At 37.1% G+C, this 67782-nt stretch overlaps 2 protein-coding genes across 3 annotated transcripts; one reads left to right on the top strand and one right to left on the bottom strand.

Annotated features, from left to right (window-relative positions):
- Positions 1 to 9116: 9116 nt before the first annotated feature.
- Positions 9117 to 46961, top strand: ndufs4 (NADH:ubiquinone oxidoreductase subunit S4). Its single transcript, XM_051696230.1, has 5 exons — positions 9117 to 9256; positions 15539 to 15611; positions 44151 to 44323; positions 44916 to 44989; positions 45258 to 46961. The coding sequence occupies exons 1-5, from the start codon at positions 9174 to 9176 to the stop codon at positions 45359 to 45361; spliced, it is 507 nt and encodes a 168-aa protein (XP_051552190.1). The 5' UTR covers positions 9117 to 9173; the 3' UTR covers positions 45362 to 46961.
- Positions 46962 to 49415: 2454 nt separating this feature from the next.
- Positions 49416 to 56267, bottom strand: fsta (follistatin a). Of its 2 annotated transcripts, none has more exons than XM_051696228.1 (6): positions 56125 to 56267; positions 54519 to 54710; positions 54073 to 54291; positions 53562 to 53786; positions 52845 to 53075; positions 49416 to 50690 (listed from the first exon to the last, which is right to left on the bottom strand). In XM_051696228.1, exons 1-6 carry the CDS (start codon positions 56216 to 56218, stop codon positions 50668 to 50670), a joined length of 984 nt encoding a protein of 327 aa, XP_051552188.1. In that variant the 5' UTR covers positions 56219 to 56267; the 3' UTR covers positions 49416 to 50667. The 2 variants fall into 2 exon arrangements, with proteins under 2 accessions (XP_051552188.1, XP_051552187.1); XM_051696227.1 differs by having other exon boundaries at positions 49416 to 50667.
- Between the last annotated feature and the right edge of the window lie 11515 nt (positions 56268 to 67782).

Here is a 67782-nt window from a genome sequence, read left to right as displayed (position 1 = left end):
ATTGACAAGACTGCGGCGATTGCAACCTGCCCGAGGCCCAAGACCAAAAAGGGGGTGAGACAGTTTCTGGGGAGATTCGTGCCTAATTATTCAGATGTCACCAGCCCGCTGACTGATCTCACTAAAGAGGGAGATCCAGACCCAGTCCAGTGGACGGAGCAGTGTCAACAGGCATTCATGCAGGTTAAAGTCACACTTTGCGGGGGGCCGCTTTTACATTCACCCAATTTTTCTCTCTCCCTTTTGTCTTGCAGATGGACGCTTCAGACAGAGGGCTGGGGACCGTACTCTCGCAGGTGGTGGAGGGGGAGGAGCACCCGGTGCTGTACATTAGCTGCAAGCTCACGCTGAGGGAGACTAAATACAGCACCGTAGAGGAGGAGTGTCTCGCCATCAAGTGGGCGGTCCTCACTCTCCGGTACTACCTGTTGGGGCGGGCCTTCACCCGCTGCTCGGATCACGCCCCACTCCAATGGCTCCACCGCATGAAGGATACCAACGTGTGGATCACCCGTTGGTATCTGGCTCTTCAGCCATATAAGTTCAAGGTGGTCCACAGACCGGGAGCATAGATGGCTGTCGCCGACTTCCTTTCCAGAAATGGGGGGGGAGTGGTAGACAGGCCAGATGTCCCCCCGGCCTGAGTCAGTCAGTGGGGATATGTGGCAGCGGGGGCGTGCTCAAGCATCCATCCGGAGAGAGAGAAAGCAGTAAGGGCGCTTGCACCTGAACTAGATTATGTGTAACACCTGTCTCTAATTCCAGTGAGCATGGGGAGAGCGGCATATAAGCAACCACGCCACTAGCAGAGAGTGAGAGAGTCTGGCACAAGGTAGGCCACGGTGCTCCTGAAGCTGCTACGAATAATCTGTTATGTTTGTGAAGCTGATGTGTTTAAGTTATTACATGCCTGTGAAGCTAATGAGATAAAGTCTGCATGCCTGTGAAGCTGACGAGTTTGTGAAATTGTAAAGCATTGAAGTGGCCGATTAAAAGTCCTTCCTGAGCCTGGAAAAACCTGCTTCCCTGTGTTCTTTTTCCCTTCTGTTTGTGAGCTGTTACACTTAGTTACAAACTAACTAGTAGTTACTAAGCCCTTAGTGTGAACTTTACATCCCAACTTAAATGAGACCTTATGCACAGCTGGTGTAACCCTGCCCAGGAGAAGATTTACAGTGATTAATAATTTAAATTTCACTCTCTACCTCACACAGTGCTATTGTATGCCATCAAGGAGCACATCGGATGCAGCACATCGCCCTTTGGACTGCTTTTGTACTGAATTTTGCCATTTTTCTGAATACATTTTTGTGATTAAATTTATCTGCCTGTTACATGTTTTATATGCTTAACAAATGGTTATGGTTAGGTTTAAGAGTAGGTATGGGCATAGCGGCTGTAAAATATATATAAATTAATATATTGTATCAAAAATGATTGATACTGTACATTAATCTACTTGTTACATGTTTTTAAATTGTTGAAATGTGATTATGTTTGGAGGGGTTAAGGGATCTAAAATATCTATAAAACAGTAAAAATGTACAAATATATTTATAATCAATTTGTGTATTCAAATATATTTGTAATGGATTCATCAATATTTTAAATTCCTAAAGCTGTAAATACGTAAAAACTGTTGTTATAGATGCTTTTAAACGTCCACATTGTACGTTTTAATGTCCATACAAACATACAAACATGTAAGTTTAAATGTTACAAATATTAACGTACAAATAGCTATGTATATTAATGAGATCAGGCTGATTGTACAGATTTAGAAAAAAATTGCTCCAGCTTGCTAATAACTCTGCACTCTGTGTGTTTGTGATCTTGAGTAACTGGATGGGAATTAGTTGTCTGCCTCAAAGTAGGTGGAGCTCCAGGTCACACCTACAGATGACGTGGACCAATGGCAGCCGGGAAGAAGATTTCCTGAAAGTTTGCCATGGCGAGCTGTTACGAACCACCAAAACAACCTTAAAAACACCTTCTTTTTGGCCAGATTTTGTTCTAAATTATGTCGCTTGCATTCGTTCTTTGATTATGTAGGAACTGTGCAGGGGCCTTTACTGTACTCTAAGACGAGAGAGGGGTTAGATAATGAGAACAGGCTTGGGGTGACAGACAGAAAGCACAGTTTAAGGCAGAGAAGATTAGGGTTTAAAGTCAGAAAGGTCAAACAAGAAACCAGTTCACATCCGCTCTCCTGGTACCTAAAGTACTAACTGAAGGCACGGGAAAAGATGTCTAATAGATTAACAGCAGACACATTTATTCCCTCAAAGAAAGTGTGAATCGTTATCTCTTATTGTACATCTGCCTGCTTGACATACGTTGGTGTAATGTTGGGGTAGGCTGAAGACAAGACGATGAGGATGTGAAGAACCTAAGTGCAGTTTATTTACATAAGTGAAATCCAAAAACCGTAAATACAAACGTGAACCAAACAAACTTAACTTAATTGCCTAGAAAACATAAACTAGACTAGACTATACTTGACTTGACTTGGAACAATAACACGACGTACACCAACAATGTTGGTTAACAAGTAAACAAGACAACCAATCACAAGACTGAACTAATAAGACAATAAACCAATGAAAACAAGACACATGACCATGGAGGGGAACAGGATATCACATGACATGAAACCACATGACCTGAACAGGAACTAAACTTTAAAATAAAAGACATGAAAACAAGAACAAAACACATAAATGTGACAGTTGGCTTATAATGATCGACTATTCTGACCAACTGAGGGGTAAAACTCATTCATTGACAGAAGCAGAACTTCTATTCCAATGATGAATAGAAGTTCATCATAAAGCCACTCTGTTTTTCTTCTTTCCCATAGATTAACTCTTTGAGAGACAATGTGGTACACAAAAGCGACTTAAAGGAGTTAATGTGCAAAATTGGTGAAAAAAACATTAAACAAATCTCACATTGGCAGTTGCAGATACATCAGACCATATTAAGTTTTGTACATCTTTAAAACAAGGACATTGCTTTGTGGCAATTATAGTTCATTGTTGTGTTTTTGTTTTTTGTGTTTTTTTGTTTTTTTTTCTTTTTGTGTGTGTGTGTGTGTGTGTGTGTGTTTTCTTTTTTCACTTACCCTGAATTGCCACAAAAAATAAAATAAAAAAATAAAATTAAAAAAAAATCACTGTTTCAAACAAATTTCACAAAACTTTCCCCATCTTTCATTGGTTGTCCAAACAGAAAGTCCCACCCCAAAAACCATTAGTTGAGCTAGTGTTGCTGTTTCAGGCTGAATGGGATGCTCAAACAAACAGAGCAGTGTTTTGATAGCACCAGTGTTACGATTTTAGGTATATACTTACTGTATAGTTGACTGTGCGTATGAAGCTGGGATAAGAGAAAGAATCACAATAATGGAAAAATTACAGACATCAGCTTTAACATTAAAAATAAAAAGCAACAGTAACAATAATATTTTTTCTCACATACAAATTACATGCGTATGTTTTACATTTGCTTCATGTAATATTACTTTATCATTTATCATCCTTTTGCAGTGAAGTTATTACAATGTTTTTATTTTATTTTATTTTATTTAGTTTTTTGGTAATAAACATTACAGCTCTGAGAAAGGGACATTTCTATCAAAGATACCTTGTAACTGTCTCACAGGTTGATGTCTATACAGACGTTGACAGACTGAGTTCTTCAAGCATGTCAGGCTGTTTCACATACACAAGATTAAGTAGCAAAAGTGACATCCAAGACCAATTGGGCCACCCAGGAGAACTGCAACCAGCGGAAAGGCTGTCAGAGCCCCCCTTTACACCATTAATCTTCAAGTTTCTCCTGTGCTGCCAACTTGCATCTCCTTCAAATGGGACAGGAGAGAGAGAGGGAGGGAAATGGAGAGAAGTAAAGCCACTCTGTTTTTCTCCTTTCCCATAGATTAACTCTTTGAGAGACAATGTGGTAATTTCTGCACAAGTTGGATGTCTGCTTTGAAGTTTTCTCATAATGGCTTTTATTATTATATAATGTTTAGAAATTTAGAAAATAGATTGTAATGGCACAAGGTGTATGATACACAGCTCAAATATTTAAAATGATAATAGTATTTATAATTTATTATAATATTTTTAATGATTAAAAAAATATTTTAAGCAGAAATCTATTCAAATACTTTTTTGAAAGTGACAAAAAGGAATGCATTGGTTAAAAAATGATCTATTTGTGTAAAATTTGTACAAACTTTAGTTAAGCAGATAAGGTGAAACTGTATCTTGTTTGTAAAACCCCATTAACATCCTTCACAACTTGTGCAAGGAGTACACATTTAGAATTGTGCAGAGCCCTTGTTGATTTTACTATTACAAACTTCACTGAAAAAAAAAAAAAAAATGTTTATCTCCAATACTAAAACAGGTCTGTTGCACTCACGCCTTCTCTGTGGCAAAGTGTAGATGAATGGGCCTCATTAAAGCAAAATTAAGATTCCGGTACTGAAGTGAGAGGATGGTCCTTAGACCTCTCAATTCTTTCACTGATCAATAGGAACTTTGATCTCATCCTTAGAGAATATTCCCCAGCCACTTTCCAGGCGAGACATATATAACCTAATGGCAATGAATGGTGAAATGTAAAAGAAGGATCCAGGAGCTGATAAATAGCGGAAAATTTGTGTGTTATGCTGTGGCATGCCTCAAGTCCCAAGAGAGGGCCGTCTTGCTTCAGTCTAGTCCTGAGAACTAAAGAGGAAATCGACCCATCTAAAGTGAGCCTTTGAAGAGACCTGAACTCAAATTAAGGGACATGCCATGGATGCTTGCTTCTGTTATTTCTCTCTCTCTCTCTCTCTCTCTTTGAAAGAGCCCCCTTTTGGGGGGTTATTTTTGTTTCATATTAACATGCAAATGGAAGGAGATTTACAAATAAAAAGTTGGTTTACAAATAAATTGAATCAGATCCACAAATAAATGTAAAGTGTTTCACAAAAATATTATGAATTCACAAATAAAAAGAATGAGATTTATAAATATATGTTAGGAGTTTCACAAAAATAAAGTGAATTCACAAATAAATAAAATGAGATTTGCAAATAAAAAAATGATAATTATTATTTACAAATATTTTTTTTAACTCACAAACACAACTCTGTCCAGCATTCATTTGTGAATCGCGCGCATTTATGTGTGAATTGCTTCCTGTGCGTTTGCGGATCGCAACACGCATTTGTCAATTTTGAAACAAATCTAGCATAAAGATGTGCACACATTACTCTGACCAATTGTAGCACGTTCTATCTTCAACCAATCATGCTTCGTTTTACTATAAGGTCAGAACCAGAGTCACGGGGCTCTCATGAGCATAGAATCAAGCACTTACAGATGAGCTCCATGGCCGCAAACTTTTAAAGAAACAGACGTCATCAGAGGAATACTGGACTTAAGGTTCGTATCATTCTCTCTCGGTTATAAATATGTGCCCATATTGCCCATATGAAGAGTGTCCTGATCATTAGCTTTATAGTTAACCTGGCTGACTCTATGAGTCTGCTGTTTTAACTTTAACCAAGTTTCTTGACTAAAATGTTTCGTCAAAACCTTTACTCTTAATGTCACATGGCAGATCCAAACAGACACACTACTAGACACTACAAAAGATCAGTAGTACAGATAGTGCCTTTATAAAACATGAATCATATTAGATGAACTTTGGAGCACAAACCATAAATGAATACCCTATATTACACAGTGTACAAGATCTGCTATGCCAATAATTTGGTTTCACATTATGTTAATGTGTTTAATAAAAGCAGTTGTAAGGTAATATTTATTCGAATTTTGCATTTTAGCAAAAATGGCTGTCAGTCCCTATCATAATTCCTGACATCTCCTTTTGAGTTCCTCCCACAGAAGAAAGTCAGTCGTTTGGGTTTGGAACAACATGAATATGAGTATAAATGATGACTCATCTCATTTGACAAAATATTTTTTCTTTAAAAGTTTGCGGCCTTGGAACTTATCTGTATGTGCTTGATTCCCTGCTTATGAGAGCTCTGTGACTCTGGTCCCGACCTGATAGTAAAACGAACTGTGACTAGTTGAAGATAGAAAGTGCTATGATTGGTCAGAGTAATGTGGCCGTTATCTGATTGGCTTGAGTAGACAATGGGTGGAGTCCACCTATTTGTAGATTTGTGTGCACATCGTGATGCTAGATTTGTTTCAAAATCGACAAATGCGTGTAGCGATCCACAAATGCACAGGAAGAGATCCACAAATAAATGTGCGCAATTCACAAATGAAAGCTGGACAGAGTTGTGTTTGTGAGTTAAAAAATATATTTGTAAATACTTTTTTTATTTGCAAATCTAATTTTATTTTTTTGTGAATTCACTTTACTTCTGTGAAACTCCTTACATTTATTTGTGGATCTAATTCTATTTATTTGTGAACCAACTTTCTATTTGTGAATCTCTTTCCATTTGTATGTTAATATGAAACAAACCCATCTCCATATGGGAGAGAAGGGGGCTCTTCTGCTAGTGAACACCCATTTGGACTTTTTGCTGAATTTTTTTTTATGCTTTTCAGTTCCTGAGACTTGTGTTGTTATAACATACGGTTGAATTCAGAAGTTTACATACACCTTAGCCAAATACATTTAAACTCAGTTTTTCACAATTCCTGACATTAAACATTCCCTGTCTTAGGTCAGGTATGATCACTACTTTATTTTAAGAATGTGAAATGTCAGAATAATAGTAAAGAGAATGATTTATTTCAGCTTTTATTTCTTTCATCACATTCCCAGTGAGTCAGAAGTTTACATACACTTTTTTAGTATTTGGTAGCATTGCCTTTAAATTGTTTAACTTGGGTCAAATATTTTGGGTAGCCTTCCACAAGCTTCTCACAATAAGTTTTAGGAATTTTGGCCCATTCCTCCAGACAGAACTGGTGTAACTGAGTCAGGTTTGTAGGCCTCCATGCTCGAACAAGCTTTTTCAGTTCTGCCCACAAATGCTCTATCGGACTGGGTCAGGGCTTTGTGATGGCCACTCCAATACCTTGACTTTGTTGTCCTTAAACCATTTTGCCACAACTTTGGATGACCCATTTGTGACCGAGCTTTAACTTCCTTGCTGATGTCTTGAGATGTTCTTCAATATATTCAATATATACCACAATTTTCCTTCCTCATGATGCCATCTATTTTGTGAAGTCCACCAGTCCCTCCTGCAGCAAAGCACCCCCACAAAATGATGCTGCCACCCCCATGCTTCACGGTTGGGATGGTGTTCTTCAGCTTGCAAGCCTCACCCTTTTTCCTCCAAACAAAACGTTGGTCATTATGGCCAAACAGTTACATTTTTGTTTCATTTTCTTTCTCCCCTTTTCTCCCCAAATTGTTATACCCAATTCCCAATGTGCTCTAGGTCCTCATGGTTGCGTAGTGACTCGCCTCAATCCAGGTGGCGGAGGACGAATCTCACGTCTGAGACCATCAATCCGTGCATCTTATCACGTGACTTGTTGAGTGTGTTACCGCAGAGACCTAGTGCGTGTGGAGGCCCACGCTATTCTCTGCGGCATCCCCGCACAACACACCACGCGCCCCACGGAGAACGAGAACCACATTATAGTGACCAAGAGGAGGTTAACCCAGCGTGACTCTATCCACCCTGGCAACTGGACCAATTGGTTGCTTAGGAATCCTGACTGGAGCCACTCAGCACGCCCTAGATTCAAACTTGCGACTCCAGGTGTGGTAGTCAGCGTCTTTACTTGCTGAGCTACCCAGGCCCCCTCAATTTTTGTTTCATTAGACCAGAGGACATTTCTCCAAAAAGTAAGATCTTTTTTTATGGTGGTTTGGAGCAGTGGCTTCTTCCTTGCTGAGCAGCCTTTCAGGTTATGTCGATCTAGGACTTGTTTTACTGTGGCTATAGATACTCGTCTACCTGTTTCCTCCAGCATCTTCACAAGGTCCTTTGCTGTTGTTCTGGGATTGATTTGTACTTTTCACACCAAACTACGTTCATCTCTAGAAGACAGAATGTGTCTTCTTCCTGAGCGGTATGATGGCTGCGTGGTCCCATGGTGTTTATACTTGCGTACTATTGTTTGTACAGATGAACGTGGTACCTTCAGGTGTTTGGAAATTGCTCCCAAGGATGAACCAGACTTGTGGAGGTCCACAAAGTTTTTCTGAGGTCTTGGCTGATTTCTTTTGATTTTCCCATGATGTCAAGCAAAGAGGCACTGAGTTTGAAGGTAGGCCTTAAAATCCAATTTACAGGTACACCTCCAATAATTGGCTAAATATCTAAATACTTGACATCATTTTCTGGAATTTTCCAAGCTGCTTAAACGCACAGTTAACTTAGTGTATGTAAACTTCTGACCCACTGGAATTGTGATATAGTCCATTAAAAGTGAAACAATCTGTCTGTAAAAAATTGTTGGAAATATTACAGTAGATGTCCCAAACAACTTGCCAAAACTATAGTTTGCTAATATGAAATCTGTGGAGTGGTTAAAAAAAATGAGTTTTAATGACTTCAACCTAAGTGTATGTAAACTTCTGACTTCAACTGTAATTTGATTTATTTGCTTAAGTTACTACAATTAAAATAACCAATTTAACCTAATCCTAATCTTCAATCATAGCAGTATCCTCAATTTGTATGCACTCCAAATCCACAATTACACTAAGGCATTATGTGGTAAAAATATTGCCTGATTACAATAATGCAGTACAACAGTACCAAAAAAACAGAGCACATATAAATAAATAAAAAATTACTAAAAAAAAAAAAAACATAAAACATAAAAACATACTTTTAACATAATTTAAGGATTTACAATACATCCAGAAGTCTTTTTGAAATATTGTGATACTGGTTTTGGTAGTGTCCTCAACTAGTAGGCTTCAAAGGATGCTACCATAAAAAATAAAAAAAACAGCGCTGGCTCAAAATCAGGTGTTAATTAGAATGTGTCATTAGTTTCATATCAGTAACAGACTAGCCACATCCACTGGTGTTGTAATTCTCAGCTGAACACCCCAAACACATTCAGAAACATTTCAAAGTTTGTCTTTTCTGGAAAGGCGAAATACGCACCGCATAGGTTTGGGCTTTTGGTCTTGCCGTACAGTGCACATATCATGTCAACATGGCGTCTTCAATGTCATTCTTTGGTTTAAGCCGAATTTTCGCTCTTAACTCAGTCACAAGAACAATTGTGAATCCTGCCAGGTAATAACCAACTATTCAAATTAATATTTTTTTCTTTGTATATTTACGTGCACAGAAAGAACATTCGATGAATGTTTGTTGCATGTCTGTTTAGAGTGTCACAGTTAGCCGGTTATCTAACTAACATTGTCACTGATCTGTTTATTCTCTAATGAATTGTGTGTATTTGTGTGTATTTGTGTGTGTGTTTGAGACGTGGTGCACGACACCATAACACATTCCGCCTTTAGAGACATCATTTGCGTCTAATTGCAATTTGTAACGTGTTATGTTAGTTAACTAATTAAAATATTCTGAGAATCTGCCCTTCTGTAATTTGAGTTTAATCTAACATCAAACGTTATAATCAGGAAGCTTTTCTAGATTTATTTATATTAATATTTATTATTTAACTATATTGATTTATATTAACGTGAATTTCAGCATGATTTTCATATGTTGTGTTTTTGTGAAGGGCAGACTATTTACCTTCTGTACTAAGGATGCAAATACAGGAGATTAATATGTTACTGTAAAACAAATCTCTCGGTCGGAGCGATGAGCTTCACTTTTAGATAATAAAAGTTTACTTTACTTTTTCTTATATGATTTGGAATGAAGGGAAATTTTTATGGTGTTGCTCATTAAGCGTCTCTTCCTCATGGCTGGATAAATATAGCTGTTCAGGTCCAGTAGGTAGAGGTGTCTGTGACCAGTAAAACAAACTTTATTTCAAACCCCCACAGTCATTCCACCAGTGCAACAATACATGGTGACCCTAACTGAGCCTTTATATTAATGGGGCAATTCAGATAGATAGTAGGATGTAGACATTTGACTAAATTTCATTTGATTAGCTTTAGAAAATCAATATAAGATGTCATTCTTACAAATGGTGTTTAATTTTCTTATGTCACTCATTGTAGAAAGCACAGTGCTCTAATGCTACATGATGGTTTTTAGAAATAATTTTTAATGATCATTTTGCCTATACAGTGCTGTGAAACTATTTGCTGTTTTCTTCTGTTTTTGTGTATATGTCATACTAAATTGTTTCAAAAATTCAAACAAAATCTAACATAAAACAAAAGCAATCTGATTAAACACAAAGTAAAAATTTTAAATGATATTTATTGAAGCAAAAAAGTTATCCAATACCAACTGGGCCTGTGTGAAAAAGTATTTGCCCCTTAGTTACTAAATCCCCAAATCTATGAAATTGCATTCATAATGGGATTCAGCTGAACCAGACACACCCAGGCCTGATTACTTCCAAACACTTAAATAGTACTTTTTCAGCAGCATGAAGTTGGCTAAAAGGTCTCACCCAGTAGCACACTATGCCAAGGTTGAAATAAATTCCAGAAATCATGAGGAAAAAAGTGATTGAAATACATCAGTCTGGAAAGGGTTACAAAGCTATTTCAAAGGCTTTGGGACTCCAAAGAACCACAGTGAGAGCCATTATCTCCAAATGGAGAAAACTTCCCAGAAGTGGCCGACCTTCCAAAATCCTTCAAGAGCACAGCGACGACATCCAGGAAGTCACAAAAAAACCAAGGACATCCTCCAAAGAACTGCAGGCCTTTCTCACATCAATAAAGGTAATTGTTTATGACTCCAGTATAAGAAAGACACTGGCCCAAAATGCCATCCATGGAAGAGTGGCGAGGTGAAAACCACTGCTAACCTAGAGGAACGTTAAGGCTGGTCTGAATTTTGCCAAAACACTCCTTGATGATCTTCAAACCTTTTGGGAGAATGTTCTGTTGACTGATGAGTCGAAAGTGGAACTGTTTGGAAGACAGGGGTCCCGTTACATCTGGTGTAAATCGAACAGAGTTCCACAAAAATAACATTTATACGGTCAAGCATGGTGGTGGTAGTGTGATGGTGTGAGGATGCTTTGCTGCTTCAGGGCCAGGGCGACTTGCAATAATTGAGGGAATTGTGAATTCTGCTCTCTACCAGAAAATCCTAAAGGAGAGTGTCCGGTCATCAGTCCGTGAGTTTAAGCTCAAGCGCAACTGGATTATGCAGCAATACAATGATCCAAAGCATATGAGTAAGTCCACCTCTGAATGACTCAAAAGAAGAAAAATTCAAGTTTTGGAGTGGCCAAGTCAAAGTCCTGACTTGAACCCAATTGAGATGCTGTGGCAGGACCTTAAATGGGCAGTTCATGCTCAAACCCTCCAATTTGGCCAAACTAAAGCAGTTCTGCAAAGAAGAGCTAGCCAAAATTCCACCACAGTATCGTGAAAGACTGATCTCCAGTTTTCGGAAAAGTGTTTTGTTGAAAGGTGGCACAACCAGCTATTAAGTTTAAGGGGGCATTTTGTTTTTCACATGGGTGATATAGGTGTTTGATAACTTTTTTGCTTCAATAAAAAAAAAAAAAAAAAAATATATATATATATATATATATATATATATATATATATATATATATATATATATATATATATATATATATATATATATTTGAAAACCGTATTTTGTGTTTACTCAGGTTGCCTTTGTTTAATGTTATGTCTCATTTGAAGATCTAAAACAATTTAGTATTAAAAACATAAAACAACAGAAGAAATCAGGATATACAGGAAATCAGCAAATACTCTTTCACAGCACTGTTTAATGTTTAGTTTTCAAGGATATTTGAAAACCTGTGAATTACTTTTCTTGATCTAAAAGTTTTGTATGTATAACAAAACACTCGAACATTCTTGATGTGCTTAAGTTAATTTGCACACGAGGTCTTTGCTCTGATTTTACACGTAGCTTAAGAATAGCTTAAGATCTTCCTCCACACAGCCTTGGCCATTAATTGAAAATGTGTTAAATATCGATTAAAAAAAAAACAATTGCAATGATTTGTTTTTCAGTGTTATCTTGTATTTATACATTTTAATCTGTAATATATTTGTAATATTTAGTTTGAAAACATAACATATTTGGTCATTAAAATTGTTACACCGTCAAGTGACTGTCCCCTGTAGTGTTGTCAAGGTACCAATTTCAGTACCAGATATGTCGGTACCGATATCAGTGAAATTTCACGGTTCTTGATAACATTTGATACCACAGCAAAAATATGCTAATTATAATGTGCTATTGAACACACCAGTTTAGTTATTTTATAATAATTTTAAGTTACAGTTTTAATAATTATTATTTTTCAGGACTTTCCAGAAAATGTTTTAAAGTTTAATTTAATTTCATCATCAAAATGGTGTTTAATCAATAAATTCTTTTAACAAGTGAAAATAGAACTTTTCAACAGGTCATTGCATTTTTTTGCCGAACTTTTATTCAACAGCTGTCTTGCTTGTGATGTTTTGATTTATTATTATTATTACAGTGAATATTTTACTATACAGTTGTAAAATATTTTTCTTCAATTCCAGGCATCTAGACTTTATTTTGAATTGTGCTTTTATTATGACGTGTGTTTTATGCCGGATGCTTCACTTTTCCGGATAAACAGTTTGCGTCATGGGTCACAGCGCAATGTGAACATTGAAGACTTTTAAGTCATGTCTGAAATCTCATCTCTTTACACTGGCCTTTGAGTCTGACAAATGAAATGTAGGACACAGTTTTGGAGTGTTTGTATTTTAGATTACTGGTGTTTGTGTATGTGGTAATTTTTAAATGTTATGTTTTCATTTTATTACTGTGAAGCACTTTGGTCAACTCTGTTTTAAATGTGATATAAATAAAGGTGAGCTGAGATTTAAAGTGCAAATGCTGTGATTTTAATTACAGTTGAAGTCAGAAGTTTACATGAACATAGGTTGAAGTCATTAAAACTCATTTTTTAACCACTCCACAGATTTCATATTAGCAAACTATAGTTTTGGCAAGTTGTTTAGGACATCTACTTTGTGCATGACATGAGTAATTTTTCCAACAATTGTTTACAGACAGATTGTTTCACTTTAAATTGACTATCACAATTCCAGTGGGTCAGAAGTTTACATACACTAAGTTAACTGTGCCTTTAAGCAGTTTGGAAAATTCCAGAAAATGATGTCAAGTCTTTAGGTAATTGGCCAATTAGCTTTTGTTAGACTAACTGGAGTAAATTGGAGTTGTACCTGTAGATGTATTTTAAGGCCTACCTTCAAACTCAGTGCCTCTTTGCTTGACATCATGGGAAAATCAAAAGAAATCAGCCAAGACTTCAGAAAAAAAATTGTGGACCTCCACAAGCCTGGTTCATCCTTGGGAGCAATTTCCAAATGCCTGAAGGTACCACGTTCATCTGTACAAACAACAGTACGCAAGTATAAATACCATGGGACCACACAGCCATCATAACTCTCAGGAAGGAGACACATTCTGTCTCCTAGAGATGAACATATTTTGGTGCCGAAATGTGCAAATCAATCCCAGAACTACAGCAAAGAACCTTGTGAAGATGCTGGAGGAAACAGGTAGACAAGTATCTATATCCACAGTAAAATGAGTCCTATATCGACATAACCTGAAAGGCTGCTCAGCAAGGAAGAAGTCACAGCTCCAAAACCGCAATAAAATAGCCAGACTACAGTTTGCATGGGCACATGGGGACAAAGATCTTACTTTTTGGAGAAATGTCCCCTGGTCTGATGAAACAAAAATTGAACTGTTTGGCCATAATGACCATCATTATGTTTGGAGGAAAAAAATGTGAGGCTTGCAAGCCAAAGAACACCATCCCAATTGTGAAGCATAGTGTGGCAGCATAATGTTGTGGGAGTGCTTTGATGCAGGAGGGACTGGTGCACTTCACAAAATAGATGGTATCACGAGGAAGGAAAATTATGTGGATATATTGAAGCAAAATATCAAGACATCAGCCAGGAAGTTAAAGCTTGGTCGCAAATGGGTCTTCCAAAAGGACAATGACCCCAAGCATCCCTCCAAAGTTGTGGCAAAATGGCTTAAGGACAGCAAAGTCAAGTCATCACAAAAAGCCATCACAAAGCCCTGACCTCAATCCGATAGAAAATGTATGGGCAGAACCTAAAAAGCATGTGTGAGCAAGGAGGCCTACAAACCTGACTCAGTTACATCAGTTCTGTCTGGAGGAATGGGCTAAAATTCCAGCAACTTATTGTGAGAAGCTTGTGGAAGGCTACACAAAACGTTTTAAACAATTTAAAGGCAATACTACCAAATACTAACAAAGTGTATGTAAACTTCTGACCCACTGGGACTGTGATGAAATAAAATCTGAAATCTTTTTCTGTACTATTATTCTGACATTTCACATTAAGTAGTGATCCTAACTGATCTAATACAGGGAATGTTTTCTATGATTACATGTTAGGAATTGTGAAAAACTGAGTTTAAATGTATTTGGCTAAGGTGTATGTAAACTTCCGACTTCAACTGTATATATATTTTACATGTACTGCGTGGTTCACAGTGGATAAGTGCTCTGTCATCTCATACAATGTGAATGATTCTCAATGTCTGTTGAGTTTATAGTGGATGAGATGTCGGATCTATTTAAAGTATACAGATCTTCCACAGAAAGATTGCAGCCTTTAGCGGTTTAATAAGTCACACTAGGACATGTCACGATTTTAATTTGATTAATTGTCCATTTTAGTGTACAAGGAGTAACGGAGCATGCGTTCAAAATAAGCCTGTGAGCATTTTAAAGCTGTCGTGTGTCAGTCATAATGCGTGCATAATGAAACCTGATTGAGTCGGTGCTTGGTACAGCAGAAACACTGGTATTGTTACATCTTTTTTTATTTTAGTATTGACTTGGAACCGAAGTACCAGTACTTTTGACAACACTTGTCCCCTGACAGAGAGACCATTAGATAGTAGTCTCTTGCAAAAGAAGTTAGTACAGTAATTAGTTGTCCAAATTACAAAGTGGCTTTATGTTCCATTATCTGTGGCCATTTGGTGTTCACTTAAAATCGTTATGAAAGGTCAGTGTGGGGTTTCCTTGCTTGGAACTACTGCCTTATTTTTTTTGTTTTTGTTTGTGACAAACCAGCTACTCTTGAAGTTCACATGGTTTTGTACCGTTGCGTTCACAAAGGCTGTGACTGTAGATCAGCAGGATGACTGGAATGACTGTTTGTTGCTTGCTGGCTAGTTTGCCAGAAACTCAGCAGGCAGAATTAATGGGGACCAAGGAGAAAGCTGTGTGCCTTCCTATTTCCTTTCCTTTGACATGCATCCTTCCCCTTCAGAACACTTTACTGTGTGCATGTTTTTACATAAGTACATGTTTTTTGTGTGTCTACTTGTTATCTCAATAATTATTTTAAATTTCATCTTCCTGTTTTGCAGGTCAATAAGCACATCAGGATGGAGGATGGCAGAACAACAGGGATCCCAGCTCATCACTGTGGATGAGAAACTGGTATGAACTGAATGTGCGTCAGAGGCTTTGGCTGATTTTGAACTGTGTGTTGGGTTTTGGATTGTACAGGGTCAATTTTTTTCTTCTTCTTATATCACTGTGCTTTTATCATTTAAAAGGTAGTGGTCTTCATAACTTGTAATAAAACCTGGTTGAAAATCATACGGATCAAAAGAAAAAAAGACAGACCGTAGGTATTTATATTATTTTAATTGTTTTTGATGTGTAAAATATATATATATATATATATACATACACACACACACACACACACACACACACAGTACTGTGCAAAAGTCTTAGGCACATAAGATGTTTAACAAAAACATTTGTCTTAAGATGGTTATTTATATTTTTAGCTGTAGTGTGTCAATAGGTGATATACATTTTAGACTCCCAAACATTCCTTCTGCAAATAGAATAGAATAGAAGAACATGTAATCTTGCAACAGATGGCATGGCCCCACAGAGACCCCCACTGAACATTCTCCCTAGGAGGATTGGTGCTGTTTTGAAGGCAAAGTTGGTCACACCAAATATTGATTTAGCTTTTTTTGTGTTTACTGGACTTTGTTTGATGTAAATTGATAAATGAAAACTAATTATGGCACTATTTTTTGAAGAAATCCTGATTATGCAAAATTTTTCACAAGTGCCTAAAACCTTTGCACAGTACTGTGTGTGTGTGTGTGTGTGTGTGTGTGTGTGTGTGTGTGTATTACACACACACACACGTATACATACATACTGGTGGCCAAAAGTTTGGAATAATGTACAGATTTTGCTCTTATGGAAAGAAATTGGTACTTTTATTCACCAAAGTGGCATTCAACTGATCACAATGTATAGTCAGGACATTAATAACATAAAAAAATACTATTTCAATTTGAATTTTTTTTTTTTTACTTAAACTACTTCAAAGAGTTCTCACCAAAATATCCTCCGCATGCAACAATGACAGCTTTGCAGATCCATGGCTTTCTAGCTGTCAGTTTGTCCAGATACTCAGGTGACATTTCACCCCACGCTTCTTGTAGCACTTGCCATAGATGTGTCTGTCTTGTCGGGCACTTCTCACACACCTTACAGTCTAGCTGATCCCACAAAAGCTCAATGGGGTTAAGATCCATAACATTCTTTTTCAATTGTCTGTTGTCCAATGTCTGTTTCTTTGCCCACTCTAACCTTTTCTTTTTTTTTTTCTGTTTCAAAAGTGGCGCTTTCTTTGCAATTCTTCCCATAAGGCCTGCACACCTGAGTCTTCTCTTTACTGTTGTAAATGAAACTGGTGTTGAGTGGGTAGAATTCAATAAATCTGTCAGCTGAGGACATGTGAAACGTCTGTTTCTCAAGCTAGAGACTCTGATGTACGTATCCTCTTGTTTAGTTGTACACCTTCCACATAGAGCCAGTTGTCCTTTGTCTTTGAAGACTGTAGTGTACACCTTTGTATGAAATCTTCAGTTTTTTGGCAATTTCAAGCATTGTATAGCCTTCATTCCTCAAAACAATGATTGACTGATGAGTTTCTAGAGAAAGCGGTTTATTTTTTTGCCATTTTTGACCTAATATTGACCTTAAGACATGCCAGTCTATTGCATACTGTGACAACTCAAAAACAGACACAGACAATTTTAAGCTTCATTTAACGAACCAAATTCACACACCTTTCAGCTGTGTTTGATATGAGTGCAAGTGATTTTCTAGTACCAAATTAGCAATTTAGCATGATTACTCAAGGATAAGGTGTTGGAGTGATGGCTGCTGGAAATGGGGCCTGTCTAGATTTGGTCAAAAATGACTTTTACAGTCAGTAATATCTGTTTTTTACATCAGTAATATCCTGACTATACTTTGTGATCAGTTGAATGCCACTTTGGTGAATTAAAGTACCAATTTCCTTCCGAAAACAGCAAAATCTGTACATTATTCCAAACTTTTGGCTGCCAGTGTGTGTATATAGTCCATAAAGTTAAGAAAAGCTAAATAAATAATTGTTATAGATAAGTAAATTACTTTCATTGGCCCTTTCTTCTTTTTACTTTCAAAAGTGTTTTGTGGTACCCTTCCCTTACTATAGATTAAAATATTCTGGTTTAAAATCAAATCCTGTTTTTGAAGTGTGCAACAGGTAAGTCAAGGCCTCTAGGACTAAACAAATTAACACAAGTCAAACAGAACTACACACTGTTCTTGTATTCAAATGAAGAGTTGTATAATAATCATTACAGGAAATTGTAATTAGTAACTTTAATAGAACTCATTTTATTACCCTTTTTGTAGACCACATTCATAAATACACAAAGTGTCACAGATGGTAGTGCAGAATATGCTGTGCCAGATCAAGTAAAAAGACATTGGCCTGCAATTTTAATTTCTTCATATAGTTTATCTACCTCACCCTCACATTTGATATCCATGATGTCTCCACTGCATATTTTTCTACACCCATTCATTTACTGTACAGTATACAGTATAGGCTGTTCACAACTCTGAATCTTTTAAGATGACCTAAAATCAACTGTTTGCAGGCCACTGACATAAGGATGAAGGAAAACGATTCTTTTGTGCATTGTGATGAACGCTCGCACTGTGCTCGAGCGGGAGCAAGCCTCTACACAAAGCGAATCAGATGCATGCACAGAGCACTTTCATCTTTTCATCTAAATAAAATCAACTGTTTTCCTTCAAACGTGTGTCTTTGTGTCTAAACAACGGCATCTCTTGTCAAATGTCACTATTACCTTGTTCAGACTTGGTATTAACATTCATCACGTTAGATCCGATCAGTGGACAGCACTAAATACAGGTGCAAATGGGTCCGAAATGTACATTTACCTTATAAAAAGTACCTGTCTTCTGGTTAATTTCATACCCTGTTTGAGAGTAAATGTCATATGGTCGGCTTTATGTACTGGTAGATAGAGGTTCGTCGTGTTACACACTATGCAGTACTTTAGTTTTTAAGTATTTGGATATTGTGCAAATTTTGTCTTCCAACTGCCGGGTACAGGGAAAAAGCCAAAATGCACATATTTCAGGATCAAGTTTTGGCTGTGGTAGCAAGAGTCACATCTAATTTAAATGCGGTGGTCTACTACTGCTCAGGTGATTGAAAGCCATTTCGTTGCGTGATAGGCTGCACTTAAAGTTTGCTGCGGTATCGATATGGGCACAGCTGAATCGATACACGCATCAGCAAGGAGCACATGACGATATATCGCCAAATCAATATTTGAACGGATCTAATAACTTTTTCGTAATGTTTTTTAAATATTTTAATATTTTACTTTTCTTTGAATCTTAACATGCTGGTTGTCTTGACAGCAAATTGTTAATACTCTCAGAAGGTTGATACTCTCTCTTGACACACAAAATGATAAAGTTTGCTAATCTTTTGTGTCCTCAATGAGACAACAATGACCTTGTTTACCTATGAAACTTCAGACACTCAGTTGGCCTGAATATGTAGGATGAGTTTGGCAGAGTTGGGTGTATGGGTGGACTCGGAATATGTCTGATTGTGTCTGAGCAGGCAAGTACACCCCGCCTGGTTGAGGGCTCTTGCTTAATAGTTGGAGCCACTCTGAAGTGAAGCTGCAAAAGGGCCCCCGAAAAGAGAAAGTTGAAAGAAAAAGGGGGGAAAATACAGTCTGACAGTAGCAGACCCACAGGAAGGCAGCGGCTGTCCTTATATAATTGGCCACCGCGCTTTTGTTGTTCTCTCAGTGTAGGTGAGCTATGCCCACTGAGCAAGATATTTGGATGTGCTGAGGTACTGGCTACCTGTCTTATTCAAAGACAGGGATTTTATACTTACTGCAAGCATTTCCAGTTATATGAAACAAAAATTTGTTTTTGTTCCTGTAGAGACAAAGAAATTGTCATGCTGCTCTTTGTTTTGCTTTATTAGAGAACTTCATGTAGTCATTGCACTCGCCATCAAATAGTTCGCAATACTGTAAATGTGACCCTTACGCATGATAAAAAAAAAAAAAAAAAAAAAAAAAATTATATTCTGAAGCAAAATATTAGTACAATTTAGATGTTACAAGTAAAAATGTTAAATACCAGCGCAACAGTATTGTGTCATGTCAATCATCTTCTGTCAGCCAGTTATACATCACGTTCTTTTCACTTAAACATTATATATAAAAATAACCACAGCATTCTCTGAAATTAAATTGCCTTTTTTGAGGGCTGCAAACAGTTGGCGATTGTTTCTGCAGAATCAAATATATTCGAAGTGCTCTGTAAAGATACTTAGTGATCTGAGGTCATTGTAGAAAGTCTTGTGGAATTTATATTGGGTCATCTTGGTGTGTTTTTCTCTTTGACCCAGAATAAATTCTACTAGACATTTCTTTGGATCTCTAATTTTCATGGGTTACCCTGTAATTTATCACCGAAACATGAAGACATGTTGACCAGGAAGAATGTAGTTGGGGTGGACAGAAGGCAGCATCACGAAGAGCATCAAATTCAGCTTTACTAAGGAATTTGGAATTTGAACTCAAACTAGATTAAGGTGCATTATTTGATCGTAAAATGGCTTTTAGAGAGAGTGATTGGAAATGTTATTAAAAGATAAAACACTATGACATACAAAATGTACAGTATTTGTCCATATTGTTTGAGTATTTTTGTTATGTTGTTGGCGTTATAAAGTCATATTGATTTCATTGTTCAGAATGGCATTTACAGTGTATTCATTGACTAAAGAAGGGGATGTAGGCAACATAGTGATGCAAATGGAGCATGAACCAGTTTGATCTCGCAGTGAATTTGGAAACCGTAGGTTGACTTCTATAGCTAAAATCAGTCTTTGCTTACCGAAATTCGAAACAATATGCTGACTTCCCATGTAGTGGTCGACCGATATATCGCGGAGGCCGATAAATCGGCCAATATTCTGACTTTTTTAATTATCAGTATCGGGCGATACATTTTCCCGTTTGGCCGTTTTGTTTCTTGAGGCCGCCAAGAATCGCCTGCTTGCATGTGAAGCGACTGAAACGTAAACGACCAGTCACGGTTCATTTTGTTGTTACGTGCCATCGTGTTACTACAATAATAGACCGGTGTGCAACACAGTCTCGTTTAAATGGTCCACATATCAGCCGCTGCAGACGCGTTTGAGCTCATTATGTTAAAGTGCTCATCTGTTTCATTCTCCCTCTCTCGCCTCAACAGACCCCTGTAACTTTTAACTGTCTTGTCTAATGATAAAAAGGCAAATATCAGTAAAACTAATATCATATACCATCTGCAAAATGCACAAATCTCGTTTAAACGAATGTAATACACAAACCTCAGAAAACTTGAGCAAATCCAGTGTCCTGTGGAGTGCTCATTTATCTACCTCTAAAGCACGTATTCTATCAGCCTTTCCTCGGCAGTTCCCTGTCACCTTTAATTTCTTTTCTAATGATAAAAGGCAAAAATCAAAAACTTCTATTATATACCATCTGCAAATATGCAGATATTGCGTTTAAAAAGATGTAATTCACGAACTTCATGAAAATCCAACATTTTCTTCATGTTGAGCGCTCATGTAATATCTTCCCCTGAAGTGTGTATTCTATTGGCCAGAATCAAAACTGAAGGATCTGGATCATGAGTTCCTCTGATTCACAAATCATGACAGTCAATCCGTGACAATTCAAGCAGGTTACCCAGGCCATTTAAACTGTCAGGAGATTGCTGCTCGCACTTGAACTTCAAAGTAAAAGCACTTCACATGTGCTATAAGTAAATGTCTTATTCCCTATGAACTGCATGTACAATTGATTTGATTCTGTATTTTTTGAGAAAATGCGGTTGCTGAAGTGGACATGCCATCCATGGTTGCTGGACTATGTGTACTGTTATTTCCTTCTTCCTAATATATTAACTATTTCTTCATGTGCAATTAAATTGCTAAAATCTGATGACTAAACAGAAATCAGAAGAAACTGCTATCTACCATATAAAATACAATGTTATTTATTTACAAAGTTTTGTGTGAAATTGAGTAAATATAGTGCTAAATAAGAGTTTATTATTATTTTTTAACAATTATATGTTTGTTATTTACTATATTAAGTTGTGTGATATATCGGCATTGTATCGGCCTATCGGCAACCCTGCTCTCTGGATATCGGCATCAGCCATTTAAAAAAAAAAAAAAAAAACATATCGGACGACCACTATTCCCATGTGGAAAATGCAACATTTTATTCATGTATCTATCAAATACTTTTAGTCAGCTAATTAACTTAAAATTGTTTTGAAACAAATGAAACTTGAAATAATTTAAGTACCTTTTGAAAATAAAAATGGAAAGATTTGTATTTAATATCTGATTTTGAAGAGGAGCAGAATAAAAAAATATGAAATCCTTATTCCTTTGAGATCTAGTGAAAGTGCTTGCAAATTTACCATTTTGCAGTGCAGTTAAATGTGTGGCATGGCAAAGGATGGTAATTAGAGTCCTGTGTGATTGTGGCTGTGTCCTGGCACTTTCTCCTTCTGGTGCCTGCACAGGCTTGCTTATGTTGTTAATTACAATTTGATTAAGCATGCTGGGCCATGAGAGCCTGCATTGCTGGCCAGTGATACACACTTTCACACGGAATGTCTGAGCCCCTGCAGGGATCTCTTGTAACCATGAGTCTTACACTAACCAGCCTTAGGATCTTGGCTGCTTCTAACGCTCCTTTATAAGGTATGCCAGCAAGATTTTTTTTTTTTTTTTTTTTTTTTTTTTTTTAACGGTGAGAGTGGAAATGTTTTATGCAGTGCAGGAATCCGGAAGATATTTAGGCCAAATAGGCTATAATTCCAGAATGCCAGCTGGCTGATTGGCATAGGGCAATTGTCCCAGTCTTTATCTAATTTTACACATTATGGTTGTAAAACAAACTTTTTATGCCAGTCTTTTATTGAAAGTGCATGTGTTTGCACATATTTTTAAGGGTTTTAAAAACCTACCCACATGCAAATATAAATGTAAACATCAAATTTCACTTAAAGAAATAGTTCACCCAAAAATGAAAATTTGCTGATGATTTACTCACCCTCAGGCCATCCAAGATGAAAACAATACTTGTATACTTTTTAACTACAAATGTTCCATACATCTCTGTGACGTGCGCTCATAAGAGGGATGACGTAAGCTCGTTGGTAAGGTCATGCGTCACGTGGAGTCAGGAAGCGCGTCATTGTTTAATTTTATTTATTTTTTTATTATTTGGAAATTATTATTTTATTTTATATTGTTTTGGACTGTTTTGGTTTGTGAACGTCTTGTAAACAATGACGCGCTTCCTGACTCCTCCACGTGACACGTGACTACCAATGAGCTTATGTCATCCCTCTCATGAGTGCACATCACAGAGATGTACGGAAGTGAACATTTGTAGTTAAAAAGTATATAACTATTGTTTTGTTTCTAAAAATAATCAATCATTTGTGTTCAGAAGAACTTTATTTGTCGACTGGAGTCATGTGGATTATTTTTATGCACCCTAAATATGCATTTTGGACCGTCAAAATGTAGGACATTCACTTGCATTGTTTAGAGGAGGCCTAAGTCTTAAATTCTGTTTTGATGAAGAAAGAAACTCAGATACATCTTGGATGACCTAAGGGTGAGTATATTATCATTCATTTTTGGGTGAACTATTCCTTTAAGTTTTCTGTGGCAATGGTTAGCCAGAGAATTATCATTTGTTGAGCTCCAAAAAATATATTTGTTATATATAACAAATATATTTTTTATATAAATATAAAAATTATAATATTATTATTATTATTTATTATATATATATATATATATATATATATATATATATATATATATATATATATATATATATATATATATAAATAAATAAATAATAATAATAATATTATAATTTTTTAGATGAGTGTTAGGGACTGACAGCCTCATTCATTCACTTTCATTATGGAAAAAAAAAAAAAGAGCAGTGCTGAAACATTATTCAAAATATCTCCATGAAATGAGAGTGATGAAATGATTACAGAGTGTTCATTTTTGAGTGAACTGTCCCTTTAAGGCAACTGTCAAACATGTTTCCTTAAATGTTAATGTGAAGTCAATAAGCTCTAGGTAGACTGAATTCAAGATCCAGCAGTGATCCCATCGTCCTCCTCCCCCTTTCCCTTGTGCATACATCTCAAGTGTCTGTTTTGTCTAGTTGTCCCCTCATACCAGGTGCTTGTCCAAGAGAGAAGAAAAAACCCAAGACCGGCAACTAGGTCAAAGGATATGGCTCTTTGAACAGGATCTGACAAGAGGCTTTGTGTATTAGCTGCTAAATGGTATTTCATTTGCTTAACACTTGAGAAAGTAACCTTTAAAGTACTCGACAGCACCTTTGTGTGGCAGAGGAAGGAGACTTGCACCAGCAGTAGTGCACTGCGTTCCTCACATCATTTCAACCACCCTGTGGTTTTTCAAGTGGTCCCAACACATTGTTTTTTCTGTTCATAGTCTGGAAATTATTGCCAATGTAGCTGCTTGGTCTTTAGTAATAATTATAATTGGGCTGTGATTAATTTAGTAAATGTTGCTTAATTTGAATTGCCATTATATTCCCAGAGTTGGCTATTCATTATTTTCCAGCATTCTTGACAGAAAAAAATTTGACTGAATGGGTGTCTGGGTTTCCTGTGGAATTATTACTGCTTTTAAGAAACACATTTGCGAGTCCTCTGTTCTTTGTGTTGTTCACTTGGAATGTTACAGTGTGCCCTGAATTGGAATAGATTTGTATAAGCCTCTGTTTATTTTATTTTCAAAGGAATAGAAGGGTAGGTATATGCAGGGCCGTAACCGCAATATACATTAAGGGGGACAAGTCCCTTCCAATAATCAGTTATGGCCAGATTGCCCCCCACCCCCCCAAAAAAAATAATTGATATCCTTGTTGCTGTTCTGCTGCAGTCCATTATGTATAGCTGTCTAGTTGTCATTCAGTTTTTGCAGGAATAACATAAAGGTTTGAAAAAAGTTACATTTTTAGCATGCTCGGTAGTCTAACGTTGCTCGTCAGTGTCATTTGAGATTCAATCAAATCGATGAAGGCGGGAGGCGCGGGACTCAAGTTTCAGAAGCCAAGCGAAAACCTCATGAATTATTCCAGTGGTGCGCATCAGCAAGCAGTTCAGGTTAAGTGTGTTAGTGTCATGTAAGATGAAAGTATCTAACTAAACATGCAAAATTTGACCACTGTTTTATGATTAAAATGTTGTACCAATCGACAGTAATTTCCAAGGGTGTAAACTATTCACCATTTGGCTAAATTCGCAGTTTTGAATTAAAAAAGTCACGTACAGTACGTGATTCGTATGTCATTCATAATTTTGAATGTGAAAACATTAATTGAGCCGTTTTCAGCATATCAGGCTTAAGACAAAGAGTGAATGTGTGTATATTGTTTGAATGTGGTTATCTGGCAAGCTTCTGAAGTAGCTTTTTAGAAAATTCACTGGACATCGTCTAAGAAAATTATAAATAAAACACAAATTAGAGTGTTATTACCCTCAGATTAAAACTAGAACATGGTAAGACCTGTGACTTGAGGCTTCCATTTAAATTTTTAGATTGTGACAAGGACAGTGTCATATTTTTTTGTGCATATATAATTAGGTAATCATTAACAATCAATTTAAGATTTTCTAAATAATTTCTTTTCTTTAATTCTGAATTTTGTACAGCATCTCCTAAGAGTCTTATTTTTATTTTGAGTATGTCTTTGTCAGGTCTGTGCTCAAAAAAATGAGGCACCAGTTAAAGGAGCATTTCACCTAAAAATGGAAAATGTACTTTTACTCATTTACTCACCCTTATGTTTTTCAAAACCCATATGCTGTTACTTTTTCTTGGAACATAAAAATAGATATATTAAGCAGTTCTATTCCATAGAATAACAGTTTATAGTGAGCAGGAGCTGTCAAGATTCATAAAGGACAAATACTATAAAGAACTATTAAAGGTTCAGTATAAATACATCATAACAGTAGACCCTTTGACAAGTGCACTATATTCCAAGCTTTCTGGGGCCATAGAAAAGCTTAGTGTTGTATGGACTACTTTTATGGTATTTTAATGATGATTTTTTCCCCCTCTTTGGACCTTGACAGCAGTGGTCAAAATGAAGTGTTTTTGTATGTAAAAGAGCATCGTTAGGATTATTGAAGAAAAGATTGTTTTAAGATTCTACTGGGAGGAAAAAACAATGAGGGACAACTTGAGGGCAGTAAATAAAATAAAAAAATTACATGGTTAACTTGCTTAATACACCCGGTAATATCCAACTGGGAGTAAGCCTCTGTTCTCTGTTCATATCTCGGGCAAAAAAAGTTCTGCTACACCCATTCCAGCAACAAATTACTAACTTAGATGCACTACATGTCTTTTACTTGAAGCTTAGTTAGGTTCACAATAATCAACAGTGTACTTGTATGAAAGCTACTAAATTAAAACTTACCACTGTGAAATGTCCTGCTCAAGTCGTGCTTGCGAAGGTGGTTCGGGTTGATCAGCTTGTTCTTCCAAACTTTCATTATCGGACTCAAACTGGTATGGCAAAAACTGACGGCACTGTTACCATAGTAACAGTAGTGTTTACAGCTGTTCAGGAAGACTCGGGAGCTGAAACTCGGTTATGTTAAGGGCCGTTACATTTCCGACACGCTCTACGCGGATGACCAATCACATCAGAGTAGGCCAGCAGACTGGGCTTTTCGGAAAGGGGGGCTTTAAAGAGACAGGAGGTAAATCAGAGCGTTTGAGCCAGAGGATGAAGAGAGGGGAAAATAAATTTACAGTATGAGAAAAATGTGTTTTTTGAACATTAAAGCATGTAAACCTATTCTAGTAGACCTCCAAAATAAAATTATGAACCTGTAAATTAGCATAATGATCTCTTTAACAAATTCATTTTGAAAGAATTTGAAAAGAATACATAGCTGACATTTAATAAATCAAAGACAGTGCTACTCAGTGTAGCATAAAAATCTTTAAAACCTGCTCTCATGACAAGTCATCATAATAGTGCGAGTTGGCTCGTACAAAAACACAACTTTTATTTCCATACTTAAACCTAAACATATTTTAATTGGAAAATCACTTGTGGAAGAAACAATAACATTGGGATTTTGAACTAGCATTTGGTGTTGTCAAGTGTCTATAAATGTTACTGAAGTGTTTTTTTTTTTTGGAACTGTTATTAGTAATAAATCATTAATAATCATCATTCGGGTCTACACACAAAAGTGTTTATAGTTAAAAATTGTCAAATATTAATCAGCATAATCTGAATAATATAACTATAAGACATGCACCTTTTTTAAGTGACTTCTGATTAATACAGACAAATACCAGCTGTCTTATTTGAATTTATAGAAAACTCAAATTGGCTTAATTGGGATATGAAAATTGGGTTAGAGCATTAACTAGACACATTCTTGTTTCATTTATTTTTAACCTGAGGACCGATCAGGCTTACAGTACTTAAACGAATCACTCAGACCGGTTTCTCGAGCTGGTTAAAATATTATTTTTTGTTTTTTCCCAGAGGAACGCAAAAGGAGAGATTTTGCAGAATATCTGTTGACCATGAACTGTGGCTGTCAAGCCACAAAAAGAACAAAAATAAAACTCAAATTTGATTATGCCCTTGTATATGTCCACAACACTATGATATGCTTTGCATACAGTGAATTGTCGATTTGCTTGGTTAGATGGTCTCTTCCTGTCTAAGTGGGCATTTCTCAGCCAGAATAAGTTACAATGTGGACTAAATTTTATGCCAAAAGTGTAAAGTCTGGCTTTGCAAGATTACATGTGTGTAGTAACTAGTGCCCGACCGATATTATCGGCCAATATTAGCCTTTCACCGATATATCGTATTGGCGTATATTTTACAGATATGAAAACTAATAACGTTAACCCTGTCCCTGGCAACCATGTCACTCATGTCTGTTTGCTGTTAGCCAGCTATAGTTTGTCAGTGCAGTAAGTAATGTAGCAGATTGAAAGGTAAAAATCAGAGTATCTTTTTGCAGCTCAGCAGACAACGGTACGGTGGTGGATTGTGTCTGTTGAGTGTTGATTTCACGCTACGCTGTTACCTAGTTGGTGAGACGAAATGCTGGGTCCATCTTTTACTCTCCGTGACAACGAGCTTATAGCTAACTAGCTAACCACGTAGCTACTTTCATTGCTGAGTGGAAGCTATTGTGTAAACATGTATTCACCAAACTGTTTTGTTCAGGATTCACAGTTTGGTACCCCCTTCAACCGAACAATTCCAGTCATTGCATTTATAAAATGTAATATTTAGAAGTCTGGTTTTCCACCGTTGAAAGTTTCCTCTGAACTTGTATAGCAGAATACAGTGTAACACTGCTGCCGCGGTTTATCTCTTGACTCAGCAGGTGTAAATGCTTCTTGTTTTACAACCTGCCAATAATTGACTGGCAGTATTAAAATAGTTAGCATTTGACTGATACTAAACAGTAATACTGATGTTTATTTATCTATTTATTTTATTTTTATTCTTTATTTTAATGGTCAGCATTTACCTGATACTAAACATACAGTACTGATGTTTTTTAAGCTATTTATTTTTATTTATTCTTTATTTTCTCAGTGTTCATTTCTAGAATTTGTTGACAATGTATAATAATAATGTCAAATATTCTTTGATAAAAATATTTAAGAAAGCAGCCTTCTGAGTACCTTTGCATAATCATATCGGTGCAAAATTGGTGAACAATCCACATAGAAATGGTCTGTTTTCATTACAGCTCAAAAATGAACTATATCGGCCACCATATCGGTGAATCTGTGAATTTTACCCCCTCTAAAATTGGTATCAGTCTCAAAAATCCCATATCGGTCGGGCTCTAGTAGTAACTAGTAGTCTGCAGATTTCAAGATTTCCCTTGTTTCTAGTACTTAGCCAGTTAGCCTAATGTTATCTTTGCTTCTATTTTTATGTCCTTGCGAGAGGACAACCGTTTCACTCTAAACCAACAATAGGTGACAGTGATTTTATGGAGTCGGTTATTTTGAGTCTGTACATTCTCATTGAAAAATATCTGGACCTGCAGTTATCAGCGAACCTACTACCAACCAAAACTCCAAATTGAAAGTGTTTCAAAGAGAAAGAAAAATAAAACATGTGCTTTGTGTAAGTCAGAATTGTCTTACAGCAAGAGTGCACATAGCAAGACTTGCTTTGTTAGCTGTCTAGCTAATAGGAGTGCTGTGGTGAGAATTATGAACTATTGTCTCTGATGTATGTGTGCTAGATTTGCTATGCTTGTCTCTTTCTTCCTAATATGTGCACTTTTAAACAATGGTCTATAAGTGTTTGTAAAATCAAACTTGCATTTGTCTATAAATGAAGTTATGATGAGAACAACATCAGGGTGTCCTGTTACTACTAGAACATTTGCTGTTTTCGAAGGTAGCAAGTTTATTTTTCCCAGCATACATTTTAACATGACTGTTTGCTAAAAACAAATGCGATAGATGCAAGATCCTCACCCGTCACACATATATACACAGACATGTACAATTCCCAAACCACCCTACTACTAGGCCTAACTGTAATGTGAGAATAGAGTTGACCCTCTGTGTCAGCTGCACCCTTGACTCTCTCACACCAGTAGTACATGCTGTTTATTTCTGTCAGTGAGTCTGTATGGTCGGTCTGTAATTAGCCCAGTCGTTAGACTGCTCACACTTGAAAGTTATGCTATGAAAGAGCAATCAGCAAGTTGGCTATGGCTGTTGATTTAACCCCAAGTTATTTCCAGAGACCACCTTTTGCCTGGAATCCTAATTTTCCCTGAGCTTTCTTGATGAGTGTTTCAACTGACTATCTAATTATTAAAATGTGATGTGTCAATGTGATTTGCAATCCTATTAAACTGACCTGATACTAGCCAGATATAATTACACTATAATTACGCTAATGATGGAATGGTCTTAGTCATCATTTGACCACTGGATTTACAGAAATAATTTCACTTTTACGAAGACACATGGCCAATGCATTATTGTGCAATGTAAATTCTGCCTTCCAAAATTTAACGCTCCCCGGGGCACCTGTCCATAATTCTAGAAATAACTGTTAAACTCAATTATATAGTATATACAGTGTGTGTGTGTGTGTGCGCGTGTGTAATAATAATAATAATAATAATAATAATTATATATATATATATATAATATACACACACACACATATATACACACACACACACACTGGTGGCCAGTAGTTTGGAATAATGTACAGATTCTGCTGTTTCGGAAGGAAATTGTTACTTTAATTCACCAAAGTGGCATTCAACTGATCACAAAGTATATTCAGGACATTTCTGATGTAAAAAAAACAGCACCATCACTATTTGAAAGTCATTTTTGATCAAATCTAGGCAGGCCCCATTTCCAGCAGCCATCACTCCAACACCTTATCCTTGAGTAATCTTGCTAAATTGCTAATTTGTTACTAGAAAATCACTTCCCATTATATCATACACAGTTGAAAGCTATTTGGTTCGTTACATGAAGCTTAATGTCTTTGTGTTTGTTTTTGAGTCGCCACTGTATGCAATAGACTGGCATGTCTTAAGGTCAATATTAGGTAAAAAATGGCAAAAAAGAAACCGTTTTCTCTAGAAACTCATCAGTAAATCATTGTTTTGAGGAATGAAGGCTATACAATGCTTGAAATTAGTGCCCGACTGATTTATCGGCCTTTTACAGATATATCAGTATCGGCGTATGTTTTCCGATTTTTTTTTTTTTTTTTTTTTTTTTTTTCAGAACATTCAGTGCAGAAAACAATGCTTGGAGTGATTTAAAATAGGTGTCATAATGTAGTTTGTCCAGCAGACTGCACTCCGACTCCATTGTTTACAGAGCTGAGCTGATGTGGTTCTGCTGACAGTGCGGAGTCTAGTGGTGTCTTCACGGTAAGTTGCTAACTATTTTGTGAAATACATACTGGAAAAGTTAATAAACAATAACCCTATAATGTTCCCTTTTCAATATAACTAATATAAAGTTAACCCTGTCCCTGACAACCATGTCACTCATGTTCACATCTGTTTGCTGTATTAGCCAGCTATAGTTTGTCAGTGCAGTCAGTAATGTAGCAGATTGAAAGGTAAGCATCACGGCAACTTTTTGCAGCTCAGCAGACAACGGTGCGGTGGTGGATTGTGTCTGTTGAGTGTTGATTTCACACTACATTGTTACCTAGTTGGTGAGACGCAATACTGGAAAATAAATAACGTCCATCTTTTACTCTCCGTGACAAATTTATAGCTAACTAGCTAACCACGTAGCTACTTTCATCCCTTGTCAGCTGAGTGGAAGCTAATGTGTAAACATGTATTCACCAAACTGTTTTTTTCAGGATTCACAGTTTGGTACCCCTTTCAACTGAACAATTCCAGTCATTGCATTTACAAAATGTAATGTTTAAAAGTCTGGTTTTCCACCGTTGAAAGTTTCCCCTGAACTTGTATAGCAGAATACGGTGTAACACCGCTGCCGTAGTTTATCTCTTGACTCGGCAGGTGTAAATGCTTCTTGTTTTACAACCTGCCCCTAATTGACAGGCAGTATTAAAATTGTCAGCATTTGACTGATACCAAACAGTACTACTGCAGTTTATTTAGCTATTTATTTTATTTTTATTCTTTTATTTTAATGGTCAGCCATTGACTGATACTAAACACACAGTACTGATGTTTTAGCTATTGTATTTTTATTTATTTATTTTCACAGTGTTCATTTGTAGAATTTTTTTTTGACAATGGATGATAATAATGTCAAATATTCTTTGATAAAAAATATTTAAGAATGCAGGCTTCTGAGTACCTTTTGTATAGTCATATCGGTGCAAAATCAGTGCACAATCCACATAGAAAAGGTCTGTTTTCATTCCAGCTCAAAAATTAACATTATCGGCCACCATATCGGTAATCAGTTTTTTGATGAGAACTCTGAAGTAGTTTAAACATTTTTTTCAAATTGTAATAGTAATTTTTCACGTTTTTTATATATATATATATATATATATATATATATATAATATACACACACAGGTGCATCTCAATAAATTAGAATGTCATGGAAAAGTTCATTTTATTTCAGTTATTCAACTCAAATTGTGAAACTCGTGTATTAAATAAATTCAATGCACACAGACTGAAGTAGTTTAAGTCTTTGGTTCTTTTAATTGTGATGATTTTGGCTCACATTTAACAAAAACCCACCAATTCACTATCTCAACAAATTAGAATACATCATAAGACCAATAAAAAAAACATTTTTAGTGAAATGTTGGCCTTCTGGAAAGTATGTTCATTTACTGTATATGTACTCAATACTTGGTAGGGGCTCCTTTTGCTTTAATTACTGCCTCAATTCGGCGTGGCATGGAGGTGATCAGTTTGTGGCACTGCTGAGGTGGTATGGAAGCCCAGGTTTCTTTGACAGTGGCCTTCAGCTCATGTGCATTTTTTGGTCTCTTGTTTCTCATTTTCCTCTTGACAATACCCCATAGATTCTCTATGGGGTTCAGGTCTGGTGAGTTTGCTGGCCAGTCAAGCACACCAACACCATGGTCATTTAACCAACTTTTGGTGCTTTTGGCAGTGTGGGCAGGTGCCAAATCCTGCTGGAAAATGAAATCAGCATCTTTAAAAAGCTGGTCAGCAGAAGGAAGCATGAAGTGCTCCAAAATTTCTCGGTAAACGGGTGCAGTGACTTTGGTTTTCAAAAAACACAATGGACCAACACCAGCAGATGACATTGCACCCCAAATCATCACAGACTGTGGAAACTTAACACTGGACTTCAAGCAACTTGGGCTATGAGCTTCTCCACCCTTCCTCCAGACTCTAGGACCTTGGTTTCCAAATGAAATACAAAACTTGCTCTCATCTGAAAAGAGGACTTTGGACCACTGGGCAACAGTCCAGTTCTTCTTCTCCTTAGCCCAGGTAAGACGCCTCTGACATTGTCTGTGGTTCAGGAGTGGCTTAACAAGAGGAATACGACAACTGTAGCCATATTCCTTGACACGTCTGTGTGTGGTGGCTCTTGATGCCTTGACCCCAGCCTCAGTCCATTCCTTGTGAAGTTCACACAAATTCTTGAATCGATTTTGCTTGACAATCCTCATAAGGCTGCGGTTCTCTCGGTTGGTTGTGCATCTTTTCCTTCCACTCAACATTTTGTTAACATGCTTGGATACAGCACTCTGTGAACAGCCAGCTTCTTTGGCAATGAATGTTTGTGGCTTACCCTCCTTGTGAAGGGTGTCAATGATTGTCTTCTGGACAACTGTCAGATTAGCAGTCTTCCCCATGATTGTGTAGCCTAGTGAACCAAACTGAGAGACCATTTTGAAGGCTCAGGAAACCTTTGCAGGTGTTTTGAGTTGATTAGCTGATTGGCATGTCACCATATTCTAATTTTATGAGATAGTGAATTGGTGGGTTTTTGTTAAATGTGAGCCAAAATCATCACAATTAAAAGAACCAAAGACTTAAACTACTTCAGTCTGTGTGCATTGAATTTATTTAATACACGAGTTTCAAATTTGAGTTGAATTACTGAAATAAATGAACTTTTCCACGACATTCTAATTTATTGAGATGCACCTGTATATATATATATAAAATAATAATAATATATATATTTTTTCACCCAATTTGGAATGCCCAATTCCACTTAAGTCCTCATGGTCACATAGTGATTCGCCTCAATCCGGGTGGCGGAGGATGAATCCCAGTTGGCTCCGCATCTGAGACCATCAACCCGCGCATCTTATCACGTGGCTTGTTGAGCGCGTTGCCACGGAGACAGCGTGATGAGTTGATCCGTGCTCAACTCACCATGCGCCCCACCGAGAATGAACCACATTATAGCGACCACGAGGAGGTTACCCCATGTGACTCTACCCTCCCTAGAGGGCCAGTTTGGTTGCTTAGGAGACCTGGCTGGAGTCACTCAGCACGCCCTAGGATTAGAACTAGGGAACTCCAGGGTGGTAGTCAGCGTCTTTTAACACTGAGCTACCCAGGCCCCCTAATTTTTCACGTTATTAATATCCTGACTGTACATTGTGATCAGTTGAATGCCACTTGGGTGAATAAAAGTACCAATTTTTTTCCATAAGAGCAAAATCTGTACATTGTTCCAAACGTTTGGCCGCCAGTGTATATACACAGTTGAAGTCAGACGTTTACATACACTTAGGTTGAAGTAATTAAAGCTCATTTTTTAACCACTCCACAGATTTCATATTATCAAACTATAGTTTTGGCAAGTCGTTTAGGACATCTACTCTGTGCATGATGCAAGTCATTTTTCCAACAATTGTTAACAGACACATTCATTTTTAATGACTATCACATTTCCAGTGAGTCAGAAGTTTACATACACTAAGTTAACTGTGACTTTAAGTAGCTTGGAAAATTCCAGAAAATGATGTCAAGCATTTAGGCAATTAGCTTCTGATAAGCTAATTGGAGTCAATTGGAGGTGTACCTGTGGATGTATTTTAAGCCTACCTTTGAACTCAGTGCCTCTTTGCTTGACATCATGTGAAAATCAAAAGAAATCAGCCAATACCTCAGAAAAAATTGTGGATCTCCACAAGTCTGGTTCATCCTTGGGAGCAATTTCCAAATGCCTGAAGGTACCACCTTCATCTGTACAAACAATTGTACGCAAGTATAAACACCATGGGACCATGCAGCCACCATACTGCTCAGGAAGGAGACGCGTTCTGTCTCCTAGAGATGAACGTAGTTTGGTGCGAAAAGTGCATATCAATCCCAGCACAACAGCAAAGGACTTTGTGAAGATGCTGGTGGAAACAGGTAAACAATTATCTATATCCACATTAAAAGGAGTCCTATATCGACATAACCTGAAAGGCTGCTCAGCAAGGAAGAAGCAACGGCTCCAAAACTGCCATAAAAAAAGCCAGACTACAGTTTGCAAGTGCACATGGGGACAAAGATCTTACTTTTTGGAGAAATGTCCCCTGGTCTGATGAAACAAAAATTGGCCATAATGACTATCATTATGTTTGGAGGAAAAAATGTGAGGCTTGCAAGCCAAAGAACACCATCCCAACCGTGAAGCATAGTGTGGTAGCATAATGTTGTGGGAGTGCTTTGATGCAGGAGGGACTGGTGCACTTCACAAAATAGATGGCATCATGAGGAAGGAAAATTATGTGGATATATTGAAGCAAAATATCAAGACATTAGCCAGGAAGTTAAAGCTTGGTCGCAATTGGGTCTTCCAAAAGGACAGTGACCCCAAGCATACCTCCAAAGTTGTGGCAAAATGGCTTAAGGACATCAAAGTCAAGGTATCACAAAGCCATCACAAAGCCCTGACCTCAATCCGATAGAAAATGTATGGGCAGAACCTAAAAAGCGTGTGTGAGCAAGGAGGCCTACAAACCTGACTGTTACACCAGTTCTGTCTAGAGGAATGGGCCAAAATTCCAGCAACTTATTGTGAGAAGCTTGTGGAAGGCTACCCAGAACATTTTAAACAATCTAAAGGCAATGCTAACAAATACTAACAAAAGTGTATGTAAACTTCTGACCCACTGGGAATGTGATGAAAGAAATAAAAGCTGAAATAATTAATTCTCTCTCTTATTCTGACAATTCACATTCTTAAAATAAAGTAGTGATCCAAACTGACCCAAGACAGGAATGTTTTCTACAATTAAATGTCAGGAATTGTGAAAAACTAGTTTAAATGTATTTGGCTAAGATATAAGTAAACTTCTGACTTTCAACTTATATACACAGGGTTTTGAGGGTTACTTTTGAAATGTATTCCACTACAGATTACAGAAAACATGCTGTAAAATGTCATTTGTAACGTATTCCGTTAGATTACTCAAGGTTAGTAACATTTTCGAAATACTTTGGATTACTTCTTCAGCACTGGTAGATTTTTTCACTTGTTTTCACTATAAAAACTCTGCCAGTACATTAAGACAAAATACACATGTTAAAAATACATTCTCTGAAAAACCTAAATATCTTATGCAGTGTTGTTTCTAAAACAAGATAAATCAAATTGATCTTGTTTTAAGGATTTTTTGATATTTTTACAGGAAAACAATAAAAAAATTATCAAGAATACGATTTTTGCCCTAATATCAAAAGTCTTACTAGAAGAAAAGATATTATGATCCAATGTGAATTTTCTTGATAAATAAAATATGATCGTGCCTATATAAATAAGATTAAGAAATAAGATTTTAGATTAGCCTAAAGCTGTCAATTTACACAAGGTTTATTTCTATTTCTTGTGCTCAGACTTACTTCAAACTTCTCTGTCTGCTCGTATGAATGTAACACATCATAAGAAAGTGTTTCACTGCTGTTCAAATGCACTTTGGAATGCATCATTTATACAGTTGTGCTCAAAAGTTTGCATACCCTGGCAGAAATTGTGAAATTTTGCCATTGATTTTGAAAATATGACTGATCATGCAAAAAAAACTGTCTTTTATTTAAGGCTAGTGATCATATGAAGCCATTTATCATCACATAGTTGTTTGGCTCCTTTTTAAATCATATTGATAACAGAAATCACCCAAATGGCCCTGATCAAAAGTTTACATACCCTTGAATGTTTGGCACAATACTTGTTGACCCCTCTCCAAACATACTGCTTATGGTTGTGACCATAAAGCTCTGTTTTGTTCTCGTCACTCCAAATTACAGTGTGCCAGAAGCTGTGAGGCGTGTCAAGGTGTTGTCGGGTATATTGTAACCGGTCTTTTTTGTGGCATTGGCTTCTTTCTGGCAACTCGACCATGCAGCTCATTTTTGTTCAAGTATCGTCGTATTGTGCTCCTTGAAACAACCACACCGTCTTTTTCCAGAGCAGCCTGTATTTCTCTTGAGGATACCTGTGAGTTTTTCTTTGTATCCCGAACAGTTCTACTGGCAGTTGTGGCTGAAATCTTTCTAGGTCTACCTGACCGTGGCTTGGTATCAAGAGATCCCTGAATTTTCCACTTCTTAAGTGATTGAACAGCACTGACTGGCATTTTCAAGGCTTTGGATATCTTTTTATATCCTTTTCCATCTTCATAAATTTCCATTACCTTGTTACGCAGGTCTTTTGTCAGTTCTTTTCTGCTCCCCATGGCTCAGTATCTAGCCTGTTCAGTGCATCCACGTGAGAGCTAACAAACTCATTGACTATTTATACACAGACACTAATTGCAATTTAAAAAGCCACAGGTGTGGGAAATTAACCTGTGTGTGTCACCTTATGTGCTTGTAACAAGGCCAAACATTCAAGGGTATGTAAACTTTTGAGCAGGGCCATTTGGGTGATTTCTGTTATCATTATGATTTAAAAAGGAGCCAAACAACTATGTGATAATAAATGTCTTCATATGATCACTATCCTTAAATAAAAATGTTTTGCATGATCAGTCATATTTTCAAAATCAGTGCCACAATTTCTGCCAGGTTATGCAAACTTTTGAGCACAACTGTAAATTATTATTTTATTGCTCTGTGGCCACGTTCACACAGCAGCAGAATATGGTTGTCACCTGTTTTTAGTGCTTAATAAGGTTATGTTCACAAACAGTTCAGTTATTTACAAGCGTGACAACCGCATTCTATAACCGAACTGACAACCGCAAATTTTCAGGTCTCACAACCACATTCTTGGCAAACCTGTGCTGTTTGAACAGAACCGTAGTGGACAACTAGTTGTTAGTTATGTCATGTACAGTGAGAACCACGCTGCACTGTACACGCGTGTCTCATGATTTTCATGTTGTGTTTCCTTAACTCGTGGAGATGGAGATATTAGCTGCTTGTCATCCGAAGATTCAGCCGCTTTTTTCACGGGCGCGACACAAAAGCTGCGCTCTGCACATGGTAAAAAAAAGCATTCAAAGCTGCTGCCGGTTAATTATGATCTGATGGATGAACTTGCGCCTCAATTGGACTGTTTATTTAATATTGCGGCATCAATTGTGATAAGACACCGATGTTATGGACATCGCCATCTTTGAATTAGTATTGTAGTTTTGAAATATACGCTTGGTTATCGCCAAAACTCTTGATTTTGTTCTAGATTATTAGACCATTGAGGTTCGGTTGGGCTGAATGAACAGACGCATTACCTTTAGTGGACACCAGATGGTGATAATCAGTTGCTGGTATCCTAGCAACGTTGTGAGGTTATGCTGCCTCAGTAGCCTGTCCAAAACCAGTTTCTGGAGGTACCTTCGTTTGCAAATGCTGTCTGTTGAGTCATTTGACTGATAGGGCAGCGAGGCAACAAGACAGCTACCTTTTGGGTTCGGACGCAGCCCTGGTGTCCACTAAAGGTAACGCTTCTGCTTCATTGTGGTTCAGTTGGACTGAATGGTCTAATAATCTAGAACAAAATCACGAGAGTTTTGGTGATAACCAAGTGTATGTTTAATAACTACAATACTACTTTCTCGCTAGAAATGGAATAAAAAGTTGGAAAAAGTGAATAAAAACATACATTTATACACAAATTGGCCTCTTCGGCCGGCATTTTTTTTTCTTCAGCTCAACCACTGCGGATCTGCGTGCACAGGATTGTGAAGGTATACATCTATGCTGCATTCAAAAACCAGTCAGATGAAGGTATCTCAGTAGACAGGGTGTGACATGAACATTGGATTCGGACATGCCTTGGTCCCTTCCTACCTCTGTATACAGCCTCCGGAGGCAGCATTTTCTTGGTTTCTGACGCAGCCTATTTGTCACTTTAGTTACAGCTGTAAGAATACGGTTGTGACTTCGGTTGTTCATTCATACAGACAGTATTCCAACTGCTACTGTAAACTGTTGTAAGAACAGGACATTTCAAGACTCACACATGTAAGTAAATACGGTTGTCAATCCCAAACACTGACTGCGTGAACGTAGCTTGTCTGTTCCGGGTGTTCCCTAAGCAGTCATGCAAGACTTATTGGCGGAATAAATGAGGCTGACAAGCGGTGCCGCTTTCTCTCTCCCATTGAAAATGAATTGCGATCTCCCTACCGCTTGGCAAGCTTGTTCACACCATGCACAGCGGCAGCGCACAGTTTAAATTGGCTTAAAACTGCACTTTACACTATATCTAACCGAATACAAAGTTGTGTGTGTGGTGGAATTTAATGTAAACTAGTTTGTTTGGTGAAATGGCAATGGAGTAAATAATATTAATTTAGACCAAATCACTCAAGTTCAAATGAGACAGTGTTAACGTTAACTTATAACATTAAAAGCACACACTGAATAAAAATTCAGATCTTGTAGACATCTTAAAGGTGCAGTATGTAAGATTCAGAAACCTTTGTTATTAATGACACCTGTGGCCATTAAATGAACTGAAGCCAGCTACCTGTTGCTCGTGCTCGCGCTTGTGCACACACTCCATAGGGACGCGAGCATCGACCAATACAATGACGTAACGTACAAAGAGATTATGTGATTCACCGGCATCATGCTGACAGATGAGGCAGCACAATTAAAATTACAGTTATGATTGTTTTACTACAAACTTTCAGACTGTATATTATAGTTAACTCTCCAGTGCTGGAACAGGGCTAAAACAAAGTGTGGATATAGGTCTGACTATGCGAGACTGTAGTTTGAAGTAATCCCTTTTCTTTGCATAATATATTGACTGCATTTATACAAAAGTCTATGTTGGCGTTAGCTAGCTAGCCAGCTAAATTTGGTGGATGATGACAGTAGCTGTTTATAAAATAGACTACATTATAAATATGTTGACACAATTCAGTATTGATGTGATTCCATCACAACTTTCATTTTGATATATCTATGCACTATTGTTTTATAATAGATTGTATATATTTTCTGTATAACAAAGTTACGTTTTTTGCATTATCTTGAACATTGTCTAGCATTCATTTAATGCGTTATTGTAGTTTACCTTGCTGAATAATTACAGATTAACATTGTTTATGACAGTTACTGTGCAGGCAAGATCAAGTTAGCTAAAATTACACAGATCAACCCTTATGGTACTATATTTCACATGCTTTGCAGTTATGTAAGCTTACCTGTCCAATAAGAAGAACACCAATTCAGGGTCGGATTTGATCCCCAAAACCGAACGAAGGTCCCTCCAGGAATCAAATGCCCTGCCGATGTTCACTCTAGTTTTCACTCGACCACGATCACGTTCCCGCTTGGCCAGACTGGATACAGTAGGTGCATTTACTTGGAGTTTGTGTAAGAGTCAGTGTTGTGCTAGGAGCCGGACGTTTGCTGGATTCCAACTCTAAGATAACGTTACCTAGTGTTGCAGTTTGTTGTCGCTGTTGAATAGTGGAAGAGAAGCGATTAGTGAGCAAGGCTCTTGGGAGCACACATAAACGTCACATCCTTTGGATTTTCTTGTGGGGTGTTCCCAGTATGCAGTGGTTAATAACTACCAAAAGTGGTCCAAAGAAGGACAACCGGTGAACCAGCGACAGGGTCATGGGCTCCCAAGGCTCATTGATGTACGTAGGGAGAGAAGGTTAGCCCGTCTGGTCCGATCCCACAGAAGACCGTGCTATAGCACAAATTACTGAAAAACGTAATGCTGGCTAAGATAGAAAGGTTTCAGGACACACAGTGCATCGCAGCTTGCTGCATATGGGGCTGCGTAGCCGCAGACCGGTCAGAGTGCCCATGCAGACCCCTGTCCACCGCCAAAAGCGCCTACAATGGGCATGTGAGTGTCAGAACTGGACCATGGAGCAATGGAAGAAGCTGGCCTGGTCTGATGAATCTTGTGTTCTTTTAGATCATGTGGACAATGTTCTGGTGGGAAACCTTGGGTCCTGGCATTCATGTGGATGTTACTTTGACACGTACCACCTACCTAAAGATTGTTGCAGACCACGTACACCCCTTAATGGCAATGGTATTCCCTGATGGCAGTGGCCTCTTTCAGCAGGATAATGCAAAAAATTGTTCAGGAATGGTTTGAGGAACATGACAGAGTTCAAGTTGTTGACTTGGCCTCCAAATTCCCCAGATCTCAATCCGATTGATCATCTATGGGATGTGCTGGACCAACAAGTCTGATCCATGGAGGCCCCACTTCGCAGGACTTAAAGGATCTGCCAGATACCACAGGACACCTTCAGAGGTCTTGTGGAGTCCATGTCTCGATTGGTCAGAGCTGTTTTGGCGGCACAATGGGGACCTACACGATATTAGGCAGGTGGTTTTAATGTTGTGGCTGATCGGTGTATTTCTGCACAGAGGTCTTCAAGTTGTTTCTACACATTAAACATTTAAATGAATGCAGTTAAGAAAAAGAAAAAACATTACTGAAGAAGCCTGCCCATTAGGAAGATAATTCTTCCTTCAGCACTGAAGGTGGCCTGTAATGTCAGCTAGTTGGTAGAGATTATGTGCAAATCTTTTTCACCTTATCTCATTTGAAAAGTGAAAGATGTTTTGGTACTGGTCTTCCATGTTTAATATGTGGATCATCAGTCATTGGTCTACAAATCTGTTTACCCAGAGAGTCGATCTGTGTGCAAGTGAGTTTACGGGCCAACCTTTAATGACTTTCCAAGTCATTTTTATGTCTGTGCTGTTTTGGATGTCTCAACGTGTCTCTTAGAAGATTTTGTTGTTAATGAATTTTTTCCCCTTGCTTTATTTTTGTATGTATTAATTACCATGTGAATTCAACCAGAGAGATTCCAAAGGGTTTGTGCTGTAACAGTGATGGAGGGACTATTATTTGATTCTGAAGGTTTAAACTGGATAGATAAATTCATTTGTATACGTCTTAAGAAATCTTTGAACATTGCAATGACATTTCCATCCACATGTTTATATATTATGGTCCAACTGAGCTTCAAATATGCCAGTAGACCACACTTGTCATCAGTGCTTTGCCCCTTATAGTCTGAAACAGCCCAAGCATGCCATCAAACAGTTAATGAATCTGCTATTGTATGTGTGGCAACACAAAGAACCTGTCCTATAAGTAGCTGTAGAGACTGTATTTCACAAGCAAATAACAATCGAGGGATCAAGGAACCACTTCTGAAGGGGGCTAAAGTAAAAAAATAAAAAAAAGCATATATATATATATATATATATATATATATATATATATATATATATATATATATCGGTGCATTATTTAATTACAATTTGAAATTGATTGCAATTTGTGGTAGAGTAGCAAAGTTTTACTTCATAAGTCAAAAGTATTACTCACCCATCTCAAGAGCATTTGTCTTTTTTCCTGTAGTTCTGGTTGCACTGTGAATTCGTTCTTGTTTACACTTAGATATGAAACCATTGGCCACACTTGGCTTTACCGAGCTCCATGCAGGGCTCATTCAAGCAGTCGGCCCCACAGTCTGCTGCTATGAAAGGGCTCCCATTCTCTTTATTCACTGAGGAGCCAGAGGTGTCAGAAATATAGACACGCTTTCACGTGACAAAGACTTTGCCAGCATTTTCTCCCCATCTCTTAAGCCTGGCATTCTGTCTGCACATACAGGTATTGAGGGGCTCTGTGAATAGTGTCAAACTTCGTACTTCTCATTTTGCTTCCTGTACATGTAAGGAGAAAAGTGCAGTGTTTGTGGTCTCTCTCTCTCTGTCCTAATTTTTTTTCTTGAAGCACCATATTTAAGGCAGAGTCGCTCGCTTTGTCTATGGGCCATTGTCCATTCGTCTGTTGCATAGATCACCCTCGTAGTTTTTGTTTCTGTAATGTATGCAGGCAAGTCTAAGTCTAGACTACTTTTTTTTTCTCTCCTTTTTTAAATTTGTTTTTCTCTCTTATTTTGCAGGACAATGGAAAGTAGTTTCAGTATTTTTCAAATATACCATCATATTCAAATTTGTGAAACTTTAGAATGAAGGCAGGTTACAAAAGGAATCGCTTGTAGTAATAATATTTTAGATTGCTCTCCAGCGGATTCTGTAACGAGGAATTTATACCATGGTCTGTTAATCGTAGACATTGAATATAATTCTTGCATGTCTGTTTAGACTGATTGTCATTCTGCTCACCAGTATCTTTGTATGTGACCCCTATTCCTCAATTCTCTGCAGTGAGAATTTTCAGCGAAAGATTCATTCTCATGTTGAGACATTTTGCCATTGCAAAGTTCAAGCCAAATGAATCTTGGATGAATGAGTTATAGAGAGATATGTAATGGAAAATTCTGATGTTTCCTAAATCTTTGTTTTTGAAGTATCTCTAAATAGACAGTGTGGATCCAAGCAAGTGATTGAAGTCATATTTTACAATATTATGTCTCCCAAAGTTTAAAAAACAAGTCTTGTTCATTATAAAGGCAAACATCTTTTTCCCCCTTACATAAGTTGTCCCGTGAAATAGACCATATGGTACTGTATGTTCTTTGCAGCGTGCTATACTGCAGAGTGCCGACTACCCGATTTTCATGTGAAGACTTTAAGTCAGTGTGTTTAGCAGCCTTTTGTTCGCTGTTCATGCTAAAGAAGCCCTTTTATATTAATCAAGTGGCAGATGACAGACAATGATGAAAATTGTATTCTTTGAAGTAGTAATGACCATTAAAATGTGTGAAGTTCCTGCATTGTAGGGGGAGCTGCTTGTTGGATTCACAACATTGGGTGGCTACCGGCTGCTTGCTGGGAGGTTTGTCTGTGTGTTGTTGCCAACTTCCCTTTACTTCCCATTACTGTCTGCTAATTCCCAGAGAAATTGGACTCTCTTTGCCAAGGACTTTGTATAGGACTTTGCCGCATGTTTTAGAGAAACGTCTTACAAACATAATGTTTTGCAATTACAGCATATTAGTTATTTTCATAAAATAATCCATATCTTTTATATTAATTTAAGTATTGATTGGTTATAAAATCATTTTTTACATTAGGTCAGTGCTCTGAAAGCACATTGTTGCAATTAGAAAAAAAAAGTTAAATCCTTCAGTTAAGAACAACTGGTCCCTAGTATGATTAATATGCTCATTGCTCATTATGTATTCTACTGAACAGCTGACAGTGCCTCAGGTTTAATATACTATTCAGCTGGCGTACAAGTCTGAAGTGTTCTTTTTGCCTTCACACCTGAAAGCCCAGGTTTCTGGCCTGTGACTGAAGACCTGTAGAGAGGTTCACAATAGGCTGTCTCAAAGCATTTTAAGAGTGTGAGAAATTAGCTTGTCTAGACAAGTGCGTGTCTACATTCAAAAAGCGAAGTATTTGGGCTTTTATGCCCTTTGGGGAGTAGTGTAAATATGTGAACTATTATGCATTTTTTTTTTTTTTTTAAATAGTGTACAAATATTACATCTTTTGAATGTTGTTTCTGGCAAATCACACTTGAACTTAAGTTTTGACTAACTCACATTAAATTGTTTGCATTATGTAGTGACAATGTGAAAATAATTCTTTTTTTTTTTTTTTTTTTCTCCCTCGTGTTGTCAGGACATCAAGACTCTCACCGGTGTTCCCGAGGAGCATATTAAGACCCGCAAGGTCCGTATCTTTGTGCCTGCCCGCAATGCCATGCAGTCTGGAGTCAAAAACACACAGAAGTGGAAAATGGATTTTGACACCAGGGAACGTTGGGAGAACGCACTGATGGGCTGGGCTTCCACGTGAGTGCAAATCATTGTGATCATTTTACCCTGGCCTCTCAAACCTATAATCCTTTAAAGAAATAGTTCACCTTGGTGCTAGTTGTTCAGCACCAAAAACAATGCACGTTCTCGCTTGAACGTGTGTCATTGTCAACAAACTTCTCTCATGCTCTTATGAACGTGGAACGGATGTCAAGATTGTCAGTGAAAAATGACTTTAATTCCAGGTTGTTTCTCACCAGAACTTTCCTAATGCCTTAAGAAGACTTGGAATATGATGCGCAAGATGCATGAACTAATTTTATGATACTTTTGCGTCCTTTTTTAAGCTTTGAAGTGAATAAATATCAACTGCCATCGTATAAGACAGACCAGGATATTCATTGACATTTTTCCTTTTGTGTTCTTAATAAGAAAGAAATTCATACAGGTTTGGAACGACATAAGGGTTAGTAAATTATGACTGAAATTTCAATTTTGGGTGACTATTCCTTTAAGGACTGTTGATTTACTAAATAAAATCCAGTGTGTGAAGTGTATGTATGTGTGTGTGTGTGTATATATATATATATATATAATATATATTTTTTTTTTTTTTTTTTCAATTTAGGGCAGACCCCCTGTCCAACATGGTGCTGATGTTTAGTACTAAGGAGGACGCGATTGCTTTTGCAGAGAAGAATGGTAATTTTGTTTTATTATCTTTCCAACATCATGACCATATTTTTTTAAGCACAATAATGTTCTGATCAGAATCACATCCAAAAAATGTCTTTTGAGGGAAAGGACACTGAACTTTGAGAAGGAAATGTGGTGTTTGTGGCACAAAGATGTGCATTTATCCTCACCCTGTCTTCTTCAGTGCGGTGTTTACGCTACTCAGCAGCAGCAGTGGACATCACCCAAATCCAATCTGTAAGATATACTTGGCTGAGAATGTTTATTTTTACAGGTTGGAGTTATGATATAACAGAAAAGAGAGTTCCAAAACCGAGAGTGAAGTCATATGGAGCAAACTTTTCCTGGGACAAAAGGACTAGAAGGTCGACCAAGTAGACAAAGTCATTTCTTCCTGTCTGTATTATCTTTAACAGACCTGTAAAAATAACATGCTATCTATGTCTAATAAAGGAACTATCTTCACAACACCAGAGGTTTTATTTCTAATGATATCTGGATTTTTTACTGTATGAATTGTATTAAGTTTAAATTCACAATGGTTCTGTTCACCTCCTTACATGGCTTAAATCTAAATTGCTATGGTATGTTTGTTTAATCATCAAAATTGATAAAACAGATATAAAAATATTTTGCAATAACATTACAGTGTAACTATTAATAACTTTTATGAGAAGGCTCATGAAAGACCATAGGTTGTACAGTGGAAGTGTGTGCTTTGAGCAGTGTTTCATGTAATGAGATTACAAAGAAAATACTAATTACTTTTAAAGAAAAAAAAGTAATGTAACAATGGATTTTAAATGATTGTAATTGGATCCCAGGTACTGACTTTTAATCAAATTAATTGTTTCAATACACTGTTAAACATATTTATTAATAATATTATGTATGTAGAATACATTTAAAACATGCATTATATTCATATGTATATCTGTTTGTTTCTTTGACAGCTAAGGGACAATGAAAATGAACAAGCAGGAAGTGTACATTATTTTGAATTTTGCCATTGAATTATGAGAGAATTTTTTTCATATGAAAAGTCATTTGTAGTGGATTACAATTTTTGTAACTTGCCCCACACTGTGTGGAACCAATTTCCTTTGCAATCTGGATGTAGTTTAATTGCATAGCAGTTAAATTTATATGTTATATCTGAGTTAAAGGAATAGTTCACCCAAAAATGAAAATTCTCATTATTTACTCGCCCCCATGCCATGCCAGATGTGTATGACTTACTTTCTTGTGCAGAACACAAATTATGATTTTTAGAAGAATATTTCAGCTCTGTAGGTCCATACAATGCAAGTGAATGGGTGCCAAAAAAATGTACGCTCCACAAATCGCATAAAGGCAGGATAAAAGTAATCCATATGACTCCAGTGGTTAAATCCATATTTTCTGAAGCAAAATATGTGGGTAAGAAAAAGATCAATATTAAATTTTTTGATAGAAATTCTTCTTCCTACCCTGTAGATGACGTATGCATGAAGAATGTGAAAGTTAAAGTGGAGATTGACTGAGCAGGGAGGAGAATGCATAGTAAACATTGACTTGCATATTGATCTGTTTCTCACCTACACCTATCAAATCACTTCTGGAGACATTGATTTAACCACTGGTGTCTTATGGATTACTTTTATGCTGACTTGTGTGATTTTTGGAGCTTCAAAATGTTGGCACCGATTCACTTGCATTGTATGGACCGAAAGAGCTGAAAAATTCTTCTAAAAATCTTCATTTGTGTTCTGATGCAGAAAGAAAGTCATACATCTGGGATGACATAAGGGTGAGTAAATGATGAGAGAATTTTCATTTTTGGGTGAACTATTCCTTTAACACTTCCTCTATAAAATAAATTTTAATCAATGACTAATTACAAACAAATAATATAAATTCTAATCAAAATATTTTGCTATTGTAATAAATTATTGGGTGTGTTGTTTGAGTATATTGTATAAAAAAAAAATCTTGCTTTTGGAAGTGTGACTACTTGCCCACTTAGGATTACTAAAGTTAGTGGTTGTTGTGTGTGGTACTCATGTGCTCTAACTCTTCATGTCCTCTGAAAATAATTATTCTCAGGTGGCCACCCAAAGCCTCTTGAAGTTTAGTGTTAATGTTTCTGAAATGGGAGGATGAGGTAAATGTCAAGCTTCAAAAGACTGAACGCGGCTAGATATGTTTACTCTCATACTCATCTAGGGATGAGCTGAGATGAGTAAAACACCTGCCTGCTCTCAGTGAACTTGTGACCATTTTACCCTGTCATTGTAGCATTCTGATGAACACTATCTTGGTTGCTACACATTAAGTGTTCACTTTAATCGAAAATCCTAGATTGAAACTTGCTTCATGTTTTTATGCCAAAGTATTAGTATTAGAAGTCAAAATAAATTACTTTGGTGTGACTTTGATTTATGTAAGAAAACAATAATTTTTGTAAATAATTTTGCTGTTTACACAGATGAAAAACAGTTAACCTAAGGAGGACAACATTGCCTTAGACATTAAAGAAAAACAAATGAACAAAACCCCAAGAAGGATTTGGACATCTTCAAGCGTACTTTTGGTCAAATATCAGAAAGAACCCAGTCACTGCCTAAAAATGACATCTCACAACCCCGAGTGCAAACAGAAATGAGACTTGTGAGAGAAGTCACACAGAAGCCAATGCTCATTTTGAGGGTGCTTCACAATTCAGAATTTGAGAATAGAAAACGTGCACCAGTCAACCTGAGTTCTGCATAACACTGGCTTATAGGAGAGGATGGCACAAAAGAAGCCATTTCTACAATAGAATCATGGGAATGCATGTTTGGAGATTGTGAGAGACAGGAATCCAGTTGTGTCTGTAAGATTCTGTGGTCAGGGGAGAGCCAAAATTCAGTGCCTTTTCAGGTGTAGCACTGCCTATAGTCAAGTATAGTAGTGGTAGCATCATGCTGTGATTCCCTTTCATCCACAGGGACTGGACATACTTAGAAGGTTAAAATAGAAGAAAAACGTGGATGGTGCAGGATAAAGGTAAATACTGCAAGAACCTGTTTTAGTTTTCTGAAATACTAATTTCGCATTCAGGGAATTATGTGTACAGTACCTCAAGGTACTTGGATTTTTCTTTGTTAAAGAGTTAGTTTACCCCCAAATTAAAATCCTCTCATCATTTACTCCCCTTCATGCCATCACAGATATGTATGACATTCTTTCTTCTCAACAAAGTTGTTTAGAAGAATATTTTAGATCTGTAGGTCCTCACAATGCAGTGAATGGTGACCAACATTTTGAAGCTCCAAAAGCACATAAAGACAGAATGAAAGTCATCCATATGACTCCAGTGGTTAAATCGATATCCTCAGAAGCGATATGTTAAGTCTGGGTGAGAAACAGATCAATATTTAAGTCCTTTTTTACTATAAATCTCCACTTTCACTTTCATATTCTTCTTCTACTTTTGGTGATTCACATTCTTTGTGCATATTGCAACCTTTTGTGCAGGGAGGAGAATTTATAGCAAAAAAAGACTTAAATATAGATCTGTTTTTGACCCACACCTACCTTATCACATCTGGAAAAAAAAAATGGATTAAACCACTGGGGCTTTTTAGATTAAAACCATGTTTGTAGCTTCAGAGTTCTAGCCACCATTCACTTGCTTTGAATGGACCTAAAGAGCTGAGATATTCTTCAAAAAAAATGTTTCTTTGTGTTCTGAAGAAGAAAGAAAGTCATACACATCTGGGATGGCATGAGGGCGAGTAAATAATGAGAGAATTTTCATTTTTGGGTAAACTATTCCTTTAAACCTATTAAACAGAAATTATAACTTTCAAATTAATCACAGTTAAGTTTTTTCTTTTTCAGTTCAGGACATGTTAAAAGGAAACAAACAGATTCTATAGGTAACAATCTACATAAATACGCATTGGCAATGCAAAGACTAAACTCAATACAAATCTGCAATAATGAAATAACCCACATTTTATCAACTTAGTCTTCCATATGTAACAAAGTTACATGTAACGTGTTTTGAAAAACATTGTGGTTTTGTCTTCATAAAGAGTAATGTACTCCCAAATTGATGGGGCTGTGGGGGTACAAAAAACCAAAAAAAAGTCTAGGGAACACATGGCACACTAAAGGGAGAATAAGTTGTGGGAATATATATATATATATATATATATATATATGAGATTATAGCTATAGTAGGTTTATTTTGTCATAAGAATGTATTTGGTCAAATAATAAAACAATTTTGTTGTAATATTACAATATAACTATTAATAACTTCTTTGAATTGTGTGGAGACTGATCTTTGTGTCATATTATTATTTTATTTTTTTTCTTCTTTTTCTAACTGGACAAAGTTTAATGATATCAGTTAAAATGATATGGTATTTCTGAGTCAGAATAAAACTATATACACCATAATTGGTGAACCAAGAACGGTCCAATTATGTACAAACAATGTACATTCTAATCAAACTATTTTGCTATTGTAATAAATGTCTGAGTGTATTGTTTGAGTACATTAATTTAGCTAATGACAGCAAAGGGCCCTCAACTCCAAGACAAAATCAAAACAACAGTGAGCAATTGATAAGGATTTTTTTATTATTGATTTCACTCTTAATATCTGTACAAATACCATCAAACTTTGTATATACATATGACATTTACATAAAAAAATACAAAACTATATATTTATAACTGAATTTAGTTTTTATCTTGAGATGTCTGAAAATAAAAATGCATTTTGACAACAAAGTGAAAACAGTGAAAAGTTTTATATATTGATACTTAGTCCTTTATCTTTTCATGTATTAGCTCTGCAAGAGCAGTATGTTGGCAAAAACAAGACAAAAAAGCATAATGGCACAGTTTTCTCAAACAAGTATCACATACTGCTAATTTCTATTCTATCGCCAAAAACGTAAACTGCTGCTGTTGAGTGATGCCAGCCTTAATTGTCAGGGGTGTCCTACAGTATATGAGAAATGACTCATTTTCAATATCATCCTGCTGCACCATTACAAAACTTTGAAGAGCAATTGAAAAAAAAAAAAAAATAATAATCCCTTTGGTTAGTTACACTGAACTGTAAACAAAACCAGAAATATTCATGTACATTAAAGAGTGACATTCTTTTTTTTTTTTTCTCCAATAAATAAACTCACAAGCTAACATGCAGGTGTGTGTGAAATAAACATCTGTGATACAGAATTGACATTGATAAGCATTTATACAGCTCAGGGAATGCAATTTACAGCTTGCAGAAGACTCACACTTTACATGATAGCATTTTACCTCACAATAAATAACACTGCTTCTCTTTGGACAAATATATTTCTCAGTCATTAAAAAAAAAAAAAAGAAAAAGACAAGACAATAAAAGTAAAAACAAAATAAGATAGACAGGAAGCCAGTCACTGTAAATGTATAAATTATAAAACAGAACACTGTATAAATAAACATAGAGCAGACTGAACTACATGTATACTTCTTTTTTTCCTCTGAAAAATAAATTAGCATACACATATGTACAGTGTGGACATGATTCCTAGCCCTAGGACTGTTCCACTGGTTGATTGTGCTTTATCCATCCAGTACTGGTGATAAATGGATATAAGCCATGTAGTCCTGGTCTTCCTCATCGTCATCATCCTCCTGGTCTTCAGTAATGGCTATATGGGAGAATACATGGTAGCTGTTGCATGAATAGAGACCACAACAGCGCAGAATTTTACGTGAGTATGTGTTTTTTTATGCCAAAGCCTCCGAGAAAGCCATAATCTAGAGCTTGGTGTGTGTTTTTTAGGCTACTTGGCAGCAGACCAGGTACACTGGCTCCCACAATTATGCATCAAGATTTACATAATCAAGGAAGTCAGTTGTGTGACAGGAGAGGCTTTAATGGCTCAGGTCTGTTTGGCAAATCTCTAAATCAAGACAAAAAAGTGCTCTTGCATTCCACCACTGGCTGCCTTTTTTTCTGGTTTTGCGTCTAAATCCATCACTTTGGATATATTTGGATAGTTGTTACCGGGCAGGGCGACACCCTGTGCACCAGCTGACCATAGCTACATGGTCGAGCAATGGCACAGTTCTGATGTATATATATATATATTTATATATACACCGATTAGCCACAACATTAAAACCGCCTGCCTAATATTGTGTAGGTCCCCCTTTTGCCACCAAAACAGCGTCAACCCACATCTCAGAATAGCATTCTGAGATGTTATTCTTCTCACCAAAATTGTACAGAGCAGTTATCTGAGTTACCATAGACTTTGTCAGTTCGAACCAGTCTGGACATTCTCTGTTAACCTCTCTCATCAACAAGGCGTTTCTGTCCTCAGACGGGCTGGTTTGAGTGTTTCTGTAATTGCTGATCTCCTGGGATTTTCACACACAACAGTCTCTAAAATTTACTCCGAATGGTGCCAAAAACCAAAAAACATCCAATGAGTGGCTGTTCTGTTGACAGAAACACCTTGTTGATGAGAGAGGTCAACAGAGAACGGCCAGACTGGTTTGAACTGACAAAGGCTACGGTAACTCAGATAACCACTCTGCTATTCTGAGTTGCGGGTTGGCGCTGTTTTGGCAGCACAAGGGGGACCTACACAATATTAGGCAGGTGGTTTTAATATTGTGGCTGATTGGTGTATATATAAATATATATATTCTACAGAAAAGTTTACATAAAAAAAAAAAATGACAGGCAAAGCAATGAAACAAATGTGCAGTCCCTCACAAAGAAATAAGACGACACAAAACTGCACATACAAATTCACCTTGCTAACGTTAGGTGTCTAACAGCAGAGTAGAATTGAGAAAGCATTGTTCTACAAACAACATATTCTTGTCCTGCAAACTGTAAAATGCTGTAGTCATTCAAACCATGAGGTGATCATAAAGTTGGTCCCTTGGAATTATGTACATACCCTAAGGCACATTAACATTAAGGTAAGCAGACAAGATATGAAAGATTTGCGATTCACATTGAACATCTGATTTGTTTGTAAGCACAAATTGGAATGTAACTATTTCCTCATTGTTGTAATACTGATGGCAGACCTAGCTTCATTAGCAAGTGAACCATCTGTCAAAATAGGTAGTCTAAAAGTTATAAAATTCTCTTTCAAATTTTAAACAATGGCACCAATGTTACAATCACCTTATGCGAGTGTAAGAAAAAGGATTAATCTCTTTTCAAACCCTCTGACTGATTGGCAGAGCTATTTATGTTATAGTGCATTTGAAATCATTGATTACAGCCAAAATCAAACAAACATAATTCATAAAACACTTGCATGATTACCATGAATATAGCTATGGGACAATGGAACTGACAAGCTGATATGATTATATCACTACATAAGTCACTACATTTACACTATAACAAAGGGGAAAATGAACTCACAAACTGAACTAGAATTCAAACCTGATGTTTTCCACTAACTGCAAAAGTTAGTCTGCTCATTGTTTCTTGTTAGTTAAATGAAGAAAATTAGTATGCCAAAGGACTCCTAGAAAGAGCTCTTTGTAACATCTCTGTTTTTTTGTTTTTTTGGGTTTTTTTTTAACATGGTGATCTTCATTTATTTTGTGGGTTCTTTTTTAAACAAATGTTTTCTTGCCATTTTTTCTTTTTCATTTTTTTTTCTCCAGCAAATGCAAAATTAATTAAGCCAGTCAAAGAGGACATGCAAAGAACTTCCAATCTTAAGTCCTTTCTGTAGCTTATATCTTAGCAGCGGGAAGGGAATGAAGAGGCGTTATTTGGAGGGGATGGGAGGTTTCGGGGATGTTGTTGGGGGCAGCATTGGATTGTCTTTTAATATGTATTACTTACAGTTGCAAGATCCTGAATGCTTAACCTCCAGGAGAACCCCTAAAGAGCAAGCGGCCTGCTTCATGGCACACTCGCTGGGATATGTGGTGTTGTCGCTAGCACACACTGCCTCCTCCGAGCGACTTTCTGGGCATGACTCCATGCAAACTGCACAGCGCCCGCGACCCATCTTAGCATCCCATAGACACTTCTTCCCTGCACTACACTGGATGTCATCACACGACTTGGCCTCTGAAACAAAATAAAAGATAGGAAACTTAGCAGATCTGATTCCAATTGGAGAGAAAAATGAACTAAATAATGCTTTATTGTTTCATGTGCTTGTTGTTCTAGAGAGCCTGGGAGGTAGATCTTGCACAAAGAACTGTGGGCAAGTTACGCTCAGTTTGTTCTAAGAGACGAGGTGATGTTGCCAACATCAGGAAACAATTAGACACCAATGGTTTTCCTTTGCAAATCAGAATTGCAACAAGATTGTCACGAAAGTCTATGAAGGAACATGATGTGTTTGGGATTTTGCCATTGTTGCACATGCACTAGGAATTGATAGCTCCCCAACTGCACATGAAAACAAATTCCACTATTTTTAAAAAGACTTTGAGCTTTGACAGTTAATTCATATAACCAGTATGCTAAACCTTTATATTTCATTTAAATGAAATTTTGCAAATCCTTTCATGTCAAGAAATGCTGCTTAATTTCTCTGTAGACACTCACTGATGCATTTCCCTTCGTATGCCACTCCAATGGATCTACCGAGCAAGCATGTGGCCCTCCTTAAATGACACGCGCTAGCATAGACAATCCCATCGTTGCCACAAAGGTACTGCTCTGGAGACGTAACCTCTGGGCAGATACGGTTGCATGTCACACAGTAGGCGTTGTTGGTCTGGTCCACCACACAAGTTGAACTACCCGGACACAAGACATCACGGCAGGTCTCTGTGACGACGAGAAGTGAAGAATGAATGATGCTGGTTTACCTACCTCAATTATTTTTCAAGTAGCCAAATCCAACACAGCCAATGACCTAGTTTCCCAAAATGTCCTGAACATCTGACTTTAACATTGTGACTTTATTTGGTCTAAACACCAATTTATATACTATAAGACACTCCCACAGTCCTTCACAATGTTAACAATATTTGCCAAATTTAAAACTATTCAGTGGACTTGTTTAATTGTATGATTAAAACCTTCATCGGTACGATAGCTGTGTGGTACTTACTTTTGCATTTGCCTTGATACTGCACCTCCAGGTCAGGGTGCCCTTTGCATTTCGATTTCAAAAGGGCACATTCATCTCTGTATGTTTTTCCGTCAGAGCCGCACACTGGCCCCTTCCAGGTGATGTTGGAGCAGTCTGGTGCACAGACGCAGCGAGGCTTACTCCTTCTGTTCATTTTACATCTTTTCCCAGGGCCACAGTCCACATTATCACATGTCTCTAAAATTCATATAAAGACAGTCACATATATTTTTTTGAAAGTCGCCACCACTGAATGCAATTCTGAGATTTATATATATATATATATATATATATATATGGTAGTACACACACACACACACCTATAGACTATGATTTATTTTTCACATATTTTACAATAATAATAACGTGTTACTATCTTAAATGCTTAGACATTTCCACCTGGACAGACAAACGTGGGATTCTACCTTTACAAGGTATGCAGTTTGGAGCACCGCCATTGAAGATCATCCACCTGAATAATGTGCTGTTTGGCACATCTTCCTCAGTCCAGGATGTACCGAGCCTCCCACTTCGGCAGCATTCCTCTCGACTCATCCCAGGCATGTAGAGAACCTGACATCTCCCATTCTTGCCTTGCTGTAGCCAGCAGTTACCAGCTGTAAAGAAAAAGAAAAAAGCCAGTCGTATTAAAGTCTGAAGCCAATGACCCAGACACAACACGTGCAGCCTGTATTAGCTGGAGCTCTCGTGCTCCCCCTCCCCCGCGGCATTTTGTCTGATTTTTCCCAACGTAATGCGACTGTTTTACACTTGCATGCCTTCACCCAGACAACTCAAGGGCTCTCAGTCTGGTCGGGAATATGATTTTCCTGTCGTCGATTATATTGTGACCGTGAAGAGATTTATTGTCTTAAAGTAAGTGGCAGACTGACAGACACATACACCTATTTAAACAATGTGCATGGCAGTCTAGACTCCAGTTCATCGAGCGCTCTGTGCCAACTGTCTGCGCTCATCACGTTTCAACACTCTTACAACATCAGTACAATAGTTTTTTTATTTTTTATTTTTTTTATAATAAATAGAAACGCATTTAATAACTGCACATAATAATGTTCAGATTGCGTTTTAACTGTCGGGTCAACGCTAAGGGGAATTCGTCGTGTTTATTTATTATATTAGTCATTCGCGCAGGGGATACCACCAAGCGCCAGACAATCCAATTAAATCATAGTCACGCGAGCTTCATCAAACTTTGTTTTTTAAATGAACGTGCCGTTTGTTGACAGATACGTAAAACGATTAAAACTGCTCTGCCCCTGTAATTAACTGCATACAAATTATATTTATATAAAATATATATTTTGCATTATGTTCACTGACTTGAATTTTTGAAAGCTAGACGAGGTAGATAGTGTCTAATTTATTTGGCTACACTGAGAAAAATACAGTCCAATGTCTGGGGCATATAAATGCAAAAAGGTTTGCTTATGAGTATGCAACACGTTTTTATTTATTTATTTATTTATTTATACAAAATACAAATTGTTCAGCTCATTGCTAGACATGACTAATAAAAATGTATCATATTCTTATTAAACATTTTTAAACATTATTATCATGATATCTCAAGACACGAATGTAGAAGCGATGAAATGCATCTTGTTGTCCTCTGTTGGAGACGGTGAAATTCATCTATTGCATATACCATTTACTGTGCATATTGCTTAGTTTTGCAAATCTTCACATGATCATTTAATTTAGACTATACCTATAAAAACATAATTTTCAGCTCGTTAATAAAGGGTAGTATTTTCAGATTTTTTGTTTTTAAATAAGGGATGAATATAAAGGTACGTGCTGGACGCACCTGTCTCGTTGACACCAAGACAGGCGCAAACCAAGAACAAAACTTTACAGCTGTTCTATGTTTAAGCGGCTCAGTTCATACCAAAGACTTTAAAAATGATTTTTTGCGAAACCCAGACCAATGTCTTAAGCATATTGACTTTAATTTTTAAAGCAATAAATATACCAAAAAGAAATAAAGAAATAAAAAAGTGCACTCACCTTGCACTTTTTGATCTTCCATAAAATAACAGAGCCATAGGAGTAATAAAAGCATTCCGGGGTGGAGCTGGTGACGCTTTAGCATCCTTAGCATGTTTAAAGAGAGAAAGAGTATTGAGAGGAGCAGCGCAAAGTTCTTACTCAGGCAGTGCTGAATGAATGCTGCTCTGAGAGTGCCACCTCTTTTTAAGTGTATAAGGGGTCTCGGGCCAACTGTCTGTGGTGTGGGCGGTCTTCCTCTCTGTGGGGGTGGGGAGAAAGAGTTTTTTTCCCTAAGTTCTTTCAATCCAAATCAGGTGACATAGCTGGTTGAAACTTTCTCTTGCCCCTTTATCACTTCTGAGTTTTGCTGGGTGTTGAATACAAGGAGAGGAGACATAAATAGGCTACTAATGTCCCAATTAGGGTACTCAAACATTTGAACCAGTTGCTTTTGTACCTTACCAAGAATTCTGAGATGTACCATTAGATGCACCCACAACTGATATTGCACTGTCAATAGCATTTACAGACCTAAGTGGATTTGACTAGTCCAGTTAAACAGGAAATCATATTAGCCTCGCAGTTGTATGCATATAAGAAACACCAGATTTAAACTGTTGCATCATGTCACGAGCCAGCCTAAAAGACCCATTTAACATTGGATTTGGATGGTTTTGATGTTAACAAACGAAAACATATTCGTGAGTGCGTGATCAGATATGAAGAATCTGAGTAACGAGGTATGATCTGCGAATCGGTGATGATGGACCAAAAGGCCCATATTTGAAATGTCCCAACTTTCTACGCCATGACAGGTCTGATTAGCAGTAAAGGATGTTACTTTAATACAAGGTTACTGCTTGAAAGGTGATCTGCACGAGGAGACAATGGATTACAGAATAAAAGCGAGGAAGACTATATTTAGAAAAGACAGGTGTTGCGGTTTCCCTCCGGGATCAGAATGTATATCCCATTCAATTACCGAAACGGCGGCGGCGCGAGGCAGACTACACATAATTAATTTCCATAGAAGTGAGACACGGGAGACTGGAGGAGGATTGTCCCGCTTTGACGGAGGAGCACGTGCGACCTCTTCTGCAAGCTGTTCGCCACGACCAGCTCTTGAGCCCAAAAGGTTGAGAGGCAAGAAAACAGACCGTGAGGTCATTTCAGGGATCTTTATTTTACTTATTTGATCTCGAAATGTCAGGTAGACTTAGTGCAAACAGGTGCTCGGGAAAAAGCGAGAATATGTAACTCTAATTGAATAAAACATCCGTTCAACACAATCAATCTAAGCAAAACAGCCAGACCTGGATAAATGTGGCATAATAATGAGCATGAATCGAATTTCTACTGAAAAGAAGCCTACACCTTTGGAAGGCAACATAAGCTACATTTAAACTGAAATTCGTTAACAAAAAAGATCTTGGTAACAAAAATACACTTACTAATTGGAGTAAATATAAAAGACCATCAGATTCATGTTTTTATGAGTAGGCCTATCAGCAAAAAAGAAAAAAGAAACAGATTGCTATAAATTGTATTTAACATAAATTGTTAGCAAATTAACCATTAATCCTTTTTTTCTATTGCACATAATTATCTACCAACATGACACATTTAACTTCACGTTAAATGCAAGTTAAAGGGATAGTTCACCTAAAAATGAAAATTCTCTCATCATTTACTCACCCTCCTGCCATTCCAGATGTGTATGACTTTCTTTCTTTTGCAAAACACAAACACATATTTTTAGAAGAATATCTCAGCTCTGTAGGTCCATACAATGCAAATGAATGGATGCCACAATTTTGAAGCTCCAAAATCCACATAAGGGCAACGTAAAAGTACTCCAGACGACTCTGGTGATAAAATCCATAGGTGCGTCCCAAACCGCACATTTCTGCACTATTCTATGCCATTTTGTAGTGTAAGTAGTGCGAGTAGTATGTTAACACTGAAAATGCAACAAAAAAAAAGTGTACTTTAAGTACCTGGATGATGCACTTTTTCAACCATCAAAACAGAGTGTGGAATGTTGGACACTTCATGCACTCAGAGCTCATGGCTTGCCGTACATAGCGGAAGGGGCGGAGTTACATGGCTGCACTGCTGGTCTAACAAAACCGTTGTAAATAATGAAGAATGTAGCAGCTAGCAAAACTTCAGTGGATACAGCACCTTACAAATGTGAGTTGAATGCTTTACCATCACCCCATGGTGTGTCAATATGTACATTGTTTGAGATACAAGTGTTAAACTGAGGTTGGCTAACGGCAACACATCGCATGTGCTTGAAACGTCACTTCCGTCAGCTGTAAACGCTCCTGTGTAGTAAAAAACTGTCAAGTGTTCCATTTGGGACAATACTACACTTTGAAAATTCATACATTATGGCTAAGTGTATAGTATATTTTGTAAGTGCATAGTGTATAGTGTGTCGTTTGGGACACAGCTCATATCATAAGAAGCGATACGATAGGTGTGGGTGAGAAACAGATCAATATTTAAGTGCTTTTTTAATATCAATACTCCTCCCTGCTCTTTCAATCTCCACATTCACTTTCATTTTTACATTATCCTTCTGCTGTTTTTGGTGATTCACATTCTTCATGCATATTGCCCCCTACTGGGCAGGGAGGAGAATTTATGATAAAAAAAATGACTTATGTATTGATCTGTTTCTCACCCACACCCATCATATCGTGTCTGAACATATGGATTTAACCACTGGAGTCATATGGATTACTTTTATGCTCCATTTATGTGGATTTTGGAGCTTCAAAATTTTGGCACCCATTCACTTGCATTGTGAGGACCTACAGAGCTGAAATATTCTTCTAAAAATCTTCATTTGTGTTCTGCAGAAAAAAGTCATACACATCTGTGATTCCAGGACGGTGAGTAAATCATGAGAGAATTTTCATTTTTGGGTGAACTATCCCTTTAAGCTCAATTGACAGCATTTGTGGCATAATACTGATTACCACAAAAATACATTTTGACTTGGGAATTCTGTTCTTTAAAAAAAGCAAAAATCTAGTTTACAGTGAGGCACTTTCAATAGAAGTTAATGGGGGCCAATTTTTAAACGTTAAAATACTCACTTTGGGGGGGCCTCTGTAGCTCAGCGAGTATTAACGCTGACTAGCACCCCTGGAGTCGCGAGTTCGAATCCAGGGTGTGCTGAGTGACTCCAGCCAGGTCTCCGAAGCAACCAAATTGGCCCGGTTGCTAGGGATGGTAGAATCACATGGGGGTAACCTCCTCCTGGTCGCAATTAGTGGTTCTCGCTCTCAATGGGGCGCGTGGTAAGTTGTGCATGGATCGCGGAGAGTAGCATGAGCCTCCACATGCTGTGAGTCTCTGCGGTGTCATGCACAGCGAGCCACGAGATAAGATGCACAGATTGACTGTCACAGAAGCTGAGGCAACTGAGACTTGGAACTGGGCATTCCAAACTGGGAGAAAAGGGGATAAAAACAATAAATAAATACTCACGTTTTCAAAATTATAACCACAAGACGTAAACAATATTCATGTAAACATGATTTTAGTGAGATAACATCACTTACTAATCTTTTCTGTGTAAAGTTATTGCCAATTTTATAACTTCGTTGCCATGACGATGTATTGACAACAAAAATAAAAACCCTAAAATTACTGTACAAAAAATGGCGATTTAAAGAACTTTACAGTTTGAGTAATACATGAGTTTTAACAGAAGAATTAATTTAAGTGCTTTTATAGAATTATAAGCTTCACATTTCTGCCTTTAAACCCTCCAAAAATTGGCCTTATTCACTATTATTGGACAAATTCACTTCCATTGAAAGTGCCTCACTGTAACCTTGATTTTATCTTTTTTTAAAAGAAGAGGGACTAGTCGAAATTACTTTTTGTGGTAATCAACATTGTGCAGCAAATGCTGTTGATTGAGATTTACTTGTAATGAACCCGGAACATTCTAAACTTTGGGCTTTGGTCAAACAAACAATAGCTTGGCTACTATACAAACTATACTTCCCATACTTTGGCAGTGACCTAATTTAAATATTAGTTTTATGGCTGAGGCTGAGGTGTTTGTCTCTGATTTGTGTGACACTTAAAGTCTTGCAGGGTCTGACCAAGAACTTTAGTTTCTGCCAGGAAAAGTCAGTTACTGTAGCTAAATCTCCCTAATACATTACATGTCTTTCACCTGTCAGTTAGCCTACAATATGAGTAAACCAGATGACAACCATAATGGAGATACGTGTGTAATTACAACAAATTCCTTGGCTGCAGTGTTTTTCCCATGTCATGCTATCCACGTTGAGGCAATGCAATCATTGCTTGGTTTCAAAAACATGTATCCAAAACAAAAACCCACATTTGTGGTTTTTCCACAGCAACATTAGCTAGGTTATTTGTGTATTTTATACCCCTTGGATTTGAATGAATAATATTTGGGTGATAAAATATTTTGTTGATACTCTAACTGCCAAAATGATGTCCTGTGTTTGCCAGATAGGCTTATAACGTAGCCTGAATTTTAAAGTTATAAAAAATTGTGGAAACCAACGCACTGTAAATGAAAACCACAGAAAATGCTTTTATTGTAGCCTAATGATATAGCTAGAAATACCATAACATTTTTGTTGACCTCTAAAACGTTTGAGGTGTGACACGTGGAGCACAGTTTTTAAATTATTATTTTTGTGTACTGCACACTCTGAAAAGTCTTCATATAAAAAATAAGAATCAGATATTTAAATTGGCATATTTACTGGGAAGAAGAAAGCCATACACTTCATAGGTTGCTCTATACCTGGATACCGTCACAGGTTCATTGTATCGTAAATGATATACTGACATCTAGTGTTAGTACAATGCTTGTACAGTTGTTGTAACCTGTACAAGTAACATAGTCGTAACATGGTTGTTGTTGTCACCAGTAACTCTGTACTAATAACATACTGACTTTAGAGTCATTTGACAGCAACTCACACAAGAAATTTAAAAAGGTGGTCATTTAAAGGAATATTCCGGGTTCAATACAAGTTAAGCTCAGTCGACAGCATGGCATAATGTTGATTATACCACAAAAATTATTTTCGACTTGTCCCAGTCTGCCTTAAAAAAAAAAAAAAATAATAATAATACTAATCTTGGTTGTAAGTGAGGCACTTAAATGGAAGTGAATGGTGCCAATCCGTAAACATAAAAAAATAAATAAAAATACTCACTGTTTCAAAAGTATAGCCACAGGATGTAAACAATATGCATTTTAACATGATTTTACTGTGATAAAATCACTGACTAACCCTTTCTGTGTAAAGTTATATCCAATTTTGCAACTATGTTACCATGATGACATAATGCTGTAAACACTAAAACGAATAGAAAAATTAAGATTTAAATAAATTGTAAGTTTTAAGAATGAATGTATCTTAAGTATTTTTGTTAAATGAAATGATCTCATCATTTGGCAACAGGCTGCTGAGGACAGTAAATGCATTAAGAATTGCATTGCTTATTTTTATTTTATTTTTTTATTCTTCCTTGAAAGTACTGAAAGAAATGTTGAGAGTTACCGGAATTGTTAAAGGGATGGTTCACCCAAAAATGAAAATTCTCTCATAATTTACTCACCGTCATGCCATCCCAGATGTGTATGACTTTCTTTCATCTGTTGAACACAAAAAAAGAAGAATATTTCAGCTCTGTAGTTCCATACAATGCAAGTGAATGGGTGCCAAAAATTTGAAGCAGGGTAACGTAAAAGTATTCCAGACGACTCCAGTGGTTAGATCCATGTCTTCTGAAGCAATGTGATGTGTGTGGGTGAGAAACAGATACATTTTTAAGTCCTTTTTTTACAATAAATTCTCCTCCCTGCTCAGTCAATCTCCACTTCAGTTTCAATTTCCCATTCTTCTTCTTATGTTTTTGGTGATTCACAGGCTTAAAGCATATCGCCCCCTACTGGCCAGAGAATTTATGATAAAAAAAAAAAAACTTTCTTGAGGAATTGGTTGTCCTGCTGTCCTCCTTGCCAGAGGATGGTAGGCCACTTTTGGTTCTTGGTGATTTCAACAAACACCAAGACAAATGACTAAAATATTGATCTGTTTCTCACCCACACCTTCCATATCATGTCTGAACACATGGATTTAACCACTGGAGTTGTATGGATTACTTCTATGCTCCTTTATGTGGATTTTGGAGCTTAAAAAATTTGGCACCCATTCACTTCCATTGTGAGGACCTACAGAGCTAAAATATTCTTTCAAAAATCTTCATTTGAGTTCAGCAGATGAAAGAAAGTCATCCACACATCTGGGATGGCAAAAGGGTGAGTCAATGATGAAAGAATTTTAATTTTTGGGTGAACAATTACTTTAAGAAGAATCGGAACTGGTATATTTAAATTCCTTGCGATTCTCATCGCTACTGCTAACACCACTGTTTTTCTATGAAACAAACCCTTGTCCTAAGGGACTGATAAAAACCTGCTCACCCCTGTGATGCCTGTTAGTTCTGTTGCAGCCAGCCAATGAAACTGGAACTGGGGATTTCCACCAGGTCGAACTATCATCGCATTAACAATTGTATATTCCACAGATGATCTGAGGCTGAGACAGAGCAGATTCCGGCCAGGAGCCAGTGAAGACACCAGAGTAGATTTGTAATGTGAGAGAACTTCAGAAAATTTAAATGAAGACTGATAGCTGTATTCCAGAAGCCAGTGAGAGGACAGCTGGCTGAATCTGATACAGGTAATCTTGCAAGGAGCAGTTACAGTAGTGTAGTTACAAGTCTAGTTACAGCATCAAGGATATGTCATAACAAAACCAGCCAAAGCCTTGAACCCTTGGCTAGACAAAGGGTCAAGGTTTGGCTGGTTAGCATAGTCCAGTTAGCGCTTGCTTGTGGATGCTGTAACTACACCATTCTTGGGGCAATAACCATCTTTTGCCATTGACGGCCATTCAAAAGTAGCCATGTATTCTGATTAAACACATTGTTGGCAAGAAAAAATATGAATCACAAACAATTAATTATATTATAGCATATGTTTTACTAGTGCCTGATTTTTCAGAGGAAAGAAAAATAGCATGTAATGAACTTGGAAATAGCATATTTGTCTCTGTCTGCTGCCTTTGAGATAAATGGGAAAACTGCTATTGAAATGAATGTGAATGTTAACAGATAGACTTCTACGATAATATAAACCTCCTAAACAAGTAATTCAGAACAGACACTGAATTCCGAGCCCATACCTGCAGTGAGTAATACGGGTTATAGTGTTGACTTCTACACTGCTGTGCCCACAGACATCCATAAATCTATACCGAGAAGCTCAGAAAATTACTAGAACATTTTTAATTCATTGCAGGTTAATGGAAATACACTATCTAGCTTACTTGAAATATTGTTTACAAATTTTGGTAAAATTTTAAAAGTACATGCCAACTTAAAAAAAAAAAAGAAAAGTAAAATAAAATTAAATTAAAGCATACACTCAAAAACATTATAAATAAATAATAATAATAATAAAGATTTTCACATTTTGTTATTAACATTTTTATTGATTCCATTCATAAAAAACCAATAGACACAACATAAAATACGGAATCAGATATATAAATTAAACCCTTCCCCCCGAACATCCCCCCCACCTGACACAAACACGCATTACAGTGGTCTCTTACAATTATAACAAAAACTTAGAAACAAACAAAAATCAAAAAGCAATAGTGCTCATACATATCAAACTAAAAATTAAAAATCAAAAATCCCTCTCCACTGCCCCTCCCCGAGAACCCTCCAAAAAATCCAAATATCCACCCCACTTCCTATTAAACAAATCCCACTTTCCTAACCTTCTGAAGATTGCCTCCTCAAATGCCGCAACCTTGCTCATCTCCCCGCACCACTCCCGAAACGAGGGTGCCCCAGCCGTCTTCCACCCCCTGAGTATTATTCGCCTGGCCAGGACCCAACCTCTCAAGTGGCTATCCACAAAATGTATGACTTCCCCATCACCCAAAATGCAGAGTCTGGGGCAAAATGAAAACCTTGTGTCCAACACATCACACATAAATCCCTGAATCTTTAACCAAAATTCCTGTATTTTAACACTTCCCCAAAAAACATGGGTTGTGTCCCCGTCTTCTGATTGGCATCGCCAGCAGGTGGGTGTGTCTTTAAGACCAAGTCTATACAATCTAGAGGGGTCCAATATAATCAACTCAAAATCTTAAATTGCATCAGACGCATCCTCGAATCTCTAGATGTAGACTTGACATTTTTTAGAATCTTAGCCCACACTCCCTCCTCCAATACCAAATTTAAATCTCTCTCCCATAATCTCTTGAGAGAAGTTGAAGCTCCATCCCCCAGACTCTGAATTAACAGGGAGTAATACACTGATGCCTCATGACCTTTTCCAAAGGCAGTAATCACCACTTCTAGAGTATCTGCCCTTTTAGGGGGGTGTATGCTACTCCCAAAAATAGTACAAAGCAGGTGGCACAGCTGTAAGTACCTGAAGAACTGAGATCTAGGAATCCTGAAACGTTGGACCAAATTTTCAAACGATCTCAACCCACCACTCTCATATAGGTCACAGAGTGTATTAACACCCCTCTCAATCCACTCCGACCAACAGAAAGGGGACTCACCAATACGCAACTTTGGGTTTAGCCATATGCTTGAGGCAACATTTAAATAAATGTCTGAATTAAACACTCTGGACACTTTTGTCCATAGCGCATGCAGATGCGAGATAACGGGGTGCGACTTAACTTCTCCAATTAGTTTAATAGAAAGGCTTTGTAATAGTAAAATAGGGGCAACAACTTTCTGTTCAATTCCAAACCAGGGAGGGGCTCTCTCAGGTGGAAGTGACCAATGAGCTAAATGTCTGAGACCGAATGCATAATAATAAAACAAAATCTTGGGTAGGCCTAGCCCACCTTTGTCAATCGGCCTATGTAACTTGTTGCAATGTAACCTGGGACGCTTTCCATTCCAAATGAAGGACTTTGCTATGCTATCAAATTGCTTAAAATAAGAGAGGGGGACATCTACAGGGAGAGATTGTAGAGGTAGTTGAATTTTGGAATACAATTCATTTTAATAACATTAACCTTCCCAATCATCGATAAATGTAATGAAGCCCACCTGTCCACATCATTCGAAAACCTTTTTATTAAGGGGTCAAAATTAACTCTAACTAAATCAGACAAATTTGCTGGGAATAAAATTCCCAAATACTTAATTCCCTGTTTGGGCCGCTGGAAGGCGCCTGGCTGAAAAGCCATTATTGGGCAATATGTTATCAAAGCCAAAGCCAATTGACTTTGTATCCTGAGAACTTGGAAAAGGAATTAATAATTCTGTGGAGGCAAGGCATAGATCTAATGGGGTCAGAGACGAATAATAAAATATCATCTGTGTAAAGCAAAAGCTTATGCGCCATACCTCCCTCAATCACCCCTGGAAAATCATCCGAATCATCTGAGGCCATCAGATGACAAACGGCGCTTCAGTTCTGCCTCTGCATTTTTAATATTTTAAACTCCACGAGTTCTCATGCTTTGGATTTTTTGGTGAATGAGTAATACTGTATGATCCGACCCCTAAGAACTGCCTTAAGTGCCTCCCAAGCCACGCCCACAGAGGATACTGAGGACCAGTTTGTCTCCATATAAACATTGATTTCAATCTTTAACATTTGTTGGAAATCAGGATTTTGCAAAAGGGACACATTAAGGCGCCAACTATACGATTTCTTTTTCTCTGTATATGGCAACACCTCTAAACTCACCAGGGCATGATCTGAGACTAAGATATTTCCAATTGAGCAATCAACAACAGATGAAATGAGGGATTTGGATATAAAAAAAACAAACAAACAAAAAAAAAGAATAATCTATTCTAGAATAAATCTTATGGACTGATGAAAAAATTTATAGTCCCTACCAGATGGGTTCAAAAGTCTACAAATATCCGTAAGACCAAGATTTTTACATATCCTGTGAAGCGTCAATGTTGCTCTAGGGGTTTACACACTTTTGCTTCACTATGATCAAGAACTGAGTCCATCAAAAGATTAAAGTCTCCTCCCAATATTATATCATGAGGGGTGCCAGTGGTTTGCAGCATCCCTTCAAGATCTATAAAAAAGCCCTGATCATCAGCGTTAGGTGTGTAAATATTAGCCAAAATCAACCTTTGCCCTTGAATTTCAGCTAAAACAATAATGACTCTCCCTAATTTAGCTTTAGTCTGTTTGAGACATTTTAATTGTAGATGTATATTAATCAATATAATGACTCCCTTGCTCTTACTTGAGCCAGCACTAAAAAAAAACATGTCCACCCAATATCTTCCCAAATTTTTCAGCTTCCTGAGGAGAGAGATGTGTTTCTTGAAGAAAAGTAATAACCTTCCTTCTTTTTATGGAGTGCCCCAACCCATTTACATTCCATGTGGAGAGAGATAGTACACTCATATTAACATTTGACATTTTGATATAAATTGTGTGTCAAAAACACAAAATTATACAGACCACATGCCCCATTAGTGAAACAATCAAACCCCGAACTTCCCCCCGAACAAAACAAACAGAAAAAAGAAAAATGTGCGCATTAACCCCGCGCACGAAAGCGCCAACCGGCGTCAATCCCTCTAAACTCAAAAGGTCCATGAACGCCCACTAGCCCCCACGACAACTTTGCCATCGGATTGCTCAATTTTGCCTCACAAATTTGTGAGGCAAAATTACATAACAGAAAATACTTTGTAAAATAAACCCCAGCCAATAGGAAGAATGAACACAAAGAATGTGTTCCCAAGATTTACATATTTAAATTTTGTAACAAAAATTCATCAAACTGAGTAATTGAGTAAACAAAATGAAATAAATAAATAAATAAAAATACATATATTGTTAAATATTAATTAAAAATTACATAATTCAGTTTGATGGAATTTTGTAATGAAATTGAAATGCGTAAATCTTAACTTTTTTTTTTTTTAGTGTTGGTGAGGCTCAAGACATCCACATTAGTGAGAACAAATAAAAAGTCGATGAAGACCCAACAAAAGGGTAGAATGAAAATAGGAATATAAACAATGACCATCAGGGAAAACCATATCCAACACAACCATCTAGTGGTTAATAAAAGGAACCACAGAAATCTGATGCCTCTAAAAGCAATGTTGTTATGTGATGATTTACTGAAAAATGGTAAAATATGGTGTATGGGTGTAATGTGCCTTGTTTCTTTTTTCTTTTTTTTTTTTTTTACTTCTACTATGTACTAAAATTGCTCCAGAAACACTTTAAAAACACCAAATATCCTAATAATTATCTTTTTAAAGCCATATTCTTCAACCTGAAAAAATAAGATCATAAAAACAGTCTTTATTCATTTATACCTTGAGCTACAATCCTTACATTCAAATGAGATTCTGTTTGAATCAGATCAGGTTGGCTAACTGCAACATTGAAAAATTACAATTTATTACATGATTTGTTTGGAAAGGATATGTCCTAGGCATTGCTAGACCCTATTTAGGGGGGATAGTCAGGGTCAAAATCTGTTATTAACTCAGCTATCAGCCAACTTAAAATCTGTCTTTAAGTAATATATCTTGATATCTCTAAACAAAAGCTAA

The sequence above is a fragment of the Myxocyprinus asiaticus genome, chromosome 4 (assembly GCF_019703515.2).
Source record: "Myxocyprinus asiaticus isolate MX2 ecotype Aquarium Trade chromosome 4, UBuf_Myxa_2, whole genome shotgun sequence".
Taxonomy (NCBI): domain Eukaryota; kingdom Metazoa; phylum Chordata; class Actinopteri; order Cypriniformes; family Catostomidae; genus Myxocyprinus; species Myxocyprinus asiaticus.
This window is presented reverse-complemented; position numbering and strand designations above follow the sequence as displayed.

Excerpts from the sequence above, each read along its gene's own strand:
- ndufs4 (XM_051696230.1), top strand. The coding sequence starts at position 9,174 with ATGGCGTCTTCAATGTCATTCTTTGGTTTAAGCCGAATTTTCGCTCTT. Across the intron at positions 44,324-44,915 it reads CTGATGGGCTGGGCTTCCAC|GGCAGACCCCCTGTCCAACA; the intron begins GTGAGTGCAAAT and ends TTTTCAATTTAG. Across the intron at positions 44,990-45,257 it reads TGCTTTTGCAGAGAAGAATG|GTTGGAGTTATGATATAACA; the intron begins GTAATTTTGTTT and ends TTATTTTTACAG.
- fsta (XM_051696227.1), bottom strand. The coding sequence starts at position 56,218 with ATGCTAAGGATGCTAAAGCGTCACCAGCTCCACCCCGGAATGCTTTTA. Across the intron at positions 54,711-56,124 it reads GGAAGATCAAAAAGTGCAAG|CTGGTAACTGCTGGCTACAG; the intron begins GTGAGTGCACTT and ends TTTTCTTTACAG. Across the intron at positions 54,292-54,518 it reads AAACTGCATACCTTGTAAAG|AGACATGTGATAATGTGGAC; the intron begins GTAGAATCCCAC and ends TATGAATTTTAG.